This window comes from Akebia trifoliata, chromosome 11, assembly GCF_017979445.1.
Source record: "Akebia trifoliata isolate Shusen 1 chromosome 11, ASM1797944v1, whole genome shotgun sequence".
NCBI classification, from domain to species: Eukaryota; Viridiplantae; Streptophyta; class Magnoliopsida; order Ranunculales; family Lardizabalaceae; genus Akebia; species Akebia trifoliata.
This window is the reverse complement of record NC_141385.1, coordinates 46,666,688-46,737,459: the sequence shown is the minus strand read 5'-3', so window position 1 is coordinate 46,737,459 and position 70,772 is coordinate 46,666,688. Positions and strand designations below refer to the sequence as shown.

General features: G+C 34.4%; 7 protein-coding genes across 30 annotated transcripts in view; 3 read left to right on the top strand and 4 right to left on the bottom strand.

Annotated features, from left to right (window-relative positions):
- Nucleotides 1-1,447, top strand: part of LOC147392161 (NAC transcription factor 25-like) — a 1,797-nt gene extending 350 nt beyond the window's left edge. Inside the window, exons 2-3 of the mRNA XM_086457276.1 lie at nt 58-365; nt 451-1,447. Of these exons, the coding sequence (XP_086313402.1) occupies nt 58-365; nt 451-1,017 (875 nt within the window). The 3' untranslated portion in view covers nt 1,018-1,447. The remainder of the gene's footprint in view (nt 1-57; nt 366-450) is intronic.
- A 6,782-nt stretch (nt 1,448-8,229) lies between these two features.
- Nucleotides 8,230-12,871, bottom strand: LOC147392160 (uncharacterized). Of its 2 annotated transcripts, XM_086457275.1 has the most exons (7): nt 12,265-12,870; nt 10,326-10,466; nt 10,126-10,239; nt 9,852-10,025; nt 8,838-8,953; nt 8,620-8,704; nt 8,230-8,495 (listed from the first exon to the last, which is right to left on the bottom strand). In XM_086457275.1, exons 1-7 carry the CDS (start codon nt 12,781-12,783, stop codon nt 8,490-8,492), a joined length of 1,155 nt encoding a protein of 384 aa, XP_086313401.1. In that variant the 5' UTR covers nt 12,784-12,870; the 3' UTR covers nt 8,230-8,489. The 2 variants fall into 2 exon arrangements, with proteins under 2 accessions (XP_086313401.1, XP_086313400.1); XM_086457274.1 differs by lacking the exon at nt 8,230-8,495 and having other exon boundaries at nt 8,611-8,704; nt 12,265-12,871.
- Nucleotides 12,872-14,576: 1,705 nt separating this feature from the next.
- On the bottom strand, nt 14,577-19,788 carry LOC147392159 (homeobox prospero protein). Its single transcript, XM_086459470.1, has 4 exons — nt 19,764-19,788; nt 17,209-17,250; nt 15,497-15,641; nt 14,577-15,242 (listed from the first exon to the last, which is right to left on the bottom strand). Coding segments are annotated over exons 1-4 (456 nt in total). The 5' UTR covers nt 19,766-19,788; the 3' UTR covers nt 14,577-14,975.
- Nucleotides 19,789-24,796: 5,008 nt separating this feature from the next.
- Nucleotides 24,797-42,164, bottom strand: LOC147392158 (helicase-like transcription factor CHR28). 7 transcript variants are annotated; one of them, XM_086458461.1, is made up of 11 exons: nt 42,029-42,164; nt 32,990-33,083; nt 31,496-32,820; nt 30,015-30,083; nt 29,447-29,524; nt 28,439-29,351; nt 26,980-27,110; nt 26,557-26,778; nt 25,735-26,289; nt 25,407-25,616; nt 24,797-25,278 (listed from the first exon to the last, which is right to left on the bottom strand). In XM_086458461.1, the coding sequence occupies exons 1-11, from the start codon at nt 42,110-42,112 to the stop codon at nt 25,174-25,176; spliced, it is 3,786 nt and encodes a 1,261-aa protein (XP_086314587.1). In that variant the 5' UTR covers nt 42,113-42,164; the 3' UTR covers nt 24,797-25,173. The 7 variants fall into 7 exon arrangements, with proteins under 7 accessions (XP_086314587.1, XP_086314590.1, XP_086314585.1 ...); XM_086458464.1 differs by having other exon boundaries at nt 31,496-32,787; XM_086458459.1 differs by lacking the exon at nt 42,029-42,164 and adding an exon at nt 35,913-37,484.
- LOC147392157 (protein GID8 homolog) lies at nt 37,654-48,519 on the top strand. Its single transcript, XM_086458466.1, has 6 exons — nt 37,654-37,874; nt 38,304-38,463; nt 38,566-38,672; nt 45,796-45,927; nt 46,235-46,391; nt 48,086-48,519. Exons 1-6 carry the CDS (start codon nt 37,824-37,826, stop codon nt 48,205-48,207), a joined length of 729 nt encoding a protein of 242 aa, XP_086314592.1. The 5' UTR covers nt 37,654-37,823; the 3' UTR covers nt 48,208-48,519.
- A 2,877-nt stretch (nt 48,520-51,396) lies between these two features.
- On the top strand, nt 51,397-63,046 carry LOC147392156 (uncharacterized). Of its 17 annotated transcripts, none has more exons than XM_086458261.1 (9): nt 51,401-52,336; nt 54,651-54,842; nt 54,932-55,736; nt 58,578-58,750; nt 59,169-59,227; nt 59,610-59,701; nt 60,004-60,283; nt 61,093-61,146; nt 61,235-61,602. In XM_086458261.1, the coding sequence occupies exons 4-9, from the start codon at nt 58,670-58,672 to the stop codon at nt 61,260-61,262; spliced, it is 594 nt and encodes a 197-aa protein (XP_086314387.1). In that variant the 5' UTR covers nt 51,401-52,336; nt 54,651-54,842; nt 54,932-55,736; nt 58,578-58,669; the 3' UTR covers nt 61,263-61,602. The 17 variants fall into 17 exon arrangements, 11 of the variants coding, with proteins under 11 accessions (XP_086314387.1, XP_086314388.1, XP_086314389.1 ...); XM_086458262.1 differs by having other exon boundaries at nt 51,403-52,336; nt 61,241-61,602; XM_086458263.1 differs by lacking the exons at nt 61,093-61,146; nt 61,235-61,602 and adding an exon at nt 61,633-63,046 and having other exon boundaries at nt 51,410-52,336.
- A 6,006-nt stretch (nt 63,047-69,052) lies between these two features.
- On the bottom strand, nt 69,053-70,643 carry LOC147392155 (uncharacterized). Its single transcript, XM_086459985.1, has 2 exons — nt 70,282-70,643; nt 69,053-70,153 (listed from the first exon to the last, which is right to left on the bottom strand). The coding sequence occupies exon 2, from the start codon at nt 70,084-70,086 to the stop codon at nt 69,205-69,207; it is 882 nt and encodes a 293-aa protein (XP_086316111.1). The 5' UTR covers nt 70,087-70,153; nt 70,282-70,643; the 3' UTR covers nt 69,053-69,204.
- Between the last annotated feature and the right edge of the window lie 129 nt (nt 70,644-70,772).

Sequence of the window (70,772 nt, the reverse complement as noted above, 5' to 3'; positions counted from 1 at the left end):
CCAAACAATTAGCTAGTTGTAGGCTTAATGGATCTTGAACTGTGAAAATTTTGATAGGTCAAGCGACTTTTGGAGACCAAGAATGGTACTTTTTTAGTCCTAGAGATCGAAAATACCCCAACGGGGCTCGGCCTAACCGAGCTGCCACATCGGGGTATTGGAAAGCAACGGGAACCGATAAGCCTATATTGACCTCGGGTGGGACTCAAAAGGTCGGAGTAAAGAAGGCGCTTGTCTTCTACGGTGGACGTCCTCCGAAAGGGATTAAAACAAATTGGATTATGCACGAATATCGACTCACCGACAACAATAGCATCATGAAGCCTCCGGGTATCGACATAGCCAACAAGAAGAGCTCCTTAAGGGTAATTAATAAATTACCTTTTTTTTACTAATGTGCTTTGAAGATCAATTATATGTTTTTTTTTATTAAATTTGATTCTTGTGCAGCTTGACGAATGGGTATTATGCCGGATTTATAAGAAGAGTAACTCTCAAAGATCGATGGATCGTGACAAGGAGGATTCAATGGATGAAATACTTGCTTCACTACCAAATTCAACAATCAATGAGCAACAGAATCCGAGATCGCAGGCTTTGAAGATGGCAAGTTATGGGTCATTGCTTGAAAACGAAGAGAATTTCTTCGATGAGCTCATATCGGAAGACAATGGTATCGATAACAACTCTATGACCCAATTGGGTTCTTCAAGCTTGAAGTCGGATCTCTCTATAGTTCCATCAGCCATCGCCAACGCCCTCTCTCTTAAACGTGACCTACCATCACCTTATTGGAACGAGCCGAGTGGTGTCACGTCTCAATCAGCCAAGAGATTCCATGCCAATCACCACAACAGTGGAGGAACCGTTGGTGTCGATGGAAGTAATTCGATCTCGAATTTGCTTAATCAGTTACCACAAGCAACCCAATTCCACCAACAAACGCTTCTTGGGTCTCTCGGGGATGGTATTTATCGGCAACCATACCAACTTTCTGGCATGAATTGGAACACTTAATTAATTAGTATGATTTCCAATGGTGAGTATAATATATACAATCCTCTGTGACCATACAGAAAGGCTTGATTCAAGATAACCCTAGTCAGAAACTCCTATAGATTGCGACATGTCGGTATCAGAAGGTGACGATGAATATGAAACTACTATAGACCATTGGATTGGGTTTCTGAGATTCATGAGTAGACCATGAGATTATGAGTGTAAAACCGTTTGCAGAAAATTCAGGTGAGGTGTAAATATCTCTTAATTAATCAGTTTTATTTACACTTCAATTACATATATTTGTTAATCAAGCTTAGGAAACTCATTATACGTTGATACTGAGAGACCCGATTTTACACTTTGTATATAGAAATAGAAATACTTGTTGTAGAATTAAACTTTGTATTTCTTTTATTTAAGATGATTATGGTGATGGTTTGTTTGATTGGTGTTGTTAATTAATTAACGTTGCTAATGAGATGATTTCGATGAGAAATACTAGCTATAATTTTGAATGATATTTAATTGAAGCTAATTAAGAATTCTTGCAAGAAACGTATTAAATGCGTCATGTACATATATCACCATCAATGACCAAAAACAAAAATAAAATAAAAAGTCAAAAAATTCACCACACGGTGAACTAAAAAAATTATGTTTTTTCTTGTCTATAATGATATTCATTGCTAGCTTTCTTATTATTGCATGAAAACAAGAAAAAACCCAAGAAGGTAAGGTATCTAGCTTCTTTTTCTTTTCTCTTTTGATTTTTCTTGTTGGTTGCACAAATTGCTTTTTAATGTACAAAGTAACAAGAGTCATGTCCCATGGAGATCCAAAATAAAAAATAGTTGTGATAATCTGACGCCCCCCTCTGACATACACCACCCTCATCACAGAACCATAGATCATTTGCCTTGGGATATGCATAATCGAATTAAAATAAAAACAATTAGCTACTATTGGCCCCCCAACTTTTTCTTATTACACCCCAATTAAAAATAAAGAAAATAAGTAAATGATTTAGAATAACTAAAAGTTGGGGTGCCAACAAAAGTTTTGAGAATATTTTTTTGCTAAATTTTTATTTTTTGGGTATAAGATTGTATATGCACCTAATCATAATTATAATCAACTACGAAAATTATTTGAACTAGTGTTATAATGTTGAGATAATAATTTGAGACAAACCTTTGTAATTTTGAATGGTGTGTTTTAAACTTTAATTAGGGTGTGATGAATAATTTGAGAAATTGTGGTGTAATAAGTAAAAGTTGAGGTGCTAATAGCAACTCTCTAAAAATACGAGTGATTTGGCCATACTTCTATATGTTTTGATCAATATTTGAGTTGTCATGTTTTCAAATTGATGGTATCCCCCCCCCCCCCCCGGCCTTCTCTTTGACCTTGGTCTTCTTTGAGAGAGCAATAGAAAATGACTTGAATGTGCTAAGACTGCAACTTGGGTGGGTTAACCCAAACTCAACTCGATTGATGAGCAAGCCTGGATTGGGTTATATGGAAAATGAGTTGAGCTTAAGGTAGGAAATCTCAACTTAAATTGAATTCTGTGGTTGAGGTTCTGGGCAACCCGAACTCGATATATATATTTATATATATCGGGTAGCGTTCTTTTGACAAAATCCTAGATAACATTCTAAACAAAGTTTTGTCTTATATGACTAAAACGTTTCGGAATGGACTGATTTTTTGTGAGGATGGTCTCTATAGTCAATAGATCATCCTCACAAAAAATCAACCAATTCTTAAACTTCTAACCCCATGAAAAGTGGTTACAAACTAACGATAAAAATTGACGATTCATGAGTTTTCATCTTATAAACTAGGGTTAGGAATTTCAGAATAGGCTGATTTTTTGTGAGAATGATTTTCTCATCATAGAGATCATCCTCACAAAAAATTAGCCCATTTTGAAATTTTTAACCCATATAAGACAAAATGTTTTTTCTAGAAAGTTATCTAGGATCTTGTCAAAAAAACGCCACCCATATATATATTAGTTTTCTCTTCCTAAATATATTTGTAAAATTAAAGGAACAAATTATAATATAAAAATTAATGGATTTGAAGGTTGTATACAAATTTATTTACTAATGATTTTGTTCTTTTTTTTCTATTGTATTTATTTTTTAAGATATAAAATAAAATGTATATGTTAATCAAAATGAAATTAGACCTACTCAATAAGTCCAACCCACCCAAAATTACTTAACTTGGGCTAACCCAAACTCAACCCGATTTTAGAAACTCAATCTTAGATTGAGCTTTATTTAATGAGCTCTAACCTGATGGTCGGGTTGAGGGTTCTACAACTTGGGTTGAGCCTCTAACCTACCCAAATTGCAGCCCTAGAATGTGCTAATCTTAGCCTTTAGAGAAATACTTTCAACTTTTCTCCCAAAAATTTATCTTTAATCTCTTAAAAATGACAAATTTAGGAAAGAAAAATTTGAAATGAACACATTCATAAAATTGTATTAATCCTAATAGATAACATAACAAGAAAATAATCAACTAATTAAAATAATTTAATCATGTTCAATAGAGATAGCTATGTAGTAGCCTCAATTAGAAGGAAAAAAATGCAAATTAAAACTGATGCAAGAATGAGAAGAAGACCATAAAAGGATATTTATTGAAGTATCGAAAGCATAAATGAACGTAATGGAAGTGATAAGACATATAATTTATGACAAAATTAAATAAAAGAAAAATATTCATTCTACCAATCTCCAAACTTTTAGAATAAAACTTTCGTGATGATAATGCAAGTGATAATGTTGTTATTAATTAATGTTATATACGAGGAATGCTAACATCCAAGATTTCATTTTGAGGTTAGCAAGCACCACAATATTTGATTTTCAGACGTACCCTTTCTATGCATTTATTATTGTATTTTAGTGCCAAAAAAGCAATAGTGTTATTATTAATGTGTAAGGTTGAAAATATTGGCCAAGTGAATATAGGTTCTAAGGCACAATGAATCTTCGTTGTAGGATTCCATCATTTTTTGTCGCGATTTTGAATTGGTTGCTATGAAAATTGTGTCATCTTATGATTCGCTTTGAGATAAGACTTCAAACCTATTATCACTTTTCTTTTCTTTCTATCTATTTTTTTTTCTTTTTTAAATAAAGTTCTCCTTTAATGAAAAAGAAAAAAAAAGTGAGAGGTAAAGTTTTAAGAATACTTTCTTACTGATTATCAATCACATCTTTTGCTCTATTTTCCATTATACATTATTGCTTGCTAGTATATTTTAGAAGATGGTTATGTAGAAGGGATCATGTCACTTGGAAATTTCATGGATGGTTTGAATTGAACCTTGAAAGGTGAATTTTTTTTTTTTTTTCTCTCTCTCTCTCTCTCTTTCAAAATTTTAGATATTTGGGGGAAGAGCCATTTTCTTGAATGGACTATAAGACTAAACAAAGTATATTCTATGGGTCCCCCATGGAACACATGTAGACAACATGGGCACCTCACATATAGTGTCCCTTGTTGACTATGGGACCATATCTCCATCAAAAAGGAATCCCATCTTAAACCCCACATAAATAATACCTCCAATCACCTTTCCATTCCTAGTAATAAAAACAAAATAGCTTTATAAGAGTTTATATCATTAGTGATTAATTTGGGATAGTAGATATTGAACCATTGAAAAGGAATATTATCTTCATCTCATGAGAGAGAGGGAGAGGATGCTTTCACACCTCCTACAACCTTTTGATGTAGAGAGCATTATATTTTCACACCAACTTTATTATCACACTTCAAAAAAATTAACATAACACACCAAATGGTGATATAGACATACCAACAAAAGAATAAATAAATAAACCCAAAAAAAAAAGAGGTCGTTGCAATAGTAGTGTTACAGCGGCCAAACTTTGATTTCTTCCTCCATTACTCTTTCACTCTTCTAACCAATCTCTTTAGAGCTTAAAGGAACTTTTCTCTTTCATATAATAAAGACAAAGAAGGTGTGATCATTAAACATTAGAATGGTTATTGGCAACCACAACACCATATTTAATCGGAAAAATTACTGAAAGTACCTTAGCATAGGTATTTTTTTCTAATTAGTCTCCTAATTTTAAGGCTTCTCTTAATAATACATTTAGTAAAATTTTCTTTTCTAATCAGTCCCTAAATCCCATTGACCACATTTTTCACGATTGAATGTCCTAATCGTTCAATTTCATTATTTTCATTTTAAAAAATTATATTTTCAGCATCCCAATCAAATTTTGGAGATTTCATTCTGTCGGAAAAGATTTAAAAAAAAAAAAAAATCTTCATTTTTGGATGAAATTCAATCAAGAATGGTTCCTTTGGTTTGAAATCATCTAGACAAGTCTTTATCTCAAGTTTTTAGTCGATTTTTTCATGTATTTTAATTGAAAAACAAAGATGGGTGGATTTTACCAACGTCAAGTTCACCATTTTTTATTATCAAGTTCGACATTTTTTAAAAAATTATTAAATTCAACAATTAAAAATGTTGAACTCTACAATAAAAATATTGACCTCGACAACATATAAAAAGTGGTGAGCTTGATAACAATGAGTGGCCATTAAGAAATAAAAAGTTTACTTTCAAGCTACCAGCCAAAATTCAAGGACTATTTAGAAAAAAAAAATCTCTTCATCAGAGTCCTTTAAGTAATTTTCCCAATTTAATTTCATTACCTGTTGTGGTATAGAAAAAAGTTGATGTACTAATACAAGCTCTCTTGATATTTAAATATTTCCATAAGTATTATTAAGATGGACCTATCACCCCAACTAGATTTAATGGGCTATTGGATGGAAAATTTATCATGAATCTACAAATAGGGAGGATGCCAGCCTGTAAAATGAATTATAATCTGTGAATTTTAATACCACGAGCTGGATTTACTAAAATCCGCCTTCACCAACTAATTACTAATCATTGATCAACTTGTAAAAATAAATAAACAATAAAAACTCCACACCGGGACCATGGTTTTAAAACTCGGAATCCCACCGATACAAAATTTACTCTCTCAAGTCATCTCACTGTGCACAGCTTAAATCATTTGTTTTATTTTATAGAATAAGGTGAATTAAAAGATGCTCACTCGCAAGATCATGGAACTTTTAAAACCCTCTTGTGACTCGATCATAAAAGATGGAATCGTCCAATACGATATATACATATATATTTATATATAAGAGAATTTTTTTTTTTTTTTCATTTTCTTTTTAAATACGATTAATTTAGACCAAGTTTTATAGAATCGGACCAAATATCAGATCGACTGAGTCAATGTGAAATAAAATCCATATTGATAATCTCCCTGGTTCGTGGGTGATACTCCGGGCATATCGTCTCGGTCTAGATCTAGGTCTAGGATCATTATTAAAGGACACGACCGAGGACATAGGGTGCTAAATCTATAAAGGCCATAAAAATTGATGTGGACAAATCAGACTTTATGAATCAATCACGAAACCCTCATAAGCAGAAGAGGCTAAGCCCTCACTTAGAGGGGAGCCATCCAATTCCACTTATTACAATGCAATAACAGAAAAATCTCATCCCATAGATTTGGGGTGGACCACATGAATCTTATTCCTCCATGTCAACTTATAATTACATGCATCCCATCCAATACTCAATTGGAACATTATGTTCAAAGTCAAACGACTCATTATCATGGAAGCCTTATTCAAAGATTTGGGATCAGTTAAATGAATCTTATTATTTCATTTACAATTAGACAAATCCATTGATGCTTTTGAGTATCAAATGTCTTTTTTGGATTGATTGGGCGGAAGAAGTCTAACAACATTATTTTCTCTAAAAAAAATAGTTAGTCAAATCTCGATTTTCAAAATTTTTTTTATTTTTTTCCTAGAGGAGATGAGAGTTTAATCCTTATTTTCTTGGAATGTAGGCAATCTTGTTGAACCACATAAAATTTCCGTTCTATATTTCTTTATTTTTGATCGGTTATTTTTATTGTTATTGTTGGTTCTCACACCCTATTTCCATACACTTTTTTGTTGTTGATATCTGTCTTTGAAATTATTAGATCTTATAATTTAAAAAAAAATTGATTGGGTGATTTACTACCTATCAATGCATCAATTGCTTTTCCACGTTATCATTGAATGTGGTTCCATCAATTTTTTTTTTTTTGTCGCCTTATTTATGCCACTGTTTTACATCATTATAGGATTTGGTCCATTTATCTTTCTTTTTTTTTTTTTTACAATCTCTCAGCAACCCATTATTGATAAACACATCTATACTTCAATGCATTCCCATCGTGTGTATTTTTTGGAGGGTACATCAGAGCATTAGATGAAATAGAGAACCCAAGATTTAACTCCCAAAAATAAAAATAAAAAAATTAATAAGGATTAAATAATGAGAAAATCCTGGATCATCTGCTAAATTAGTAACCAAAAGTGATTAGCACAATAAATGTTTTATTTTTGTCAGTTAAGTGATTTTTCGCCTTTTGGGGTCTCAACGACAACAGAAGAGGAGGAAAAGAAGAAATCGAATCTCCTTCTAGTGGTAATTTACAAGCTCATTTTATCAATTTTCATGGCTTCTCTATTCTGATGGGCATTTCCAAAAGGTGTGTTTGAAACATTTTTACAGTTCCTTCTGTCGTGGTGAGAAGCATTTGTTGTCAAAATCTACCTTATTTGATAAATGATTTGTTACCCAAGAATTGTATGTTTTCCTCTCAATGTTTGACATCCTCTAATTTTAAATAGGGAAGATTCATAACCCATTAAGTTTTCCACATAAAAATCATGATTAGAGATCCCACATGTTACGATTGCAACTCTTTTTTTTTTTGTTGCAGTGATCTCTTGTTTTATCTTGGCCCCCATCTCCTAAAAAGAGTTAAATAATTCTTAAAAATGGAATGGTAAGGAGTTAAAACTCAACTGAGTAGGCCATTTCCAACATGTCGAACGGGGACAAGTCTCCACCCCCAAAACATGTTCCAAGTAGATTTTCAAGAAAGGCAATTTGAAGACTGGAGACAAGAATTCGAAGAATTAGAAGAAATTGATTCAGTTTAAGCAATTGACTGAAAATTTGATAACTTTCAAGAAAATTATATAACCTTTAATGCGCTTTGTTGTGATAAATTGAAAAGGTTAAAAACATAGAAGAGCTGACTTTGTATTAAGTAGGAATAGAACATATTTAGGAAAATTTTATGTGCAGCATGTTATTAAAAACGTGTAACAATAAATCTGTTATATGGAATTACAACAGAAGTTAGTCTTCATACGTGCAGATTATAAATGAGGACTTAAATATACATACAAGTTTCGATGGGAGTAGCGTGATGAACCGAGCTGTCTGGCCAGCTGTATTTCCTCATCGTAGTCCTTTTGATTTCAAGATAGTCCGTCTAAAGGTTGAGGATGTGCACAGAATGAAGACTCTTCATTCCCACTTATCACTCCTGAGAAACCCAAAGAATAGAATCACATTGATCAAGAAAAAAAATATTGAAAACTAAAAATAAAAAGAACTCTAGCACATTAGTATTTTACAGAGAGATCTCAAAGTAACAAATTTCAATGTACCTCAGGATGGCCGATTGATTGAGATTCGGAATTTGTTTCCAATAATGCTTCAGAATGCCTTGCTTCTGATTTTTCATTCGAATAACTAGGAAAGAAAAAGAACATGAGTGTCAGGCATGGACAGTGTCCAACAGGGAGAGATCGCAGAGGTGAATGGGTATTTGTTATGGTTGTTGAGTACTTTTTGAACACTGGGAACAATCAGGCTAAAGACTTACGTAGAGAGTATGGTGACCCAGATGAGCTCCACGCAGTCGACCCAAAGAAGCCTTTGTTCTACTGGGACTACACCATAGGTAATCAGGTGAGCGAAAGGCCAAAGCTTCCACCCCGCCTGTGTCAGGCAAATCATATCAAGAAACATTATTAACAGTGTACGCATGCAAGTCAGTTACATTGACGAGTGGTTTTATGCCAAAAATGAAGAAAGATGTGAAATAGGTGAATAGATGATTGAAACTGTAATAATTGTTTTACGTACACCAAGCCATAGGAAATTTCTATTTTTCATTCTTACAACTTCCCAGTGAACACCTCAGACTATGAATATATTAAAAACAAGGTTCAAAAGTTTCAAATGACAAGTTGGACTCAACCAGTGCCATATTCCAAGTCGACTGGAAAGTCAGTCAAGTACTTTCAGTCTTTAAGGAGTTCTTCAGCATTTCAAATACTCAATTCAGTTATTTGAGCTTTCTGGGCTACTACTATGAGAACTGAGTTCTGGGAAGTTGGATTAATTCTCCTTTTGGTTCTATTAATTAGAATAGGAAAGCTGACGAGGATAGACAAACAACAATTCAGTATAAAGAAATTATGCCCCCCTATTTTTGGTTGTTAGATACAAGTCTTAGGATCATGTTCTCCAACTGAAAACAAACTTGAATTTTATTTTTTTTTGATACCCTAGATTCCTATCTTCACTAATTATCTCATACCCATGGAAAATGTATGGAAGTATCAAGACCAATCATTTGACAGGTCCCAAAGGATACTTCTAGTTTTAAATTTATATATATATATATATCAAGCCAATCAAATGACGACTGCAACCAAGAATCTATCTCATTCAATTGAACTATCAAAAACTGAAGGCCAGCCATTTTTGATAATCTCAGTGGGTTCTCACCTACCTCAATTTGTACAGAGGATTTATCTTCTTCAAGAGTTTGGCATCCAAAAACACTATAAAGAATAAAATAGACAAAGAAGAGAGCAGAAAATATCCTTACTGTGAGCATAGGCCAAAAGGTTGCCTTAAGTTCACTGAAAATGCTGGCCGGGGCTTCAAAACGCAAGAATCCCAATGCCACATAGTAGATGCTGTTCCAGATTGCCGCCCATGCAGTTTGGTCAAAGGCGACTTTAGCAGGGACAACCCACCAGTCTTGGAATGGAAAAAGGGCCTGAAAAGCAACAGAATCTGTTTCAACCTTCTACTAGAAACATTTTTTCAAGTTGGAATGAACACCTCAATAGCAAAACTTTCAACGATAGGGTAATCACCTCAGAAAATTGATAATAATAATGAGAAAGAGAGCCATGAAGAGAGAACCCAACAAGGCCTGATCTTAACATTCGTGTTCGGTCAAACTCGAAAAGTGGTTTTCCTTCGTAGCACTACAAAAGTCGGTAGGCTATCAGAAAAAAATATGAAAAACAAAAATAATAATAACACAAGCTTTCCTTCTAAGACACGGGGTTACCTGTGCAATCCAATCTCCTACAGAGTAGACAACCCCACTAATCACCATTTTGGCTAAAACAGGATTTGTTTTCAGAGCTTCCACATAAGCACTCCAATTGTGTTGGGGTGCATATCTTAGTATCTCAAAAAGGGTCCATCCCTAACAATCATAAAAACTGAAATGATGAGACTAACAAACAACATACAGCAATAATTGCATTCTTTGAAATGGTATATGGCACAAGAAATTCAATCAAGATCCCAGATTTAATTCACAAATGAAGTTGAAGGACATAAACAGCAATTTCATACTCCCACTGAATCCGATATCTAGAAACCAAAGCAAAGCTTTAATCTTCCTAAGAAGTAGCACAGTAAAACCCTCACATAGCATGCTTAAAATCCCGAACAACTCAACTCCATCTCACCAATAAAAGAAGGAAAACTCTACAATACCCACATAGTATTAATTATTGTTTGAAAATCAGATCAGCACGCATTCTCACACAAAAAATTCCTCTGAGACCAAACAAGCAAGGAACACAATCTTTACAGCATTGTGTATGCAACCAAAATCATAAATACCCATTTGACATTTTCAAGAGGAGAAACAGAACGTTTTACAGTAACATCAAGAAGAAGAAGGAAAAGTATGGTGTGTTTAAACATTGAAAATTAGAAACATGCAAAGCAATCATTAATGTACGACAATAAAATAGTATAGTAATTATTACAAGAAGCATTCATAAAATCTAGCAACCAAACCCCAATATAGAAATCCCACAGCCTAATCAAAAATTGCTCTAAAGAATTATATACTTCAATGAAAAAAAAAAAAATTCTCAAACCCATACAATTCAAGAACAATCACAAAGCCAAGAAACCATAATGAAATTTTCCCATCTCGGCCCAACTTCTTTTTATAAAAAAATGATTGTTTAACACAGCACCAATGAAATCCAATCACAAACACAAGTGACGAGTGCGATGTTGCAAGTTCCAAAAGGGGCAGAGAAAGGGCATGGATTGAAGTGGTAGAAAAAAGAAGATTTAAGTATGCATGCATTTAACAGTAAAGATTGATTTAGATAGGATTAAATAACAGAGAAAGACTAAATATTTCTGATACCAAATAATGGGTTAAGGAACTATTGATGATGATGAACAAATTACCTACAAAATTATGTAAAATCTAATCTCCGTGAAATTGGGGAAAACCAAAACTAAAACCATTCAAATTAAAAACAGACACTGGGAAAAAAATGATCATCCATAGAAAAACTCACACACACACACAAATTATATAAAACTCAAACCATTTTCTGCAAGGACAGTCAAAAAGCAAACCCATATTCAATTGAGCCTCTTATTGTCAAAATCACAAAATCCCATCTAAGAATTCTTTTTTTCTAATAAGTCCATCTAAGTAAGAATTCCTAGTAATCTAAGAATGATCTATTTTGACTCAAAATTTATGTTACCAAAGAATGGGGTTAAGGAACTATTAACTATTGATAACAATGAACAAATTACCAACTAAATTATTTAAAATCCAATCTCCACGAAATTGGCAAAAGAAAAAATTGAATAAGTCATTGCCAGTAATCTTCACACGTGCACATGCGGACATATTCAAGGAGAATCAAAAAAGCAAACCCATATTCCATTATGCCTCCAATCATCAAAATCATAAAACCCCATCTAACAATTCTAAGAACATGAACCTATCAAACATATGAACTGATCAAATTTTCAAAAAAAAAACATCTGAGAATTTCTCTTAAAATAATAAAATCCCATCTAAGAATCTAAGAACATAAACCTATCAAACACATAAATTAAAAAAATTAAAATTAAAAAAAAAAAAAACATAAACCAATCAAACTTCGAAAATTATCAAAAAAATCCATCTGAGAATTCCTCTTAAGAACCCCAAAACCTAAACACAGGTCACTCACGTGCCAGTAATCACTATCGATGGTGACTAATTTGGTGATGACGAAAGTCCCGGCAGCAAGAACAATAGTCCCATTAATTGCCCTATCGATCAACTTCACGATACCCTCCTCTTCCTCTCCCTTCCCCTCTGAAGGAACGCTTGAAGAAGATAACCTTAGAAACTCTCCAGCTCCCTCAAATAATAACCTACCCTCATTATCAAACCCACTGATCTGATTTGCATTTTCTCCGTCTTTTTCTCTTTCAATTCGAGTCAAGACTCCGTCTTGATGGTCCGTAGAATCACTACTTTGCACTGGAATCACGTCTAGATCTTCTGAGACTGATCTAGCAACCCAATCTCTTCTCTTTATTCTCAAAAAGCTTGAATTTTTCGATCTGTGGGGGTTGCAGAATCTCTGGAGTGACGAACTAGAGAGACCCTTTACAGGGAGATTGAATTTGTGGGGTTTTGATTCTTTGATGGGTTTTGTGGTGAGAAGAAACCTTGGAGCTTTGATGCTCTGTAGAGTAGCCATGGCTGGTGATGTTTGGAAGAACTAATGTGAGAGTGAGATCCGTCGAAGAGAAGATTTCCAACATTTTCCTTTTATTAGGTAAGGTCGTTGGACCCGAAATTGGCAATTTGGGATCGTTATTCTTTTAATTTGTGTGATTAAGATTTTAGATAATAGCCCTTCATATTTTGATGAATAGTTCAGATACCCTCTTATATTTTCATAGTGATGATTTGCTACCTTGACCTTGATTTTCTCTTGTAGACAAATGAAAGATGACTTAAATGTCCTCATCATCAACTCTAATCAAAACCCATTTTATTTTATGGAAAATTACTAAAAAAATTTACATATTTTAATATTTACAAAAAATAATTTATTTTTTATAAAATTATCAAAAATAAATTAAGTCGTTGGACAGTCCAACATTTTAAATGGAGGCTATATTATTGATGGGGCGTTAAAATGTTGGACAATCCAAAGATTTAATCATTAGAAGGGCATTTTTGATAAAATAATATATTAAGACGCTAGACAATCCAACGAGTTACGAAAATGCAAGGTTGTCTAACAACTTAATTCGTTTTTAATAATTTAAAAAAAAAATAGATTCATTTTTATAAATATTAAAACATTTAATTCTCTTTTAATAATTTTCTTTTTATTTTATTTTTTTAAAATGAGTCATCTTCAATTTATATGTTAAATTATTGTTAATTTATCTCTAATCTATTTAACCTTATATTCAGTCATTTGTTTCCAACCTCGTGGTAACGCTTTTTGAAGAAAATCTTTGATTTTTTTAATCAAAATTTCAATCTTTATCTTGAGCTTTGAAGGTTGAAAATATATACATCTTAAGGTTGAAAATGACTGATTTAGAAAAGAAAAATACATGAACTTTTTACTTAAAAGTTGAATGAGGGTTTCTTTTTACTACATATAGATGAGGGCATTTAAGTTATTTATCATTAATCTATCAGAGAAGACTGATGCTTAGGACTGTTTCAACTTTTAAAAAATATAGGGGTATCTCAAATATTCATCAAACCTAGAGGGTAAGTCTAAATCACTCTTATTATTATTATTATTATTATTATTATTAATGTGGTCCACACGTGAGAGACGTGCACGTGGTGTCTTTTGGGCGGTGGGATCATTAAACCAAGAAACTTACACATTAATTTCACATTGTAAATAAAATAATTATTTTAAAAGATTATAGACCACACATTTATTCATTTATTTAAGGTTGGATTATTTTGAAGAACACCTCCAAGTTAGGTGAATATTACGTGTGGGAGTACTTGAGTAGTAGGTTTTCTTAAAAGATTTCACTACCATATATTGTCAATCTCTTATATAATAAATAATTCTTTTTCCAAGGTCCAAGTTCTCATACTCGTGGCTCTCCAAAGCCCATGGGTTTCTTAATATTATTTAGCTAATGTAGGTCCCATTTGATCATTACTAATTGACATCTGTAAGTGGTGGGCCCATGGGCCGTAGTAGATCAAGTGTGGTCATACTAGGACTTTTCTATATGACTCTAGATGATCTCTTTTTTTCTTGTTTTTTTCCTTTTTGGACACAATTTATTGAGGTTACCTCCAATTTATGCAAGCAATTAGCAATTTTTTCAGGCCAGACTTGGTACAATTTGGGCGGTTTGTACTCTTGTTGCCACCATTGGTAATGGACGGTGTATGATTTTGCTGGACGTCCTGATTGGTGCAGTCGGCATGACCACTTTGGAGAGCAACATTTGGATGAAATTATAGTTGCTATCATTATCAATCTATGTTCCAGAAGAATAAAGGAAAACTACTTGAATAATTAAATTAATAGGGAAAAAAAAAAAGATTCATCTCCAATTCTTGGCACGTATCACTTGATTTGAGACCCCTACTAAGAACAATGCATTTCAAGAGAGGCGACGGTTCGCTTGGAACAAAAATGTTCAGCCATTCAATTCGCTAACACTATCTTGTAAATTCAAAGCCTCCAAATACTAACTTTTGTGCATAACTAATGGAGAGGTACAAGATTTCCAACAATACAACAAAAAGCGATACTGGGATGCCAAGATAACTCACCAAATCCTAGGTTGGGTTTAGCCCCCAAAAGCTATCCATGATGACGGTAGTAATATAGTAACCTCAAACAGCAAAAATCTAGGTTCAGTTGAAGTGGCGTGCAAGAAGGGCTTGTGATCACTCAATATCGTAACCTTTCTCTTGAAGCTCCGATATGACTTCATTCCTCATTCGTAACCATAACTTTAGAGATTCTTGTTCAAACTTCTTCGACTGTAATTTCTTCTGGAAATTATCAGAATCCTTCCCAGTTTCAATTATTCCTTTCGGACCAATAGTGGTACCATGCATTCCCCCACTTGCAATGAACTCTTCAACTGCCTCTGTGTCACCAGGGTATGGAAATTTTCGACGCTCATACAAGTGGGCCATCTCTTTTTCTTCCTGAAAATGCGAAGAGAATCATATTTTCAGTCCTTTAGGACAAACTAACACAAATGGTTGATAATGACCACCGTTGACGAGGATGGGTCCCCATGCAGGAATGAACCTAACTTCATGGCTTTATGATAGATACCATCGATTGCTCTGGTAGAATTTTTCATAGGGGATTTTAACATCTACGTCATTTGTGTATTGTATTTATAGCACATAAATCGTGCAAGGAGGTAATGATTCATTCTAAGAGGAAGATTTACCTTGGGTCTGGGTTTAAGTGTCCACCAACCAAGCGGCGATGTTTCATTCCACAACCAAGCCACACCAAAGAGAGTATATGTGCAGAGTAGAGCCTTTCCTATTTGCTTCCAGAAGTAGTAATCCTCTTTTCCCAACCCAATTTTTCTGATTACAGATCATAAATTAGAATTTATCTATATTTTCAAGATAAATAAAACACATGTAGTTTCAAACTAAGATTGGAATAGGGATTAGAGAAAATATTTGAAGATGTCACTTAACTATCCTTTAATTATAAATATACTGTTGAGTGTGTGCAGACATGGGAGAGGAAGGTGGCGTTAGTGGGTGAAGATCAGCAAGCACTCCCCTTGTAACAAGGTGCACGAACCCTTTCCAACTAGGATTTTTCACATATAATCCAACACATCTTCAATACATCACCAGATTTCAAGAAAGAGACTAAAATTGTACATATATTTTTCTTTATGAATTATGTAAGCACTTTTTAGATGTGGATTTTTCATAATTTTTTAGAAGGAAGAGAAAAATACAAGCACTTGCAAGTGAATAAGGGATGGAAAAAAAAAACGTTGTTATCAATCATATTGTTAAATAAAGAAATCTAAGAATCAAACAGGAAGAAAAATACTACAACATAAAATGTTAGCTAGAATTGAATGAAGGAGCATGATTCATGTACCAACCCAACCAACAACAACAACTAGGACAGGAGATACTTATATCCTCAACATCATCCAAAAACCATCCCAAAAAAATTAAGGTCGGCCAAAACATCATGTTCCCCCATCAAATTATGTCTAAGTCTTGACTTATATTAATTCAAGTGTGTTGGTATCTGCACTCACTACCTCAATCAATGTCCCATTTTGTCTTCCTCTTGCTCTTCCAAAACCTTCAACTTGCATGATCCTTCTAATTGTAGCAGTCATTTGTCTTTTGGGACATACCAAACCACCCCAATCAATTTTCCTTTAGTTTACCTCATATTGGAGCTACTACATATTCAAAAACGCATTCATTTATTATATCATCTTTCTTAGCTTTTAAATCATCCATCTCAGCATCCTCAACTCCACTACATGCCTACATTCAATCTATGGTAATGTTTCTCGACTACCCAACATTCAACTCAATGAAGCATAGACAGTCGCTGTCGTCTTGTCATGAATATCTAATTGTTTTCTTATAATGATGATGAAGAAAAATATAACAAAAAATATGAAAAAAAAAAAAAAAAAAAAATTGCCATGGAGTAGTCAAAAGCACTCATGAAGTACCCAACTGGGCTAGAAATTGCTTAGCATTTAAAGGTTTTGAGGATAAGGGGTGGGTAATTTTGTTCATATTTCACACTACAAGTACAAGGGAAGGTCCAAATTTTCGTCTTTTACCCTTTCTAGGATGTAAAATTTCCACTACCATCATCATCATTGTCAATGCCATCATCACCATAACCTAACTGAATCTTTCTTTTGTTATTTTGTTCTATCTAAATGTTATATCCTTTAAAGAATATGGCTTCTTCTATAAATGAAGTTTTGATTGGATATGAGTCTTGCAAGACATTTACCCTAAAACTTATTCTACCTCATAAACTGCAATATTTATGTTTGTGCTTCCATTTATCCATCAGCAACTAAACAAAGATAACATATGTGAAGATAACTAGATTAAATTTTTGAATCTGAATTACACTATGTAGACTTACTTCAGAAACTTCTGAGCTTTCATTATACTTGCATTCAAAAGCCTGCAATATAACAATTTCTAAGTTAGGAATTTTATCAAACAGTATTTATTAAGATATTAGGAAATAAAGAAAATGACAAGGCTAACGACCTATTTGACCACACCAAATGAAAATAACTATTAAAAAAAAAAAAAAAATTGAGAAAATAAATCATAATATTGGACATCAAGAGACCATTGTTCGAAGATTTTGTGTCTAGATGGAATTAGTCTTGTAGTGAGATCGGTACTTAGCCTTTTCCCGTATTTCTTTTTTCTTCTGATTAGTGATTGCTTTGTTTATCTATCTTAAAATGATCACAAATAAATAAAAAATTAAAAATAGTATTTTACTGAAGAAAAATAACACCCAAATGCAGCACTTATTTCCCAACAAATTAAACAAAAAAATAATAAATAGTACACCTTGCCCAAAACATAAGCTTTCCAACCCAAAAAAATTAACTCAGAACTAGAAAGATCAAAGCTTTGAATAATGTCTTCTTGGTGGGAAATTGCAATCCAAATTGGCCTTACAACTTAAGCTCTATCTATGAATGTTGATACTACGATCTGGGCTCAAAGCATGCCTTCTCCTACTAATTAATAACCACTAACCCACTTATCAAAAACAAAAACAAAAAAAACTAAAATTACTGAAAATGAGATGGAAGAAAACATAAAAGAAAAGCAATTAAACCTTAAATTCAATTGTAATATCCCTAAAATGATTACAAATTAGGGGTGTTATGTTAGCCCTCATTATCGAACCTAAAAAAAAACTGATAAAAAAATAATAAATAATTAAATAAAATGAGAGGTTTAATCTACACTAAAAACATCGGTTTTAAACCGAAAAATCGAATTAATACTTGCAGTGGCTCTAAAACATTGAAGGGGAAAAAACAATCAGAAAACGTTTTTAACCCAAGACGACCTAAAAATGATTAAAAACAATAGGGTTTTTGAATTCACAGTAGTCTTGAAATGCTAACAGCAAAAATATCATAAAACAGGGAATTTACTCCCAAAAACCTAACAGTATTCCTATAAAAGTTGAAGAAAAATCCATAAAAAAAAAAAAGGGTTTAACTACAAAACAGAACAAAAATAACTATCAATCAAAGCTAGGGTTTAGGATTCTACCTTGCTTGCGTACTCAGTCCTAAACAACAATCAAAGAGACAGAGAGACCTTCGACCCTGCTTGTTTGCACCGTGAAATCTCGCAAACGCAAAGCTTTGTGTTTGTGGTGATTTGTGTTTGCAGTTTTTTGCGGGCTTTTGTGCACTGAGGTGCTTGGTATTAACAACTGGAAAGTCTCGTGAAACTTTCCAAGTGATTGGTTGTCAAAGGAAAACTCAAAAAAAAATAATAATAATTTACTTTTCTTTTCAAGAATATCTATCCAACTTGATTACCTTCCATCTTTTACCCTCTTTCTTAGAATACCCCTCCAACAAAGAGCAAATCAAATAATTGTGATTACCAGTAGTACAAAATTATTTTGATATAAATCAAAAGCAACTGGACTAGTTTTTTGAGAAAAAACTAGCAGTAGTTTAAGGTACTGCAGCAGCACCCAAAGCTCGACTTGCTCAAATACATCCTTATAATTACAATAAAATATAATGCACTGGTATGGAGCAGTAGTGCCTTTTGCAGTGGCAGAGTTGCCTACTAGCTTAAATTATTGCATTGCCTTCTAAGCTAACCAAGCAACCTAACCTATAATACCATCTCTTAAATTCAGGTCTTAAGTTGCATCTTGGGGAGCAGAATAAAAAATTGAAAATCAGCAGCAACATGCACTACAACACCAGCAGCAGCAACACTGCACTATGCACTACAGCCCCTTAAATCCTCAGAACAAACATTTGCTAATCCCTAAAAATTCAATGACATGTAAACCATATATTTCAGCTACTAAAATAAAATTGACATAGCCTCCTTATCATTTTTAAACAAATTGAAAGACTGCAGCAAAGCATTTCCATAAGTAAAGAATTATTCATTCAAGTCGCAATAAAACCAATAAATATCTGACCATAAATTAAATGTTCCATTCACTAATGGAAAATGTATAATACAAGATGTATAGCCAAATGACATTAGTGAAGTGAGGATCAGCTAAATCAAAACAACCACCACCTCCTAAACCAGTCCAAGTTTCAAAGGAAGGTACAGTCTGCTAGAAAGAATGAACTAGTGCCACTATCCTACTGTTGATGGAAAATACAAAGGCAACCTCCGTGGCTGCTATGAAGGAGGCTAAGGAAAAAAAAGAAGAATGAACTAGTGCACCTAGGTAAGAACCACAACTCCTGTAAGAGTCTATACCATTTAGACTGGCAGCCAGTTATTTGAGGACACTACATTTGATGCCTAAAAGGAATCTGTAGACATCCCCATTACCATAAAATAAAATAAAAGAATTGAATAAATAATCACCACCAACAAAGATCTGTTCAGTTGAATAATGAAAAACAATTCTTAACTAGAATAGATAAACAACCCAGACACAAATATCCTCACATGGGTTCCTGATATAGAATCAAAACAACCACCACCCCCTCTGTCCATCTCAATTAATCACCCGGAATGATTTTGTACCCCATTCTGTTCTTGATCCATATTAACATCACAGCAATCAACCACATTCACAAACAAAGATGAAAAGCTTATACCTGTTCTGCACCAATTAAGCAGATCCAAATTAACACATATGATCAAGTTCAAAAGTTTTTTCATTTCATTTACTAATTGTCAAAGATATACATGCAATAAAGAGAGTCTCAAAGATGGGCTCCATTCCCAAGCACCTATTCTACCAATATCTTTAAACTAAACCCAACCAAAAATTGGAAATCAGCTAAAAATTGGATCTTTGCTCCTGTCATGACCAATAAATTCGATGAAAATCACTGTTAGCAATCTCAGAAATGAATCCAAAAAAGTGAAAAAAAATAGAAGGTACTTAAAAAAGGGCAACTAGCAGCAGAAATAGTGTACTCCCAATAAACTTCTCATGGAGGTACTTCACCTTGTTACAAAGTCATGGAGACATCAAATTTAATTGTAGACCTCATTGAATCAAAGATACCCACAAAGAAAAAAAAAAAAACCCAGAAACATCAAAGAATAGCCTATCTCATATTAGGGGTATCAATGGGATGGTCCTGTTTATTTACATTCCATCCTTTTATCTCTAGCCTCTTAGTTTAATCAGATGGCCAGGATTTGGTAAAATCCAACTACTAATCTCCCCCTTCTTTTATTCAGATCATAGATCTGTTTGGACAATACACACTAATTTTAAGGTTTGAAGGTTTAATGAGATGGAACCTTGAGATTGAAAACGATTCAGATTATTGGTTCTTATCGATTTTCTCAATCGACTCTATTCTAAGAGATTACATTGTAATTGAATCCAATGAAAAGTGATCCAACACCAGGGTGGATAGTGGATACCCATTAACATAACACACATATCAAAAAATAAATAAATAAATAAATCAGATATAATCGGTGAAAATCACCCAAAAACCAACATAAAAATTCTAAAATCACCAAATCCGAACTTAAATCTGAGAAAAAACTTTGAAACTTGAAAGTGAAGCAAAAGAAACTCACCGGTTGTTCGATTTGAGAAACCCTAACGACGAAACCCTGCTTCGCAAGCCGTAGTGAGTGGGAGAGAGATTGTGTGAGCAAAAGATTACTCCAGAGATGGAAGAGAGGAAAAATGGGGGTCTGTGTGTGAGAGAGCGATGGAGGGAGCCAAAGAGGAAAACTCGTGAGGGTTTCTGTGAGAGTTCACTTCAGCAGGCGATCTATCCCGCAAAATATTCCGCCAGAATGGTTTGCGGGGATTTTTTTTGTCATCTTTGTGGAGTTTAACGAAAGAAAACGGTGGGACCCACTTTTAATTGTAGTAGCGAGGCACGCACATAACAGAAAATGCAGAATAATATGTGTTTCCGGCTCTTTGCATGATTTCACATAACAAACAAGGCTGCAATGAACATAAATATTATTTAGAGAGATTTATGTTGCTTCGAGTTCGGAAAACTGCAAGGGAGCCTTATTTTATGAAGTTTCTTACCCTACAAACCTTCGAGTGGAGATCCATGTCATAAAATTCAAATCGATAAAGTTAATTTATTATTTAACATATCTTGAAGTGGATTCTGACCCATCAATTTTTAGCATCCAAAAATATTATATGATGTCACAAGGTTATAAAGAACAAAAATTCTAAGGACTTAAAAAAAATCACTATTAAATTTTAGTCTTAAATTTGAGAGTTTGATAGTCATTCATTTTCAATAACTTCAATCAAGCAAAAAAAAAAAATTTTGAATTTATTTCTTTTGAATATGAGTTTTTGCATGAAATATAAAAGTTTGTGGTGTTGGATTACCAATTTGAAAATCTATGTGGGTCGAATGACCTTTGGTAATATTTGAAATCTTGCTAAAGTTAATCATGGTAGACTGATTCATAAAAGTAACATTTGTTCAATAACAAACTAGTCAAAATAAGAGAGTTTTCGTAATAAAATTGCAGCAAGTATATCCGATAAATCTCTCTATTATTTACTAGGCAAATCTGGAACCCAAGTAATATTTACAATCAATCTTGGCAATTGATTTCTCATAAAAGTCATGTATAAGAAATAGATTTTCAATTATAAAAACCATACTAATGATTTAGTAGAGTTAAGTTCCTTTCGTATAAGTTTAGTTACTTATGATTTAACTATAAACTGTCTAATACATATACAATGATGTAAATGAGACTAGATATTGAATAATCAAATTAATGTTGTCAATAGGTTTCTTATAAATCCAAGTAAAGACCATTGGAAAACTGTCAAGTGAATTCTTAATTATCTCAAATGTACATTTAGACTTTAGAGTGTGTTTGGAGTTTAGACATGGCAAGTTTTTTTTTTTTTTTTCGTGGCTATCCCTACCTTTTGGGTGAGACTAATCACACAGTCACATGCACCGCCCTCTGGAAGAGTCCTATTTGCAATTGGTTGAGTCGAGGGTCAACTGAACCTTAAAGGGTGGCCCCAAGGGATTTATAGCTTCGTGGGGTGTCGAAAAGCTTATCAAGGCTCGACTTGCCGCTAGACCAACCCCTTGGAGTTAGACATGGTAAGCCTATCCTACACGGTTGCCAATACACAAATATGCCCAGAGATGATTGAAGGAAGTCCATTCCGAGTTGTCTATTTACTTTTCTAGTGGAGTTATGTCATAGTAGCATAATTGTAGAAATGTAATGTTTTGCCAGCTACAAAAATCAAGTACATTGAAAGTACATAAGACATATAAAGAAATATTGAGCTCACTTAGTAACATTTCAAGGGTTGTTCAACCCACATGGCTTATCACATTTGCCATCCAACACTATAACCTTCGAGATTTCATATAAAACTCAATTTCAAAAATAAAAATAAAAAACACTGTTTTGAGTATTATCCAAGGTGTTGAAATTCTGACGGATATCAAACTCCTATGTTTTAAAAAAAAAAATTTCAAAGTTCTTAAAATTTCTTCATCTACATGTAGTGGCATCAAAACATGTTTTTGGATGCCACCCTTGGAAAGATTTAAAAATCTTACTTAGTCAAAGCTAGATGACTCTTAACTCTACTAGGTGAAAAAATTGTTCTCTCTCTCACTCTCTCATTATGATCTCAAGGTAATCTTATACCAAGATAAATGTCAGACAAACAATATGAAAGTTAATTTGAATAAAGATTTTCACCAAAGGATTAAGGAAAATTTAATTCAAGATATGTAAAATAATTTTTATTGCAACCAAACAGACTCTCAAGATTTGGGCAACGATTAGAGCACCATTCATTTGAGCAAAAAAACAAAAAATTAGTATTCATTTTGAAACAAAACACATTGATGTGAGGTATTATTGGATACAAGAGGTCATAATAAACAAGTTATTACAACCAAAGAAAATTCATATCGAAGATAATGATGACAACAACGTTGCTCAAAGACAAGCAACAATTTTATTGTAGCTTTGATGGGTTGAGTCGGAAGGGAGAGTTTGTTGATTATCGCTACTCATTGAGGTGACTCACAAATTTTAAGAGAAAAAATGTCTACTTCTCTCTAACCTCTCTTAGGAAGTATGGGTGGGTTTGATGCCCCTAAACAAAACTTTATTGCACGCTCTTTCTTAGGGTTACAACATGGGCAGGTTAGCCCAAACTCAACCCAATTGATATTCAGGATATCTCAACGACCTCAATTCGAGTCAAGCTTAGGTTGAAGGTTCGAGCAACCCAATTCAACCCGATGCCATACTAATATATATATATATATATATATATATATATATATATATTTTTGCTATAGATTTTTTTTTATTTAACTTTTTTTATTCAATCTTATTATTATGAGTTATGACTTGTGAACAGTTGAATATTATTAATGTGGAGTTTGATTTAGTATGATTTGTCTGATTATCTATCAATGGTGGATTAATTGAAGGTTGGATGTTATTTTATTTATTAGAGATTTTTTTTTTTTTTTTTTTTTTTTTTTGTACTTTTTAAAAAAAAATTATTTACTAATTAAAATGAAATTAGAATTTTTCAACAAGCACAACCCGTTCCACCCAATCAAATTGCCCAAAATTATCTAACTCAAGCTAACCCAAGCTCAACCCAATTTTAATAAATCAAGCTTGGGTTCAGCGCCTGATAGTTGGGTTGAATTGAACTCGAGCTAAGAGTTCTGCTCCTTAGGTTGAGCCTGGGTTTATCCTCCAACCTGCCCAGGTTGCAGCCCTACTCTATCTCACTCTCAATAATATAGAGTTCGATGGATCAAATTGGGACCAATCTGATAAAGATTAATCCTGGAACCAATCTAATAAGAATCAGATGGCACCCTTGTCAAAAAAATTTATTTTTATTTTTACTGATTCTCAAAATTGAGATCAAAATCCAATTTGATAACATTTAGATCGGATTAAATCTGATTTGATATACAAATGAAATATACTTCATATGTTAAACAAAAATATATTAAATTACATAACTTCTCACATTTATCAGATTGGGGCATGGTTTATCCAAAATCGATCACAGAACCCAAATCCCCAATCCAAATTCAATAGAATGGATCTGCTTGGGGTTTGACCATGGTTCCTGAGATAACTGAGATGACTTGGACGATATTTTAAAAATCTAGACCGAGCCAGTAAAACTTTTCTGAGTCAATTTTGCATATTTTGATTATATTTTCTTAAAATATAAATATTTATTATATAAATAAAACAAGATTTTATAATTAAACATCTCCTAATCTAATCTAGGTTATTTTATTAAAAAAAATTATAATTATTTTAATGTAAATGTAAATATAAATAAATAAATTGAGTTCAATGATTTGTCTCATCCAAAATGAGTTGACTCATCTGAGACAACGCGGTCTTGTCCGTGGACGGGACCTCAAACCAAGTTTTGAAACCCTGGGTTTGACCCAATCCATTGATGCACAACTCATGATAATAGCAGACAATGGAAATTATCAAACTGGTTCCCTCTTTACATGGGAAATCAGATAAAAACAAAGATTATATTTAATAATTACTTACACTGAAACTTCCAAATAAAATCAAGATTTTCTATCCAAAAAAAAAGAAAAATTTTGATATACTTCATCCCACAGAAACTGTGCAGATTCTTCAAAAAACTATTCACATAATCTGCTAGTTTAATGACCTCTTTACCCTTTTTGTCTTGTCCAATGCATCTATTTGCTAAGCTCACTCTCAGCCAAAAATAAAATGTTCATAATTACCATCTGAATATGCAAACTCTAAACCCTCTTTACAAACCTAAACAATCCCCACCCCAACCCAAAAGACTCATTGAGACAGTTTAGTCAAAAGGAACACCCAATCAGACCATAAAAAGGTATTTTAGGTCATCCTCTGTAAGATGAGCCTGGCGACTGCCCGACCCATCTTCTCCAAATGCAGATGCGACCATTTCCCTCTTTTTTTGCTGCAAAAACCCCAAGTATGTATGAGCAGAAAAAAAAAAACCCACCAACAAAAATATATTTTTCAATCTCAAGTCTCTAAATAGCCATTAATGATTATGATTAATTCAATAAAAAAGAAAAGACTTACTTGGAGGGCTAATATACGATCTTCGACCGTATCTTTTACAGTTAGTCGTAAAACAGTAACAGGACGAGTCTGTCCAATCCGATGCGCTCTGTCAATTGCTTGATCTTCAGTTGTAGGGTTCCACCATAGGTCCAGAAGAAGAACATGACAGGCAGCAACCATGTTCAGTCCAAGACTCGCAGCTTTCAAAGACATTATCATAACGGTAACCTGTCAAAAAATAACAAGGAATCAAATTTGGGAAGTAGAACAATGGAATACTGATATTTAGAAAATCTAAGAGAACTATTAATGAACTTGAGGAATGGAAAGAGATTCGTAACAAAACCTCTGGAAGGGTGTTAAAATCCTTCACAGCTTTGTCTCTAGCAACAACAGACATTGTCCCGTCCAATCTCCTGTACTGTATAGAAGAATTTTTTAGACGAGCCTCAAGCAAATCCAGCATCCTTGTCCACTGCGAGAACACAATTGCTTTATCCACTAATTTCTTGCTCGAATCATCCAAACCCCTTTCAGTATGGATTTCAACCTCAGCAATGGATTTCAAGGTACTGTCTTTTGAGGTACAATCCAAAGGTTTAGAAAGTGATTGCAGGAGCTCAAGAGCGGCCTTAATCTTGGAAGAATCGGAGAGACCTTCTGAACAAGGCTTGAGTGTCTCAACAAGGTGAGAAGCAGAATTGACAACAGAACTAGCCTGACCAGTCCCATCAGACAGGGAACTTTTCAATGTAGCTCTGGAAAACACTGAAGTCACACTGAGTTGACCCTTGCATTGTGTCGCTGGACAGAGGTTGTCATCACTTGTTAGGTGTTCACAGATACATTGGTTACAGAAAACATGACCACAGATGGTAACAACGGCATCTTCAGGAGGATCCTACAAAGAATAAAGATAAAATGTCAATCTCACCAGGTGTAATGCTAGGATGCAAGACCGGTTAGTACCCTCATGGAGACAACTTGAGAAGTACTATGAGCTACTGAATAGTTTTTTTTTTTTTTTATGAAGTATCTGAAAAGCATCAGAATTGATTCGAAGAGTTGTTCACAATGTTATAATCAGGAATCTTTATGCAGAAAAAGAATGAATAAAAGAATAAATAAAAATAACCCGTAAGGACAAGAAAGGAGAGTAACCACATACACTGCATATACCACAGACTTCCAAAGAAGCTTCCAAATGATTTAGAAGACCTATCTGTTGTTCGCGGGGTAGCTTGTTCGCCATCTCTATAGAGGATCTCCAAACAGAATTAGAATCATATCCCTTAACAAGAAAAGGATGATCACAAGCTTGCCGAAGGCGCAAGAGCATCAAAAGTATGTTAACGTAATTTTGTTTGACTGTTCCAGCAGCTGCATAAACCTGGGATAATATAGAGATATTAAAACCCAATTTAACTTGAAATCTCAAGCCCATTACAATTCATATTCATAGACGAAAAAATGATTAAAAGTGAACCATGAAATGCAAAAGAATAAATAGAAATAATTCATACTTCACGGACTACTGAAAATGCATACCTACAAGGTATTAAAATAGTGAATCCAACTCCGAACACCTCACCTTGAATTGTGCACGTGAGTCAGCCTCCAGCTTGGAGTAGAAGTCCCTTTCCTCCATTGAGAAATCCACCTTTTTCAATTCTATAGTTTTTGGTGGTAAGTTAATAATTGGTTCCCCATCAAGACGTGTGCCTACAGGAAACAATTACCAGAATACGCATATATTATAGCTGCAAATTGTACACTGATGCATTGTAATTGCGGTTCTAAATGAACAATTAGTGGAATATCCATGAGCCTGAAAGCATCTACGAAGGAATTTACATGTATAAACATCTTGGTCAAAGCCTGTCTACAAAGGACCATAGCAAGAATATGGCTAAAAGACAAATATATGATAAATTATTTGGTGTAACCTCAGATGAAAAAATAACATTTGAATTCTCAGGATCAAGATGCAGGTATTCTTTAAGGATCTTCCAAGAAATTATAAAATTTTCTATGAGTGTCGAGATGTTCAGATGCAATCATTACTAACTGACGGAGTAAAAGCACTTGTAACAGGAAAAGCAAACAGGCATGGGGCAAACATGAACTCTGCTACCAAAATTATTATGAGGTGGTTTCGTGGCTATAGAAGCACAACGTGAGGATTTGCTTTTCACACCTAAATGTAACATAATACAAAGAGAACATTTATAAGGGGTGCTTGTTTGCAGTAAGAAAACACATTTATTTCTACTCTACCTTCCCGGAGTTCATTCTCCATGGACCTTCATTTAAATCATTCCAGCTCACTTGAATAGAATTATATGGGTGTAACATAGTCAAAGATTCTCCTAGGCCACACCCCATCATCGCAGACCTTGTCGGCCATTTACACCTCAAACATGACTCAGCTAGGTGCGAATTGAAGTAAACTCAGTTTTAGACTATTAATTAATACGTTAGTTAACTTAGCTTTGCTATTACCTTAATATGACAACAAATATATCTTTAATATAGAGACCAACATAGTTTCAAAATAGGGGTTTCTGCTCTCTATCAGAGAAAACCCCATTCACTTATATCAACCAGAATCTTTTTCTTTTTTTTTTAAATATGTAAACCAGAGTCCTCCCTGAGAAAGCATATAGGAAAACCCATGCATGGAAGATTGATGACCACAAGGAATAAATTACGTCCCACACAAGTCATAAGCATAAAAATTGGTAGGGCAGATAAACATGTCAAATTATGGTGTAGCTAAAAATCAGTAAAAGTCCCTCATTCAAAAATTCAAATTACTTTCTGATGGTCAAGAACTTGCTAATGATTGAAGCCTTCAAGGTAACATAAATTTAAATATGCATGAGGGCAATCAGTTCATGATTGGAAAGCATGCTTAGGCATATGATCCAAAGTGACCAAGATTAAATCGCAAGCCTATACAGAGGATTAGTATTGTCCATCCCTGAGACAAACCAAATACATTAAGGTCTACCCAAAAAAAAAAAAAAAATTTCTTATATGCAACTTACCTTTTGTGCGGCGTAGCATTATTGTCTTCAGGACAGCTTGTAGCTTTCTGTACCCATTTGTTGGGTTCCTATTAATTGGAACCTTTATCATATAGCAGAATGACTTGTAGACAGCATATGGGTCATATCTGAGGAATCTGAAATAACTATAAAGATCATCAACTGCATTCTGGATAGGAGTCCCCGACAAGCACCATCTTCTTTTGGCCCGAAGTCCCCAACAGGCCCTAGCAGCTTGAGTTTTAAAATTTTTAATGCTCTGGGCTTCATCCAATACTACCCTAAACCATCCTACCCTTGCAAGAGGGCGAGCAGCAGATTCAAGCAACACACTATCCATCCCCTTCTTACGCTTCTTGTCAGAACTTGGAGGATATTTCCTTTTCCTACTAGACGAGAGTTCCATAGGTCCCAAACCATGATCTTCTGACACCCCTTTCTCATCGTCATCTTTATCAACAAGTGGCTGCTTCGGAACCTCCTGGCTTACAATGGCATACGTCGTAAGGACAACATCATACTTGGCCAGTTCAAAAGGATCCTTTGTTCGACCACTTCCATGGTATACTAAAATAGAAAGATTAGCTTCTTTCATGACCTTAGTACACAGCTCCTCAGCCCATTGCCGTAGGACACTCGTAGGACATACAACTAATGTCCCAGCAGCTGGCCTCCCCTTTGCTAGCATGGAAGCATTCTCTCTTTCCATTGAACTCCTGTTCAACGTAACATTACCGAAATCTCTATATTGCTTCATCCCATCAAGCTGAAGAACAGTACTATCATCATCATCATCCTCGTCCAAATTTAAAGCTTCAGATTCATCTTGTTTCACAGCGATGGAACTCATTTTGGACAATGGAGGCCTTTCCTTAAGTATAAGAGCAATTACTGAGATTGTTTTCCCCATTCCCTGGAAGGCAATGATTAATGTCAGCCCAGAAGCATGGTTCCCAATAAATCATCTGGTATCAAAATAAGGGCAATTTATAAAACTGGACAATCAACCTGATCATCTGCAAGAATTCCTCCAGAGCAGGGGAAACTAGCTGTCTCCTTTTGGACCATCCATGACAAAGCAATTCGCTGTCCACAAAAATCAGCTTTAGAAAAAATATAGGTTTGGAGAGCATACAATAAGAACTGCAGCCCAGTAAAAATAACTAGAGAAGATTTATGACCCTAGCCTTGTATGTCATAGCAAGAGAATATAAATAGCATATACATTTGCATTAATTAATACAGGCACACAAGACAACCTCCCATGTCCCCAAAGGTTATCGCCAAAGCTAAATTTCATTCCAATCAGATGGTTATAACTATTCAACCCGTCAGATTTCCAGACAAGTTGCTATTAATTATTTGTTTTAATGTCCAAGGGAATGTTGAGAATCAGGTGGTAAAAAGTATCCAACCGGGTTACCTGGGAGATCTCCTAGGTGAGGCCCACTGAATGGTATCACTCCCCTTCATGTGGTTCAAATGTATATGAATTTACAAGCCAACTATAATCTATAATTCTATATTAAGAAATCAAATTCCCCCAATCAATAAAAAGGAAAGCCCACATCCAAACCTGGTGTCTCAAAAGGGGAACAGCCAAAAAATCGGGCGGACTAGCTTCTGACTTCGTCTGAGAAAGATCCTGCAATGCATCTTAACCTTAGTCGCAACTCACAATATAGTTTTACATAATCAGACACGACCGCCTCCTACCAAGGAATATAAACACACAAAAATTCCCTCTTTCACTGTACAAGTATACGGAAACAAATAGGTACTGCAATACAATGCTCCTGAAGTATGAATGAGTATAGCCTAGATTACCATAAAACAGAAAAAAAAAAAAAACAAACAAACAAGAAAAGAAACTATTTTCTCAGGAAAATAACTATGGGTGCGGCAACATGATGATCCTGAAGTATGAATAAGCACAGTTTAGATTGAATTCAAATGACAGAAGATACAAAAGGAAAACGAATAGGAATATAACACAAAAATGTAAAAGGAAATATGTATCTAGTAAAATAATATGAGTCATTTAGGGGAGTTTTGATGCAAGGTATCCCAGGAGACCTCACAGTCAAACTTCATGGTCCCACTCTTCCTCACTTTTCACCAAGCAGGACACCAAATGAAGCTTCTGAATGTGCTATCCATAATATTGACAGAACATCCGTATGCCCAAACACGCTCTTAGAAATAAGAGAAGATTTAACATTTCCTCTAGTAAATTGATTTAGTGGGACACACTAGACATCACTGCATTGACAGAGAATTACCACACCTTAAGCTTTATAATCACTCAATTATTCCCTTGAAAGAAATTTCCAAACATACTAACCCTAGGTAAGGTGGATGTTAGACAATAAACGATATTTACCACACTATCCCAAATAAAATATACCTCTGCTATATACATATATGTAACATATCAAAGAATTAAAATAAGAAAGTGAGATGAAATGCAAGATGGATGTCAGACAACAAACAATATTTGCCACTCTATCCCAAATGTCGATAAGTGAAAACATCTTCCTTGAAAATGCTGTTTATACAGCACAGATACTTCATTTTCAACCAATGTACTGCAAAAACTATAATGCACAGTCAAATCATTTTTAACCCATTTATTTACAACCGGACATGTATTACACTTTTACAAGGGAGCAGCACTCATGGGTGGTGCCAAGAAAAATATTTCAGGTTGCTAATACAAAGAACAAGCTCATGTTGTCATGGGTATGAAAACTAATGCAACAGAGGTGGGTCCTTGCTGGTCTGCTCAGACTAGGGATTACCCAGGTCTCACCAGCTTTCTACTCTCACTAATATCCTCTATGCCGTGTTACTTTCCCATTGTGAGCATGTATTAATTGAAATCAAACATTCGCATAACAATATGATTTACAAGTTATATAAGGTAAAAAGAAAAAAGAAAAAAAAAAAAAAAAAAAAGAGGAAGTTTCTCAGTGCATTTTCGTTAGAATAGCGTTATTTTACACATATTCAACAATTGCTATTGCAAAAAGATAAATCCAAGTTCATAGAGATAACCTGCAATAAAACCTGAACTGTTAGTCTTTCATCATTTGTCTTAAGCCTTGCTCCTGTGTGATAAAGAGGATCACCAAATGCAGAGTGTTGAGAAGTAACAAGGGAATTTCCATGCGCAACTATTGGAGGTGAATATCGAGGGTCGCTCATATCTTCAATGATACACACATCAGAATCATCATCATCAACAACATGGGACCTGTAAACTGAGGAGTTATCCTTAACAACTTCACCAGTCACTTTAACGGAATTATAAATTACGCTCCAAGAAGGAAGATATGTATCCTTTCTTTCATCCTTAACTGTTAACTTCTCACTTGAAGTCAATGAAGGATTACCAAGCAACAATCTCCTTGATGCACAATCAGTCAGAGGTCCACTATCAGAACCACAAGAAGAGGTCCCACTAACAGATGGAGGATAACCTCTAACAGCTTTGTCTTTGGCATTTACAGAATGATAATGATAATATGCAGTTTTAGATGCAAGTAGCTCATTCTCTCTGGCATCATCTATACAAACCACTTCCTTCTTGCAAGGCCCAACTGACTGAATGCCACACAATAATTGCTTTGATTTGTTGTCAGTCAAAGGTCCATCATCAGCATCGTGGGAAGAGTTTGTTCTACTTGGAGAAAAATGAGCACTAGCTTCACGTTTGAAACTTGAGCCTATAATATGAGATACAAACAATTCATCCTTGGCACAATTCATCTCTTCTCCCACACTAGTCTTTTGTGGCAGATTAAACGTACCAGATGGGAATTGCCTTGAGGAGTCAGCAAAAGGTCCATAACCAGTAACAGTTCTACAGTATCCACCAGTTTCATGTAGAATGTCAAAAAGCTGATTGCTTGCATTTGGTAGAGATTCACATGGGCTTCTTTCCAGTGACCCCATACCTTCCGTGCTACTTCCAATTGCAGTACTACAATTTTCAGAAATCAACCTGAACTCTTCATCTTCAGTTTCACTCTTCAAATTAAATGTGGTTCTACAAGTTGGCATGTTGTTAGGTATTGTTTTACCATCAGTATTGCAATATAAAGGAGCACTTAAAGAACCATGAACCCCCTCCCTGTAGTAAGGAACATATTTTGTATTTGACACTGTTGTCCAATCCACAAGACTAGCAGAGCAGCTATCGACATGTGGTGGCTGTCCATGATCAAATATCATTCCAGGATTTTCTTGACACTCAACCCAGCAATCTGAGCCCATCCCTTCCCTAGAGTCTGAAGGTGTTGAGTATTCTGATGAATACAACAGAGATGATTCCGGTAATCCAACTCCTGTTGAACTTGACTGCTTAGATTCTTGGATATCTAAAAGCAATGTCAAAGTCAAAAATATATATATATATAATTAAAACACAAATCACTGAAATGTGTATCCATAAATTAATGACCTACTTTGTATTTAAATAAAACAATATCTGCAGATAACATGTACAATTAGAAAGAATAAAAAAAAGACTCATCAGAATCAGCTTACCATCTAGAAGCTGGGAGGACCTTTTGTGGTTGACTACAGCAGAAGTTGCCTCACCTTGGGAAGAATTCTTACATGATGTATCTTCTGATCTGCTCTGTAACTCACACTTTATATTATTTAGCATGAAAGGAAGGAATGCCGTTGAAATGCTTACAAAAATGATGCATGAAAATATCTTTTAAGGACTGAAAATATTTGGCTGTCAAAACATTAATTTGGAAGGAAAATACAATGTCAAACCTGAAAAGATTATTTGACTATAAGTTTCTAAGGTTTGTTTATTTCTTTTTTGGCCAAAATTGGAATGTTCTGCCAAAAGATTCTGAAATAGACCGAAACTCTGACCCATGATGAGGATGATTAAACTCTCATTAGTACTATGTTCCTTGCCCATTACAAACAACAATAAAGCCTTATCCCAAAGACTTTGGGTTGAATATCTTGTCCCTCGATTCAAATATGTCCAAAGCCAAGTCTTTTATTATTGAGCTTGAGTTCATATATGCTTTTACTGTCTCCGTCCATTTTATTTTTTATCTTCATCTCCCCATTTTAGGACATTTAACTTGAATATTTCTCCTAATTGGGGCAACAATCGGCCTTTGTAGAACATGCTCAAACCGTCTCAACCGACTTCTCTTAGTTCACCGCCTGTTGGAGATATTGCCTTTTCTTGAATGCGTTTGCTTCTAATTTTCCTTTAAATAGAGGGATATGATTCCAAGATCAATTCCCCCCTACATCATCATCATCGAGCCTTATCTCAAAGAAAATCAACCACCCCTCATCTTGTTGTTTAGATTTACAGTGCTGATAGGATTCTTACAAAAGTCACTTAGATGCTTTTGTAAACAATGAACTAAACTCTAAACCCACACCATCCTACCAAATAAATCTCAAGAAAACAACCTTGTTTGTCCCTTGTAAAAGGCTGATGCACATAAAAAATATCATGCAAATACGATATCTACAATTCCCCTGTGGAAGCAACATTTATTTTAATCACAAATATGTGTTTAGTGACTAGGCCAAGTGTGGTTGATTTTATCTACACCATTCAATCCAATTTTACAACATTAAGGGTTAAGAAGGTCTTCTAACACAATGGATTTTGTAATCCAAGTCCAGCTCCTTACCTCAATGAATAGTGCCTAAGCACTAATCGATCAACTATGCAACTAAAGGCAATTTCTTCTCGGTTTATCCCTCGACAATCACTTTCTAGGTTGTTTAAAGAGTTAGCTTGCAGAATGCCTCATACCCCTTCGACAAAGCTACCATTAAGAATTTCTCAACAGTCGAGCAAAGTCTATCAAGAAAAGAAACCTACAGTATTTGACCCCTTTCACCATATCTGGACAAAACGTAATGGCAGGGTCTTTAAAGGGAAAGAGCACTCCTTGCATGAGGTTATTTTGAACATTTTGGGATTGATCTTGTCTTGGAACAAAATTTCAGAGGAATTCAAAGGAGCTCTTTTTGAGGACTTTATGTTTAGATTGGATTTACTTTGTAACTCTTGAGGTTTTTTTTTTTTTTGCATCTTTTTCCATTGTTCTTTTCCTTTTCTGGGCAGCTCACTAAGCCCCCCTTTCCTTCTTCATTTAATAAATTTATGATCCTTATCTATCGAAAAAGATAATAATATTAAATTTAGACATACATGAATTCAAACAGAATCCTATTACTACCTTATCTATGCTCCTAGTTGCTTAGTTTCTACCATCAATCTCTAAAACCATGACTAGGTGACTCTAGCCATAAAGGGGACTACACAACGAGGGAAAAAAAAAAGTTATTCCAATCATGGTTTAAAATCCCGTTTTGTTCCTGTGTTTAGATTTTTTTTTTTTTTTTTTTTTTAAATCGAAACAATATTGAAACATTCAATCCACTAAATTAACATTTAAAAAAGGAAGTCCTTCGTAGGAGACCATGGAGAAGAGGCATGACATCAGTTTAAAACACAATGTATCTCAAATATTTACCAAAACATGGGGTTTGGTCTAAATGAACCGATTTTCCAGAGGAGCCAAGGTCAAGGGCATGTCATCCATTTGAAAGCTTTGCTCAGAGAGGAAAAAAAGGGCAAACAAGAAGACAAGAGAAGAAAAAGAAGATAGGAGCAGAAATCCAACATGAATCCGATGACCAGCCACCTAGGTACCTCTCTCTCTCAAAATCATACAGAGAAATTATCAAAACTTTGAATTTTTCGATTTCAAGGTTTCTTCGTCTTAGGAGGCTGAAAAATCAAACGTTTCGTACAAAATGAAACAAAATTATTCCAATCATCATCTACAACCCACAATCTCAATTGTTGCCTCCGTACTTCTTTTCATGATGAAACATCCAAATAAACCCTAACAAAGAGTGACACACTCGGCCACTTCCATTATTTTTTCCTTCTTAATCAAGAGCAGCAAATGCACATATGACCACCAATTTCTCCTTTCCCAAACAGCCGACAAATCTCTTTATCAACATCCTACACCCACATATTTGACACAATATCTCTTCAAATTTCAGAAAATTTAAAACCTTTCCCCTCTCAAAATCCATTACTTGTAGTTGAAAGTTCGAAGTACAAAGTTCTAGAGATTACAACTGAATGCACTATAATTTACCTTTTATCTGGACTCATTACTACAAGAAATTAATTTCCGAAAAAACAAGTCCAAACACTCAAATAAACACAATTTCGAAACAAAATCAGATGACACTTCATCCATGATCGCCAATTTTCAAATAACCGTTATCGTCCTCAAAGGATTATGGCATGTTCTTATGAGGCTAATGAGATCAATCTCAAAACATAATTCAAACATAATTTTTTACATCGAATTCAAAACAGAGTAAAGTTAACCCTAATTTCAATCCAAAACCAATGTGATTTCTTTCAACGGAAAACGATTAAACGTACCGGAGAATCTTCAGGAGGTTCCGAAAGAATTGCAAACAAAGATTCAATATCAATCGATAACTCATCCGAATCTTCAAATTTCGATACATCAACAGGTGACCAGAAATCCGAATTCTCGCCAGTCTTCAACATCATGAAATACCATTCAAAAAAATACTTTGAATTATCCCAAACTCCAAACCCTAATTCTGCAACTCAAGAACTGAAATTTCTCGAATAAATAACAAAGGTTCGTTCCATTATCAGAGATGAAATATTGAATTATCCCAAACTTCAAACCCTAATGCTACAAGAACTGAAATTTCCCGAATAAATAACAAAGGTTTCACTATCAGAGATGAAATGAAATGTAATATAAGATAAGAGGATGAGTTTCTGATTTCGTCGTAAGCGATTTCCGAAAATTTCGTTGCAGTTTCTCTTTGGCGACTTTTTCCCTCTATTTTCAGATCGTTTTGAAGACGGGGAGAGAGAGAAAGAGAGAGAGGCTAAGATGACTGCTGCGTAGAATAAAGCGTAGGATGTACAGTTGCGTGTGAGAGTGGGGAAGGAGTACACTCTTTGGGTCGGGTCATTGGGTGAATCCAACCCAATCAAATACACTAAAAACACTTACGTGTTGTTATTGGTGCGACAAGTTAAGCACATATCCATTTGAGATTGTTACATGCTACCGTATATTCTAATTCTTCTCTCTTTGGGATTGTATATAGCACCATTTTTCAAAATCGAGTCATTTTTTGCTCACGGACTTCTCAATGCTTGTCACGTCAATCATACAAGCGTAGTTATGTAACTAATTAAGGTATTTTTATAAATTAGAAATGATATTCAATACATGGGTACGTGTGATTGGTGGATCCTAAATTTCTACGAGTTTGAGCAAAAAAAAAAATTCTTCAAAATCTACAACCATGGTGACTCATTATGAGATTACTTTCAATCCGATATCCTTCTTTTAGATCAACTCTTAGCAATCATTCCCCATGTCTTTTCAGGATCTTATCATACCCCATGTTCTATAATTGATATCCGTGGCGGCCCATGTCGAGAGTACTTTCAATATGATACCCTTCTTTTATACAAACCCCCATACGTGAGTCAACTATTTCACTAATGTTCTTAATGCTTACTTTGTGGTGACTTTCACTTTCGTGCTTTTCTAGGCTTTTATGTAGTATTTTTTCAAAAACGTTTCTCCAAACCTTGACTCAAACGTTATAGTGGTTTTGATACCAAATGGAATGAACCTGACCAATATATATAAAAAATGTTGGCATGTAAAATGTAGCCCATGTTTCTTTGAATTATACCAAACCACTACACTCTCCAATCCATGGTTTTAGAACTCATTTTTACGTCTCGTCTGTGAATTAGACTGAGTTGTCTCCGATGAGTTTTCTAATACACTTGAGACATCTCGTTTCATAATGAGAAAAATGAATGTGAGTTTTAAATCTCATCCAATACATTGACTTGTCTGTCCATCTCCTTGTTGGGTGATACCAAGACAACTCGGGCCATACGTCCTGGTCTCGAACGAGTTTTGAAACCTAAAGCGGGTCGTAACATTAAGAAACAGCCCAAAACCAACTTCGGTCGGGTTGATTGGTAAGACAACCCAAACCAAGAATTCTATAGAGTCCGCTCGGTCGGACCACGGGTCCTAATCCGGTTTTTGAAGTGCCTTCGTGCCCTAAATAAAATCGAGAAAGAATTCTCCAATTCAAAGACACTAAAGTGGGAAAGGCATCGCTGGGTTCAGATCTTTTCACGAAAACCTTGGATTTCTAAACTACAATTGAAGCTTTATTTATTTTTTATTGGATTAAATTTAATGTTTGATTGGGTTTCAGAGGAGATTTGTAGATTTAATTATTGAAGTCGATGGGTTTGAATGAGGCGAACTGAATGTCACTTTTCTGGATTATTGTCGGTCAGCTTGCAGAATTTGAAACAATGGTAATCATCACCTCAAATCTTTAAATTTAATTTATCTAATATGAGTTTTTAGAGATTGGGTCTGTTTGATTTGCCATTTTTATGCCAAATTTCGTGCAAAAATGTCATCTTTGTTGCGAAAAAAATACATACAATGATCCAACAGTGCCTTTGCTTGAACTAGAAGAAATTCTCTAGTTCTAGTCTGGTTCTTGGTTATTAAATAACTTAATAATATGTAGAGATATCGGGGCTATTTGGATTGGATTGCTATTTTTATGCCAATTTTCGTGTAAAATTGTCATCTTTGTTGCCAAAAAAATCTAATAATGATCGAACAGTGCATTTGCTTGAACTAGAAGAACTATTTAGTTTTAATCTGGAGATTTGTTCTATTCTTGTATATGTAGAGATATATAAATAACATCCATATGAATGTATTTTGTGCAGTCTACATCGAAAAAATTGATTACTAGAGAAGAGTGGGAGAAAAAGCTCAATGATGTAAAAATTAGGAAAGAAGATATGAATAAGCTGGTGATGAATTTTCTTGTCACCGAGGGTTTCGTTGAAGCTGCAGAAAGATTCAGAATGGAGTCTGGAACTGAACGTATCCTTAGCTGATCTTTTTTTTTTTCATGGCTTTTTGGCAATATTTTTGTCAGTTTCTGCTTCATTTTTAATAATAAGCTTCTTCCTTATCGATAAATAGCAGACATAGATCTTGCAACAATAACAGATCGCATGGCGGTGAAGAAAGCTGTTCAAAGTGGGAATGTTGAGGATGCAATTGAGAAAGTGAATGACTTGAATCCTGAGGTAGGATGCTATATATGTTTCTACAATCAACTTCGTGAGTGAATACAACTGTTCCTTCAGATATTGTTTTAAGTATATGTTTTAATATTTTTTATTATTATTATTAAAAAAAATTCGGGATATTACATATACTGCAGCATCTTCGTGAGTTTATTTATTTATTTATTTACTTGATAGGTAAAGGGTTAGTGGTTAGCAAGGTGAAGTTGGGTTCAAGAGGGTTTGAACCTAGGACGTGGGAACAACACTCCACGCGTCTTGCCAACTTAGCTAAGTTGGCACTTCATACTCGTGAGTTTTCTGTCATCAACTTAATTCTATGTTGTCATGTTTACAGTGCTTAGCAGGATTTACTTGTGGTTTGTCCTAGGTATCGGTGTCAATGATTGTAACTTGTGTTTAAGTGGATGTTTCTTAACTTAACACATGTCATCAAAAGCATGAAAGTCCTTCCTAGACATTGAGAAGTTTGTAGAAATGGACTTTAGTCTTGGTGTTTCTGAGAGAAGTCATATCTATCACAATAGATTAAAGAAGGTATTTAGGCCATCAGAGTTTTGAATTGTGATCTGAAAAGATGTACCAGTTGAAAGTTCCACTAGAAAGCTTGGGATTAATTTATTTATGAGATGGTCCAATTGGAGTGATCGTAGTGAATATGCTTTGGAATTTATGGTAAACTTGATTAGTGATCTTAAATTAGCGTTTGGGAAGAGCAACTAAAACAATGTTTCTCGACTGATTTTTGCAAATATCCAAATAGGCATGAATCCATGTGAGTGAATGATTTCACATGTGTGGACTGCTATGTTGCTTTGAATAACAGTGGAACATGGTGGATGTGAGTTGAATTGTTAGGGAAACAATAAGTGGTGTGTTTAAAGGTTTATTGGTAAGGCTTTGTAACAGTAAAGGGAGTGGCCTTGTTTTATGCCATAATTAGATTTTGGGACAACATGTTTTGTGGAGCTTTTCTCTTGGCATACCCCATTATTTATGCCAAGCTAGAAGAATGGGCGATGTCTTAAGAACGCATGGCTATAGATGAGAATATTATCCCTTGAGATTTGAATCTTAGGATATATGGCAATGATTGGGAAATTGAATCAATTCGGGTCCTTGTAACTCTCTTTGATAAAGTGGAGATCAATTTTAGGTTTAAATAAGAGATGTGAATTGTGAGGGTGAAAGTAGGATATGAGGTAGTGTATTCCCAAAGGTCTAATTGCCTCCGCGAGGAACCTCCCAAATGATGGTATCATCCTTTCAGATCGCCCTTCTTTGGGTAAATTGTTGGAGACAACCCATTCCATCCAAGACGTCATTCTTCATGTGGACTGTAGGGCACAACAAGATCCTAACTGTAGAGCATTTAAGTAGATTCTAAACCATTCCCACTAGACGTGCCCTTTTCAAGATCAATGAGAAGATGAACCACATATTTACTCAAGAGTTTGGAACTAATTCTAAATTTTTGAAACTAGATGGGTGCTACCTAGGAATATGTTGAATCTCATAGGAGGTTGGCTTTCGACACATTTTCTTCATGTGGATGGTATCTTTGGAAAGCTCTTTCCTTTGTGTTATGTTAGCGTTTATAAAAAGAATCCATTAAAAGGATCTTTGATGCCAAGACCTATGTTATCTGGATCATAGGTTTGAATTCGGGTTTGCAGTTCGCTCTTTGGAACAAGCCCAGTTTGTAGAGGTAGTTTCGTAGAACTTAGTTCATTTATGTTAGTCACTAAGAAGAAGACATGGGTCAAGGGGGCAGGTCATCAATTTGAAACATCGTGGTACCTCTAATATTGACCAAAACCAAAAATTGAGGTATCTCTACTATTGAAAAAATGTAGGGTGTATCTCTAATATTGACCAAAATGTGGGGGGCATCTAATATTGACCAAAATCATAGTCACCAAGTCAGAATACGGGTTTAAATGGCAAGGGAAAACTTTGGAAAAAATAGAGAAAATGAGAAAGAAAAGAGAAAAAGAGGAAAAATAATATAGTTGGAGAGGTATTATTAAAAAAGGGGAGATGGGGAAAGACAATAAAGTGGGATAAGGGTAAAAGAGAGAAGATTGCAAAGTTTGAGGGGTGTTATTGAAAAGGGGGTAAAAAAGGAAGATAATAAAATTTGAGGGATATTATTGAAAGAAGGGAAAGAGGAAGAGCAAAGACAATTAAGTTGAAGACAGTGAAAAGGAAAGGCAATAAAGTGAGGAGTGTGGACCCCATCCACTAGAGCTGAGTGGGACATTTATCCTTTACAAAACCGTAGCAAAGTGGGTCCTACAATTGTGTTTTATTATATAGATATATAATAAAATGTAGGTGGGTCCCATTCTAGCTATAGTCTTCTAGGATATAAACGTCCCCTCTAGTTATCAGTGGACTGGGGTCCACACTGCCCCATTTTATTCCCTTTCCTATTCACCTCTTCAACTTTATTGTCTTTCCTTTAAGTTTACAATAAAATATTTAGTAAAAAAAAAAAGTATTGAATATCTATGTATGATAACATGTTTTCACACACAATTGGACATTGTTATCTTTTGAGCAAAATAACACAATATTAAAAAAAAACTATAGCATCTAGCCATCATCATCAAATCCTACATTAAACAACGAACCAAAGCACAAATAACCATATGCCTACAAAAAATGTTTTTTAATTATTTAAAAAAAACTAGTTTAAAACGTAAAAAAAAAAACACATTTTAAACGAGATATTTTTGCTACTATGACCAAAATATAGGGTTTTTTCCCACAAACCCAGTACGAACCGAACCACAAATTGGATCACTTCATACTGGTTCACGATTTTGCATAGTCAGAGTGATTCTGATTTTATAGGCCAAGACAATGTGAACAACATCACACTTAAGTTGAAGGTGGCTATGTTCAAGTGGACTGCTATCAATTGAGAATTTAAGATCCTAGGAGAATTCAATTTTGACTTGGTGTTTAAGTGGAAAGAAATCAGTTTCTTTGATTTTTGTGTCATTTCTTTCCTTATGAGAAGTTTTCTCACACTCTCCCTTGTATAATGCATTATTACCCTTTTTTTTTATATTATTAATAGATCATCTCTTTTACTGATTAAAAAACATAGTGATCACCACCGATCTTGCTTGTGCATGGTTCAGAGACATATCAGATTGATTCGGGAAAACATTTTGATTTTTTGACAGACCAAAACAAGTCTTTAATGTCTCAAAAATCCAAGATCTAAATTTTTTTGGGATGTTTTATCAAAACATACCAAAAATGAGAGGGAGAAATTCATAAGGCATTCCAAAAAAAAAAGTGATACAGAAAGATCGAAACAAAGAGGAAGAATGAGAACTTACCTTGTACCATGACTCCCATCGTTGCCTGAGCTGTCGGATTTTTTGTTGTCGCCTATTTGCGCCTAAGCCATTGAATCTTTTCATTGCTCCTTCTCTCAAGTCTCTCAGACACCCTCTGAAAACATAGAAGAAGAGTTAAGTATGGTTAGGGCTTTATTACCTACGGACTTATGATGTACAGCACAGTTGGACATTTCATCTATAGCTAGCCAATGAAATAGTGACATGCGAGAAAAGAGTACAAGTTACTTAGGCAACCGGTTCTCCTTGTTTCTTTTTTCTACTATTTTCAAGAATGGAAACTGATTCCCTAGGTAGGATATGTAATTTTGACAACTTGCAAATGCAAAACAATAAATGCACTAATTATACATTTTCTTATTTTAATGATTATTAGTACATAGTAGTAGATTTATTTAAGTTATATTGTTTGTTAATTTAAATATTAATTGATTTATATATAATTAATGTGTTTAGGAATTCATTTAATAAATAATATATTACATTAAAAGGATGAAGTGCATTAATAATAATAAATTTCATGTTTATACAAGTCAGTATATTGATTGAATCAAAAGTTATGAGTTTTAGGCATACTAAATAAATTGGAATTATTGAATATTATAAAATAAAATAAAAAATAATTTAAATAAAGCTCGGAATTTTGGATGTGTTCAATGCTTCATAGAAAAAGGTAATGATTTATGCTCACTTCCAATAATTTTTATGAACAAAACTAGTCAATTTAAAAATATTGAATATTAAATTAAATATGAAATAAATTTTAATATATTTTTATAAATATATGAAGCTCAAAATTTAGAAGGAAAGAAACAACTTAATCTTTGATGGGGAGTCTCTTTGAGAAGTGGCCATTAGCATTTTGGGTTTTTTTTTTTTTGGTAGAAGCTATTCAATGAGTTTAAGGGAGCGAGCCTTCTTTGAGGGATTTGTATTTGTATGATATATTATGTGTAATGTTGTGTAGGGTTTCTTTATTTCTCTTGTATTAGGTAGGTCTCCTTGACCTCCTTCCTTTTAATTATGAATAATTTAATCTACCAAAAGGGAGGAGGGATTGTATTATCAATTGCTTAATTTTGTTGATAGCCATAATAAATGTTTTATTAAAATAGAAAATGAAATAAATTAAAATTTGAGATTAACAAGAAACATTTAATCAAATAATATCAGAGCATACTTTTGTACTAGATATGGATAAGGGCAGGGGGATTGCAAGATCAATTACTCTTATTAATAACCATCTTAAATGTTTTATTAAAATATAAAATGAATTGTATCTTCTAAAGACCTAGAAACATTTCTAAAGTACAAAAAAAAAAAAAATATATATATATATATATAGGGTCCCGTTCACCACCCTATGGTTTACCCTACGCTTTACCAAACGTGTTTTGTCCTACATATCCTCACCAAAAATCACCCCATTCCAAAACTTCTAACCCCATAAAAAATGGTTTACAAAAAATGGATGGTCCACGATTTTTCAACTTGTAAACATGGGGCTAGAAATTTCGGAATGGGCTGATTTTTGGTGAGGAGGATCTTCTAATCGTAGAGATCATCCTTACCAAAAATCAGCCCATTCCAAAACTTCTAACCCATGTAGGACAAAACACGTTTGGTAAAGCGTAGGGTAAAGTGTAGGGTGTTGAACATTTCCCATATTTATATATATATATATGGTTGAAGGGCAAGCGCATTTCCTTACCATGGTTATTAATCAATGTTGCAACCAAAATCCATAGTTATGACTCATAATCTTCCTTAGTTTATAAACTCCAGCACCAAGAATTTCTAAGATAATATACAATATGCTACCGAGAGAACATGAGTTGGCTTGCTTAGTGCCAATATGTACCACATACCATATGCGGTTCATTAGAACCAAAAGATGACCACAACTACTTTGAGCCCCCATGCAATTCCATGTTCTATTGATATGTGCAACACATTACTTTGTATGTTCTTTTTATCACGATATTAGTTTTTATTACATTTTATTGAGTAAACTTTGGCTCTTAAAAGGGTATTAAGAAGTTTTTTCTAGCTTATGTATAATTTTTTTTATATTTGTAGGACTCACAATCGTATCTTTAAAAATCACACCTCATCATGAGGCCATGGTTATTCAATATTAAATTTTTTTTTATTTCTGTGATCCATTGAATCAATTAAAATAAACTTCTCTAACATTCTTTATGCATCAAATGCAATGTTTCTAACATTTTTTATGCATAGTATGTAATGTTTTAAGGTACCTATGTTTGTTTTGAAATGTTTTGGGAGCCCGTCGATATGAAAGAGTAGGATTTTTAATTCTAAATTCTATTTTAAACACTTACTTTATAGTTTTCTATGTTTATTTATTAAAGAAATTAAATTTTAATGCAATTGTTTCAGAAGGTTTTGTGAATATTTTAGAAATTTCCGAATGGTTTGTTCCATTTTAGTTTTTGAGAAAACCAAAATACTGGAACAAAACAAGATTGTAAAACTTCATTAGTGGGCTATCCACGTATGACTGCTAGGCTTTTGCTTTTGATAAGTATCATTCTTGACATCATTCTGTAATTCTCATAGCTTCTCTTAGAAATTGCTATCATTACTAGATATTGCTACCTTGAATTCGACAACTATTTCGTCAAAACTAAATGGTGAAAGATGGGATAAGGCATAGTCTTCTGCTGATGATTATTCCATTGCAAATTTGCAATTAAATTTTCAGAACCCCACTCATCATTGCTAGGATTTTCAACATTAGGTTAATAGTTTCTTTAATTTCCTTGTTATTGTATTGAACCCTTATTTCACCTTTTACAAACCCTCCTAAAGACCTTTACAACTGTGTCATTTCCATCCACATGGCATGAGCAATTTTGATTGGAGAGATCACAATGAAAATGCTCTTTGGATTGTATGTTATGCAACAAGTTACTCTTGATTAATAATTTTATGTTATCCTTTGTGAAGAATGAATAAAAAGTTGAACCAAAATTAAAAACTTCAAATAGACTTGAATCCTGGTGAATGTTTTAAAGTACATTGATAAATGTCCAGCTGCAATAAAAGGACAGCCCCATTTCTTGTCAACATATAAATACAAATATATTAAGCACTGAATGTTCTCCCATGTGCTTTTGAGAGAGAACTTTTTTTCCTGGTAAAGCGAGTTAGATTGGAAAGCCCTAAATTTTAAGAGGGGAAGTAAGAGTGATGCTCACTAATCCCCATTATAAAAAAAAGGATCAAACATCATGGTTTCAAGAACGAACATCCTTAACATCGTTCTATACTTGTTATTCCATCTTTAGAATGGCAAGCATCGACTAATGCATGCCTACCATGAATTCCACAACTATCCCATCACAATTCATGACTAAATACTGTGTAAGGAAGTCTGATGATGATGATGATGCAGCGAAATTAATTCTCAGAATCCTACTCATCATTGCGAGGATTTTCTACTAGAGTTTATATAATTTTCCCATTGTGGTATTGAAGTGCTCATTATTTCTGAGTTTTGACAAGCATTCCATGAGACGGTTGCAACTACATATTTATCCTCTCTATGTTTTTTTCCATTTATACCTGTCAGTTATCATCAAACAAAACACACAACATTTCTACAACTACTTGGAAAACTTCTATGGCTTATTGTTTTATGTCAAGGATGACTTCGGTCATGAGAGTGAAATCCTTGTTCTTGAGACGTAAATTCATTTGCCTGATGGATCTGTATGCAGATATTGGATACAAATCCCCAGCTTTTTTTCCATCTGCAGCAGCAAAGGTTGATAGAACTGATTCGTAATGGAAAAGTAGAAGAAGCTTTGGAGTTTGCTCAGGAGGAGCTCGCACCAAGGGGTGAAGAAAATGTAACTCTTGTCCCCTAATTTCCTTATTGTGCCTTTTTTTGGTTGCCACTTTGTAATTTTGACATAGAACACCTCACAAGGTTTTCTTCTTCACACCAGATGATAAAAGCTTGAATTTATGATTTAATTGTTTTTCTTTGTAGAAAAGTAATTTTTTCTAATATTACTTGAACCTGAAAGGATTTGATGATGATGACAGTGATGATTATCTGTTAGGATCAAGATGGCAATCTTATTCCTTATTAAATTTACAAAGGGAATCATGATTTATTTACTAAGCTTCAAACAAATTTGTATGCCTCTTCAGCAAAGCTTTCTAGAAGAGCTGGAGAGGACAGTAGCACTACTAGCATTTGAAGATGTCTCTAATTGCCCTGTTGGAGAGCTTCTGGACATATCACAACGCCTGAAAACAGCAAGTGAGGTGAATGCAGCCATCCTTACTAGCCAGAGTCATGAAAAAGGTTAGAAGAGACGATGGCTCTTGCAGTAATTCTTTATATTTTGCATTTATTTTTTTGTATAAATATTAGATGGTGCATAATAGTTTTTAGCTTATCTTGCCATCATTATGAATTACTTAGAAAAATTGTCATCCTGTAGAATAACATTGTCAGTAAATCACCCATGTGTGGCATTTGATTTTCATTATGCTATATGCACTGTGTATATCTATGCATACATCAGCTTGTATTTACCGCCAGATTCTGGACTGGCTGTGGTGGTATGTGCTGCCTGAAGCAACAAACACAGTTAGAATTTAGATAAATATTTTTATATAACATTGCACTATTGCATGACCGACCTTTCCATTTAACCACATTTTCTTTAAAATCAAACTCATCATCTTCCTTAGAATCACTCCAAGAGATACTTTGCAAGCTACCATTTGCCTTTGTAGGTAAATCTACTGGCAATTTTCATTTGCAAGTTCCAACCCTAAAACCAACACATTCTCTGTCCAACCCAATTTTGAGCAGATCTGAGGTCCATCACTATAGCAATGCAACTGTTTGAGAGATATTTTCTTGAATGAAGTCATCACTCTTCTCCTGCTTTTGGATTTTGTGTTTTAACAGTATAGGATTGCATGTTTTTATGAGGTCATTTTTTATTTTTCTCAAGTCCACGGATTCTGACCCTATGTATAACTTTCTTTTGATAAGTAACATAAAAGATGATTAAAGAAAAGGGTAGTTAGACCCCTATATATGTGGAAAGCTTCTGTTGTCTGTTTACGAAATATTTAGCCAATAAACTGTCACCTTCTGTTGAGTGTATATTTTCCTCTACTCTCGGGTGTATCATATCCCAGTTAAGCCTGTGACCCTCTTATATTCATAGTTCTCCCCCTCGACAGCTCGGTCTTTTGGAGTAGTTGGTTAGTTAACATGGTATCAAAGCGCTAGGTTCGTATAGGTCATAGGGTTTGTTTCTTTCCACCCTTATGGGTGAGGAGTGTTGATTATATATTTTACTCCACTCCTCAGGTGTGTCATACCCCAGTTAAGCCCCGTGCCCTCTTATATTGATAGCTATTCCCCTCTCCAACAGATTGGTCCTTGGGAGTAGTTGGTTGGTTAACGCCTTCCACACACTTCTATGAGCATCTATTCTTCATAAGGGTTACAAAAAGTTCGCTAATATTATTGGGAGATGCCTAGCAATTCTATAAATCCTGAGGTACTAGTGATGCATTCCTTGAGTCACCTTCCAGACTTCATTTCCAGCTTCATCCAATAAAATCCTCAAAATCACTAGTTTTAGGGGTTTTCATCTTTGTTTTAGGAAACAAGTAAATCTATAATCAAGAAAACCCAGTTCTCTCTCTCAAGTTCCTTTATGTCCAAGTAAATGAGTACTGCTCCTGTGCCCTAAAGGGTAGTTAATACCAGTAACCCCCTAACAAAGGGTGGATGACTGAAAAGATTTCCCTTGTTTCAACAGCAATTTGTCATGGTGTCACATTCACACTTGCATGATGAAATTTACACAGTTGTAATCTTACAGTTTGGTTCCTTACTCAAATGAGTTTGAATCAAATTAAGAACATAAATATACACTTTCTTTGTTACTTCTATTAATGGTTCTAATTTGTGGAGAGATCAGTGGTATACAAGTTTGACAAGTATTCTGGTTTTCTATTGTTAAACTATAGATCCAAAGCTGCCAAGCCTGTTAAAGATGCTGATTTGGGCTCAGAATCAGCTTGATGAGAAGGCTGCTTATCCCCACATCAACAATTTATCGACTGCGGTGCTTGAAGACCCTGCCATTTGAAAAAAAATAATATAAAAGCTTCCCATAACGATTCAGGTCACTCTCTAATGGTACTACAAGTTGAGTCATGTGGATACCTTTAGTGTGATTGATCCAAGTTTCTTCGTGGGCATTCTTCTTTCATATTGGTGAAGTGTTTCTTTTGGTCTCTTCGAATCAGTCCTCTGGCTTTTGGTCTTAAGTTGTACACATGTTTGTCTTGCTCCGAACTTTTATCGTTATTCATAATGTTCGAGGACTTGCGGGTCCTTCTGGTATCTCATGTAAAAAACCAAATGAAAAAACTGCTCTTATATTGGTTCTCTATTTTTATGTTTTTCGTGTCAGATGTGCAAACAGTTAGCGAAGGTACAGAAGGAATTAAGTAGTTGATTTTTTATTTTTTTTATGGTCATTATTATTAAGGGTCAGGATCCCTTGACTCCTTAAGGACTCATGAAAAAAACGCATGATCCAAACCCTTTAAATGCAACATCCAATGGTTGATATTTATCCTTGGGATAAGTATCTCCTACATTTGTGTTATCAAGATACTCATAAATCTCAACCATTGGATTTTGTCTTTAAAGGGTGGGGATCATGTGTTTTGTTAATGAGTCTCGACTCCTAGCCCTAGTATTAATATTACAAATATTATTGTCACGTTGATCATCATTTGTGTTAATTCTTTCATACAATGATACGTAAAGATTTTATGGTAATTTAGATACGCCCCTTTGTGTTTTGGTGGATATTTGAGATACAAACCCATTGTCTGCAAACTATTACATCTTGTGGGTAATATTTTTCAATCCATTCAAGCTCCATCTGTGTAACCTCTTGTTGAAAATCTTTGATTTTTTTTCTCTAAAACAAAAAAAATCCAACGTTGTCATTTTTCTCGAAAATCATATATTGTTCTTGATGTTTGAAGGTCGAAGGAGATAAAATCTTGAGGGTAAAAAAAAAATTACTAGAGGTCTGGGACATTCTTTCGGTGCTCGAGGGGTTTTAATGGAATATGCGAAATTATAAAATTTGGATTGTAATAGTATAAGATCTACCCGATGATAAGTTATTTTCTGATTAAGATTAGGAATGGATTTTGTCTTGTTTAAACAAAAAATAAAAAACTCGGTGCCAATTCTCGAACTTGGTGCTTTTTTCTTTCTCAAAAGCAATCGGTTCAGCATTAGTTTTACATGAGCATCCACTGTCATGATATCTGCATTTCGACTTTTGTGTGAAGAGCAATCCTGTGAAGAATCCAGTACGGCCGTTTGGTATCATGCAAATGCAAAAGCTCTGGCATCGCAAATGATTTGTAGCACTTTTTGGATTGCAAACTATTTGCTGAAATTTGTGAAGGGTTTTAAGTGGTTCATGCAAATAATCTGCAATGTAAAATAATTTTAGAACGGTTTGTTACTAAAAATTAAGGAATTAGAAAAATATGAGAAAATTAAAGAATTAGAAAGGCTTGTTATTGAACAAACCTTTCTAATATTTGTTCCATCCATAATTTGCCAAGAGCTTAGTCCTCTACTTAAAGTAAAGAATTAGAAAGGTTTGTTACTGAACAAACCTTTCTTATTGAACAAGAAAATTAAACAACCTATGGATTCTATCCAATCTAAAAATTAAAGAATTGGAAAAATACGAGATTTGTATAGAATTAAAATTAATGCACCAACAACATTGTAGTGTATCTAGAACCAGTTCAGACCTTCTTAATCTTATTAATATTGATTATTGGAGTTTTTTAAGAATCTTAAATCTAGAAAAGGCCAAATATACTATATTACCTTTATAAAAGAATATTTTAGATATACAAGAGTTTATCTTCTTAAGAGTTAAAAATGAAACAAAATATATATTTTTAAAGTACTAGAATGGGGTAGAAAATAAATTTGATAGGAAATCAAGAAAGAAAATAAATTTGATAGGAAATCAAGAAATTGATATTAGATGGAGGAGAATAATATGACTCAAATATTTTAAATCATTTTTTTCAATAAAAAGACATTGTCCATAAAGTAACTCCTCTAAGTCAAATGGAATAGCATAAAGAAATAATATATGGTTTAAAGAAATGTTACTTATTAATAAAATTCCTCATAAGAAATTAGGAAAGACTCCTTAAGAGAGTTCCTCAGGAATAAGATGACTATTCATTGCCCGTCTCTTTAAGTAATAGTGAGGGCCCTGGCTTAGATAAGCAATCAAAGATTGATTGATTAAAACTATGATTATTGATAAAGTATAAAATGGGTTAATTAGGACTCCAACATATTTTAAACACCTATCATATAACGTGTGTCATGTAAGATAGCAGGCACAATTCCTCTTTTACAAGATAAAAATTTGTAATGTTAGAATGTGTGTTGTGCTTTAATAATTAGATTGTAATAAATAATAATTAAGAAATTGGGGTGTAATAAGTATAAGTTGGGGTACCAATAGTAGTTCTTTTGTTTTTTAAATAATGAAAAAAATGAAAAAGCCTTGCCGATCCGAAAAATCAAATTTAGGGTTTTTTTTTTCATGGAAGGAAACGTGTGGCCCTCTTGTTCAAGTAATGAAAATGAAGAAAAAAAGACGAAGAAGAAGACAGAATCAATGGGCTACCTAATCGTATTATCCATCACATTCTCTCTTTTGTCAACATGAAAGAAGTAAATTATACAATAATGTTAAAATTTAACACCAGTCCAATTGGAAAAGTCCAAACTAATTGTTCAAGTCCAACGATAATTTAGAGCCCAATTTCTAGAATCTTCTTAAAAAAATTCTAGATATTTTTGGATGAAAGAAAAGTAAAAAATTATAAAGTAGTAGATATTTTGGTGGAAAGTTCTAGATGTCAAATTATAACCATTAGATGAAAAGTGTGTTGTCACAATCCTAGCAATTGATTAAGGATGTTCCACCAGTATAAATAAAGATAAGTTATCTCATTTTACAATAAATTGTGAGAAAAATTAAGTAGTAGTAAAATAATAAATAAGAGGTCTTGAAAGGTTATTGAAAGTGTGAGTGTTTATAAAAGTTGTATTTTTTTAAAAGAGTGTTGTTTTATTCTTAAATAGTATTTTATATTGAGGGTGTTTATTTATTTGTTTATATCAAACATTTAAACATTTAAAGTTGAGTATTCTAAATTTTCCTCAACAAACAAGGTCCTGTGTGAATACACCTCTCTACGCAAGAGTAAAAGCTCAATCTCTCCTTGCAAGAGCAAAAAATCTCTTCACAGAAGAACAAGTTCTTGAAACTTCTCAACAAAGAGTAAAAAACCTCTTCTCGTAAGAGTAAAAATCTCTCTGCACAAGAGCAAAAACTTATCCAAACATTTACCAGCTTCCTGCAGAGGCAAAAGTTGTCAAGAAGCTCTATCTAAACGCATAGCAAGTCTCTTTGCATTGAAGATATTTGTGGAAGTCTGTTCCATTTCTAAACTTTGATCGTAATTTGTGGAACAACGATGGAATTTATAAAGAAGGATTTATGAATTTTGTTGCTAGCGCTATACTTTTCCGCCATACAAATTATAGGAATCCACGGAGTTTTAGTCTTTCAATGGATAAATCCTATGGTTCACAAGTAGAATCGGCACATGGATCCTTTGCCATTACAAATCGAAATGTTGAGGAAATCACTATTGAAATCTGTTCTGAGCATTCTCTTGAATATGCTGATTATCTCTTTGTTCCATCCATAAGGGTACTTAAGTTGCAATCTTCGGATGGATTGAACGAAACTGGTGTCAATTAAACTTACCGAGGGTGGTGATTCGGATGGAGAGTTCATCTGTAACTCCCCATTTTTAGAAAATTTGATCCTCAAAGACTCTGAACATAAACATCTCAAAGTTGTCAATATATCTGCTTCTCAACTGAAGAAATTGGTTTTGAAAACTTCTTCTGAGAGGCCGCATGATTGTGAGATCAAAATATTTACTCCAAATCTTACATCATTTCACTTTGACTGTTATGGATTTGATGACTGTTATATGAGGAAGCTTTCCTCTCTGCTTACTGCATATATTAATTCAGATATGGATAAGACAGTGGATGCTCAATATCTGATTAAAGTTCTTAAAGGGCTTTATAATGTACAAAGTCTAACACTATCCGGTTGGTGGCTTCAGGTACCACCCTTACCCCTATCTCCTATATATATATATATATATATATATATATATATATATATAGGGAAATGTTCAGCAACAAACATTTTGACAAACATTTTGGCAAAACATTTTTCAAAATATGGGTTAGAGGTTTTGGAATGGGCTGATTTTTGGTGAGGATGATCTCTACGGTGAGGAGATCATCCTCACCAAAAATCAGCCCATTCCAAAACTTCTAACCCATCAAAAATGGTTTACAAAAAATGGACGGTCCACGATTTTTCAACTTGTAAACATGGGGCTAGAAGTTTTGGAATGGGCTGATTTTTTGTGAGGATGATCTCCTCACCATAGAGATCATCCTTACCAAAAATCAGCCCATTCCAAAACCTCTAACCCATGTTTTGAAAAATGTTTTGCCAAAATGTTTGTCAAAATGTTTGTTGCTGAAAGGGACCCATATATATATATATATATCTATAGGGGGCAGTTCAAGGGACACATGTAAAAAACAATGATTTTTCAAAATATGGGTTAGAGGTTTTGGATTAAGCTGATTTTTTGCGAGGATGGTCACTATGATGAGAAGATCATCCTCACAAAAAATCAGCTAAATCTGAAACTTCTAAATCCATCAAAAGTGATTTACAAATTATTGATAAAAATTGACAAAAAATCGACGATCCACATTCTAAATCACTTTTAATGAGGTTAGAAGTTTCAGATTGGACTAATTTTTTTTTTCCGGATGATCTTCCCATCATAGAGATCATCCTCACAAAAATCAGCTCAATCCGAAACTTCTAACCTATATTTTGAAAATTTATTAATGTTAAATTGTTTTTACATATGTTTTTTCATATGTCCCTTGATCCTGACCCATATATATATATATATATATAGGGAGCGGTTCGGCAGCCCTAAAGTTTGCCAAGTTTGGTGCCAAACATTTTTTGTAAATCACTTTTGATGGGGTTAGAAGTTTTGGAATAGGCTGATTTTTTTGTGAGGATGATCTCTACAGTGAAGAGATCATCCTCACAAAAAATCAGCTCATTTTGAAACTTCTAACCCTAGTTTACAAGTTGAAGAATCGTGGACCGTCCAATTTTTGTAAATCACTTTTGATGGGGTTAGAAGTTTTGGAATAGGCTGATTTTTGGTGAGGATGATCTCCTCATCATAAAGATCATCCTCACAAAAAATCAGCTCATTCCAAAGCTTCTAACCCATATTTTGAAAAATGTTTGGCACCAAACTTGGCAAACTTTAAGGCTGCCGAACCGCTCCCATATATATATATATAGGAAAATGTTCAGCAACAAACATTTTGACAAACATTTTGGCAAAACATTTTTCAAAACATGGGTTAGAGGTTTTGGAATGGGCTGATTTTTGGTGAGGATGATCTCTACGGTGAGGAGATCATCATCACCAAAAATCAGCCCATTCCAAAACTTCAAACCCCATCAAAAATGATTTACAAAAAATGGACGGTCCACGATTTTTCAACTTGTAAACTGGGGCTAGAAGTTTTGGAATGGGCTGATTTTTGGTCAGGATGATCTCCTCACCGTAGAGATCATCCTCACCAAAAATCAGCCCATTCCAAAACCTCTAACCCATGTTTTGAAAAATGTTTTGCCAAAATGTTTGTTGCTGAACGGGACCCATATATATATATATATATATATATATATATGTTTTCCATGTGATCTTCGTTTTGTTTTTTTGTTTTTTTGTTTTTTTGTTTTTTTGTTTGGGGGAGGGGGGATTCAAGTCTCATTGGAGAGGTTTATAGAGGAGGATACATCCTTCCCCATAATTGTCACTGTTTTAGTGTTGAGGAGTTTATAGTATTTTGGTTTCCTTTAAAAAAAATAATGCTTAACTGCCTGCATGCTTTAATCAGCCAACCAAAAATCTTACTAGTCCCCCACCCTTCTAATCTATGAAGTAGGGGTCAGTAAGGACAATGTATCATGCCTCATGCCATGTTCTAAAAATTGAAGAAATTATACTATGTTTATGTGTATATTTCTTATGGTCTTATTCAAACAAGCCTACTTTATTTGGATTCTTTACTCAGGCATGCAAAATTCTTGGTTGGGGCATTGGCTGATAGTTCTATCCTTCTGATGTTGCAATGTCTACGATATATGGACTTATTTACATATTTTCACCACATTTTTTACTTTTTTTTTGTGATTCACGTGTCAACATTTTCTTTCTTTTTTGCTTGTGGGTCTGTTTCTACTTTAATAAAATTGTTGATTTCTATTATTTGTTCATCTAAATTGATCTCTTATTTTTCCCTTATTCATGTGCAAAGACTTCCTCAGAATCCACAAATATGTTGGAACAACTGCTCGATCCTTTTAACAATATGAGGCATCTGAAGCTGAAAAAATGGCATAATAGTTCTTGCATGCGAGCAATAGCTATCTTACTAGAAAACTCTCCTTGTATTGAAACTCTTGTCTTGGCATTAGAGAGTTCTACTAATGAACATTATTCGTATGAGGCAATCGTAACGTCTATGACTATATTCTTTAATTCATTTCAAATACAGTTTAGTTCCAGGTAACATTTTTGTTTATTTGCTCTGATTAGACAACATTCACCTCAACATACCAGGGAAGTGATGAGCACAATTACCACCCTGTCGCATGTTTTATTACCTTAAATCCGTGGAGATCCAGAATCTAGAAGGGTGCGAGAATGAATTTAAGTTTCTTGAATTTCTACTCAAGAATGCAAAGGTCCTAAAGAGCATAACTATCAATACAATTAGGAATCCATCAAAGGATAGAGAGCTGGCACGAAAGAATTTAATAAGAGGCTACGATTGCTACCTAGAGCTTCCTTGGGTGTCACAATATTCTTTATGTTAAAGAGTAGAACTGGATCGACCGTTGCATTGGAAGAGTCCTAGTCCAGCTGGCTTATAACCCCATTAAAAAGGTATGGATTTCTTGATTTCATGGGCTAGAATTATGAAGTGAGTTTATGTTTCTATTTTTCCTTCTCAGAGAACATAGTAGTTCAGTCTTGTGGACAGTCATTTGGTGAACTCTTTCATGGAATGATATGTTACTCTTTAACATTCAGTTTAAGTACACTTCAGTTCTGCAAAACAATTTTTTCTCCGATTCGTTTCTTTCCTGCTATGGGCTTGTGTTCTATTCTTGGCGTCTTCTAATATAGATTAAATATTCATCTTTCTGTTAAACCACCAATGTTTTTTCTATAAAATAAATTTATTGGCCATTCCTCCCAATTTTGATGCAAGTGACACTTGGATGTTGAGTGGAATCCACATTTAATCCTCAAAGCAATGGTGAGGTCCAACCCTGAAGTACGAATTTGAATAAGGTGAGGAGCACTAATGCAAGAACTCGGACGATGAGTTACCCAGGTAAGGGTTCTAGTGCCTAATGCACTTACCCAAGTTCTCTTGTTGATCAAGGATGCTTTCATAGAACTTTGAACAATAAGTGAAATTCAAAATGGGTACATACAGCCTCTTAAAGGCTGCATATACAACAGCAACTTCGAAGAACAGAACTTGCACGGTTGCCACTTAGACTTTCAACAATAGATAACCCTTGAGGAAATTTCATTGGCTTGTCAAAACTGATATGCGTATTTGAATTAATGTAGGCTGTAACTAGGGAAGAAATGTCATCAAGATGATATTTTCCTTTTTCAGGATCGAGGTTGCATGTGAAGGATATGAGATTTGGGCTACTTATCATAATATCACAGTAGAATGAAACACGTCTTACGGAAATCGATTTCCTAAATTTAGGTGTTGAGATCTTGATTATATTGAGATGCTCTTGATAACATTTTTCCATTGTTAAAACTTCTAAATCTGGGCACGTTAAGATGAGCAAGCCATTCTTATTGCCCTCAGGAAGTCTAATAGATGTTAGTTCAAGAATCCAAAGTTGTTTAATTGAAGACATTGAAGGTGGAAGTTGGACTGTGTAATTAAGATCCTCATATGATCGTAAGTTAAGTACATTAACAGATGAAACAAACAATTCGTGAGCGACCAAATGTTCTTGAAAAACATCGCAGATATCAAGATCAAGTTCTTGAACCTTCTGTTTCAATAAATTAAGAATCTATGTATTAATCCTATTCAGATTGCAATATCGCCCACACGAATGGTGAATTCTTGGAATCTCCAAGTCATTGTGAAGAGTAATTGCCCTATCCACAAAATCCATGAAGTGTGCTTTACTTTCAAATTCTTGACCTCCCCATGGGATGGTTGTTGTAGTTACCTACATATTATGACCAAAATTAAGATTATTGATAGATTTCCAAGCATACCTCCATCTTCGACAAACAAAGGATCCATAAGCTATGACATGTTTCATATCAAGATACGAAAGAATGCGATAGATATCAGGTTCTGTAATTCCACTGATTCTATCAACTGTTGGGTTCTCCATTTTCTTCTCTTTCTAAATGCTTCAATTCTTGTCTCTTGTTCTTGGTCTTTTCTCTCTCTATTCGAATTAGAATCTTTTCTTTCTGAGTGTCTCTTGTTGTTGTTCTTCTAGAGAGAAAAGACCAAGAACAAGAGACACAAGAATTGAAGCACTTAGAAAGATAAGAAAATGGAAAACCCAACAGTAGACAGAATCAGTGGAATTACAGAACCCGATATCTATCGCATCCTTTCATTTCTTGGCATGAAACATGTCATAGCTTATGGATCCTTTGTTTGTCAAAGATGGAGGTATGCTTGGAAATCTATCAATAATCTTAATTTTGATCATAATCTGTGGGTAACTACAACAACCATCCCATGGGGAGGTCGAGAATTTGAAAGTAAAACACACTTCATGGATAGGGCAATTACTCTCCGCAATGACTTGGAGATTCCAAGAATTCACCTTTCGTGTGGGTGATATTGCAATCTGAATCAGATTAATACATGAATTCTTAATTTATTGAAACGGAAGGTTCAAGAACTCGATATTGATATCTGCGATATTTTTAAGAACATCCGATCGCTCACGAATTATTTATTTCATCCATTAAGGTACTTAAGTTACGATCATATGAGGATCGTAATAACACTGTCCAACTTCCACCTTCAATGTCTTCAGTTAAACAGTTTCGGATTCTTGAACTAACATCCGTTAGACTTCCCGAGGGCAATCAAAATGGCTTGCTCACCTTAATGTGCCCAGATTTCAAATTTTAATAATGGAAAAATGTCATCAAGAGCATCTCAATATGATCAAGATCTCAACACCTAAACTTAGGAAATTGATTTCCGTAAGATGTTTTTCGTTCTACTATGACATTAGGATAAGCGCCCTAAATCTCATATCCTTCACATGCAATCTCAATCCTGAAGAAGGGAATTATTATCTTGATGACATTTCCTCCCTGGTTATAGTGCAAATTAATTCAAAAACGCATATTAATTTTGACGAGCAAATGGAATTCCTTCAAGACCATTTAATGTCGAAAGTCTAAAATCGTCTTTTTTCCATTATCTTCAAAAATGTTGCAGACTATTATTTGTTTTCAAGTAATTATCTAGATATTCTCTTTTCATAAATATAACATTTTGTTTCTTGAGACTTCATTTTAGTAATAATGCAGAACAAGTGTTTCTTCAATTTGGGATCTATTTTTCGTTTGAGTGTAACTTGGGCTCTTGCCTAATATGTTTTTAGAATAATCATGAAGGTTAGTAACAGATGTACAAAACAGTAAAGTATGACATCCTATTTGATTCTAGCGAAGTATCATTGACTTTCTAAGATTCAAAAGTTCAAGGGACTTTGAAAAATGAATTTTAATCATTTCTAAGCTTTTCGTAAAAATTTGAAAATTGGGTGGCCTTTGTTTCTAGCTTACCTGGTAACATGGACTTTGAGGAATATTTTAGTATTAAAGGACAATTATGTGAATTTTATATTAAGTTGCTTTATACCAATACTTGTGTATTAATATCCTATTTAGTCTATGAAAAATTAGTACCCATTCTTAAAAAGCACGTTGGATCTATTTGATTTTTTTTTTTTTTTTGTTTGTTTGATTGTGTTGCAGCTATGAATGTTTCGTTTTGTTCTCGTTCTTGGATTGTGGCCAACAACCTACATGTCTTAATTATTGTTAAGCATTGCAATTTATTTTCTCTTCCTTGTTGATTTTTTATTATTTTCTTCATAAATATATTTTTGTCTATATTGATTTCCCATTTTCCTCTTCTTCATGTACATAGGGTTTCTCAGACGGCTCCAATTTGTTAGAATGGATGATGCCTAGTATGAAAATTTTAAATTTGAAGATTGGCGTAATGGTGATAGATCTTGTATGCTATCGATTGCCATCCTTCTAGAGAGCTTTCCATGTGTAGAAACTGTCAACTTAGAATTGAGGTCTCCCTTGAATAATGTAATAGTAATGTTTGTGATTATGTTATTTGGTTCATTTCAAATAGTTTTAAAAACCTAGGGCCTATTTGGATTGACTTCTCCAAGTGCTTTTGGCTCTGGCAGGGAGTCAGAAGCGCTTATTCTATCGTTTGGACATCCTATACTTTGAAAAAGCAATATTTTAAAAGAGTCAAAATAGTATTTTTATGAGAAGTACCGAAATTGATGCTTCACAATTTTGTTTTTAGGAGAGTAATTTTTTCCGTCATTTTTATTATGTGGTTCCAATATTACCCACAAGAGTAAAAAAAACCCTTTTTTCATTTTTTTAAACCCAAACCTCAAAACAGAAAAGAGAGAGAGTCTCTCGTTTGGAACCCTTGATTGGAGGCCTCAAGAATAGATCTCTCTCCTTCTGAAAGTATCTCCTCTCTCAGGCGACTATGACGGCAAGTTCTCCGACGATTACAACGGCGATTTGGTCCTCTCCTCATAGGTAAGTCGATCGGAACTTTTCATGCGATTTTCTCTTCTCCCTTCTCTCCTCATATTGATTCTTGTAAGAATCTATTGGTTATTGCAGAATAGGTTAAGGATTTTATGATTATGAATATGTTGATTTATTTCTTTTAATCTTTTAGGCCTAAAACCCATAAACATTCACGATAAACAACATAAATTTGTTACTTCGATAGGGTTATGGTCTTACTTGAAAATATTTTAGGCCGAAAACCCATAAACATTCACGACAAACAACAGAAATTCGTTGATTCGATAGGGTTATGAGATTTGTTTAATTATTTGTTGTGAATTTGTTTTGTTTGGTGTGGAAATTTGGGTTCTTTTTTTTATTTGTTTAATGGTTGGTTCGATTGCAGCATTTGCCTTGACAATGGTAGTTCATACGATTTGTTGCATGTAGAGATACCATGTAGACCTCCGACAACTACTTTTATACAGCAACTTCATGGTAATTCATACGAATTACAATCACTAATTTAGTTAGTTCAATAGTAACTGATACATATAAGAGCATTCTGGTTATTTTAATATATTCCAGAATAGTTCCCAAACACAAAACTCTGTCAGAAGTATTTTTGACAGTACTTCTCAGAACCTGCATCTAAATGCACAACACATTTCTAGCTACTTCAGACAGTACTTCAAAAAGTAATTCTAGCAGTACTTATGTTTTACGTACTTTTGGCTCCTGCATCCACACGAGCCCCTAGCAAGTAGCATTTAATTATCTATCATTGCTCTCGTCTTTAGATTCCAGACATCACAAAGAGGAGAATGGGGACGACAACTACCATCATGTAACAACTTTGATAAACTTAGAGCCGTCAACATCCAAATTCAAGAAAATTGGTAGCATCAATTCCGACTATCGAGTTACTTTTGAGGATTGTGTTGTCCTTAGGAGGTTACTCTCACTACACTGCAAAGTCCATGAACAAATATGGAGCAAGAACTATGTGAAATCGAGCTCCAACGCTGATACCTCTGTGGATGTTGCTTTGGGTGAACCACGTAAAATCTCGTGTTGTTGGTATTGTGTTCTTACTCTTTCTTCGTGTGCTTGTTTATCTTCTTTGCATTTGCTACTATTAGTTAGGTTTGTCCTGCTTTGCCATTATCAAACATGGTCTTGGAAGGTGTGACATACAAGGTATTTGGTGAAATACCAAATAGGTGTTTGATCAAATTACAAAGTGAGCTTCACAAAGGTGTTCATATACACAATTGGCTTCCTTTGGAAGGAAGAAAAAAAAATGCCCTTATCTGTTAACAAAGTTAATGTAATAATGAAATATAAAGGAGAATTGGATGAACAAATCTTCCACTACAAGGTGTGCTCATTAGAGAATATTGAGATTAGGATTCAATAAAAGACAGAATCAGTGAGTTACCTGATTCCCTCTCCATGACATCCTCTCTTTACTTCCAATAAAACCCTCTATAAGAACAAGTGTTCTATCAAAGAGATGGAGAAACCCTTGGAAACATCTTTTGATCAATGCCACCACTCTAGACTTTGGCAAGGAGTTCGCAAAGGCCCAAACAGAAGAACAGTTTCTTACTGCTGTCAACCGATATCTTCAACTCAATAACCGCAATAAGATCAAGGAGCTACAGTTATTTTTTCTCCCCCAGCGATCAGTATCAAAGTGATACTGAAAAATGGTTTGAATTCGCAATACTTAGGAGAGTTAAGAAGCTTGATCTGGACTTCTGCCAAGGGACAATGAAGTACATTCTAAGCAAATGTGTAGTCAGTGGAAACAAGTTTAAATTGCTTGCTTTTCTTGTTGGTTGTGTTTCTCTAACCCATTTAAATTTGAGTCACTACGATTTCAGTTGTCTTCGGAATTCACTGGCTTCGATTCCCTTGAAACGATCAGACTCAGACAAGTCAGTATTACAAAAGCTTGTTATCCAACTGCCTGTTTCTTAGTAAATTGTTTCTGAGGAAAATGCTCCAAGTTGACGTCAATCAAAGTTTCAGGTCCGACATTATGACTCAATAGCTTGATAGTGGTGAATTGTGAGGTTGCTTACAAGATTGAGATTTTCGCTCCAAATCTCAAATCATTCTATTTTGTTGGTGAACCTTTTTATGGATATTCGTTCAAAAATGTCTCTAGTTTGAAGGATGTCTTCATTAGTTCAGTTGGTTATGAATGTACAGAACCCGAACACGATTAGGTACATATTCTGTTCACTGTCTCTCACATCAAGATTCTTACTGTGTGCACTGCATCTCTATTGGTATATTCATATTTGCATACATTTTAATTACAAACCTGTTTTATTTTTCATTGAGAATCAATTGATAACTTGTTCATGTAGCACTTATTAATTTGCTCTGATTAAACAACATTCACCTCAACATACCAGGGAAGTGATTGGGGAGCACAATTATCATCCCGTCGCATGTTTTATTACCTTAAATCCGTGGAGATCCAGAATCTAGAAGGGTGCGAGAATGAACTTAAGTTTCTTGAATTTCTACTCAAGATTGCAATTGTCCTAAAGAGCCTAACTATCAATACAAATTAAGAATCCATCAGAGGATAGAGAGCTGGCACTGAAAGAATTTAATAAGAGGCTACGATTGCTACCTAGAGCTTCCTTGGGTGTCACAATATCCTTTATGTTAAAGAGTAGAACTGGATCGACCGCTGGCTTATAACCCCACTAAAAAGATTTGGATTTCTTGATTTCACGGGATAGAATTATGAAGTAGGTTTATGTTTCTATTTTTCCTTCTCAGAGAACATAGTAGTTTGGTCTTGTGGAAAGTCATTTGGTGAACTCTTAGGGGATGATATTTTACTCTTTACCATTCAGTTCAGTTCTGCAAGACAATTTTTTCTCCAATTCGATTCTTTCCTGCTATGGGCTTGTGTTCTATTCTTGGCATCTTCTAATATAAGATTAAATGGTCATCTTTCTGTTAAACCACCAATGTCTTTTCTATAAAATAAAATTATTGGCTGTTCCTCTCAATTTTGATGCAAGTGACACTTGGATGTTGAGTGGAATCCACATTTAATCCTCAATTTGAATAAGGTGAGGAGCACCAATGCAAGAACTCGGACGATGAGTTGCCCAGGTAAGTGTTCTAGTGCACTAATGCACTTACCCAAGTTCTCTTGTTGATCAAGGATGCTTTCATAGAAACTTTGAACAATAAGTGAAATTCAAAATGGGTACACAAGCTACAGCCTCTTAAAGGCAGCATATACAACAGCAACTCCGAAGAACAGAACTTGCACAGATGCCACTTAGGATAAATTACTGCATGGGTTCAACGTAGGATCCAAACACTTGTGATATAGCCACCCAATGGTCCTTCTACCATTAGACAAAAGGAAGGATTCAGGAAATTTCACAGCCTTGCCTACTTAAGAGAGATCATATCACTACAATAATCCAAACAAAATGTTTTTAAGGTGTCCTCTTGTGTTGCATTTGGCTTTGGGATACTAAATCAGAGAGCTTTCTTGCAAGACTTTCTTCTTGTTTGCCACCCCTGAAGTATGTGAAGATGGGGGAAGAGATCGATCATTAACTTAGCTCCCTTTGCTACTTTGTTTTTAGGTTTCGAGGTCAGATGGCTTCTATAGCTAAGTTCGGCTTCTTTGAATTCACCATCAACGTATGATTTTTTTTTTTGTTTTTTGCGCGCATTTTTGGACCGGAGGCCACTTCAGAGAAATTATAGGACAATGATTTTCTTGTACAATTATGTTTTTTTGCAAGAAAATAATTTTTCTATTTTTACCATATAAGTATTTTACTATCCAACCCCTTATCATGACCATGACAATGATGTTTATCATTGTGCTAAGAAAATAATTGTCCTATTTTGATGGGAAATATTCTCCTATCCAACCCAATATGATAGTGATATTCTAGTATGATTGTGCATTTGCATTAAAATAATTGACTTAAGAAAATAATTTTTAGAGGACAATTATTTTCTTCTCGATGTGGGAAAATTCTAATGATCGTCCAATTCTTAAAACTTAAATAACAACTCTCTTTATGACATTTTCTTACGTGCAATCAAACTATGAAATATTTTCAAAGGAAATCAGTTTTCCCAAAAACAACTTTGCATGAAACTGCTTTCCTACGAGACATTTTCTCTGCAATCATACCCACCCTTAACGTATATTTATTTGCAGAGAAAATCACTTCCCCTACAAATTGGAATTGCCAATTTTTAAAGATCATCCTAGACTGAGAGTTGTTGTGTATCAACATTCGTGTCCGGAGTCACTTTAGGATACTAAGTAAAGTGCACGTGCGTTGGACGTGAATATATGTGTATTTTGTATAAAGTTATAATTCATTATTTTTAAGTAAAATTATAATTCAATACCTCTTCCAGTAAAAAAATCTCAAGAACATTACAATGTACTTGGACTCCTCTTGTTTCTAACTATGCCTGATCTTTGAGCTAAGATTACAAGTAGTAATAAATAAGGCGAATTTAAGGGGGACGAGGAGAGGGGTAAAGAACTTATTGATTCGTAAAAGTGGATTCTAATTTCCAGATTGTTTCTCAAAATGTGAGTTTGTTGACGATTTCTTCATCCGTGAGAAGCTTGTGGGCAAGACTTGTTTTTTCACTATAATCAGAGCCAAAGATGAACTTCACAAGTAGAAATCGTAATATTAATAAAAAGTTCAAAATATTGAGATATAAATTACTTTATAGTGGATATGCTTTAATATTGGTCTAATTAGTTCAACAATAACCCATAATAATTAGGATTTGATCCAAAGATTGCTATAAGAAGATATAATGTACCTATATTTAGATAAGATGATGAAAATACCCAAAAGATAAATAATATAATTTTCTATCCAAGCTTACAATCCATGTCGTAGATTTATAGATGAATTTTGGTTTATAAAATCGCAAATTGTCTTCCCAATTTATTCTATCTCATAGCACACCAGTAGAATTTGCTTATGGCCAATTTCTTTATAAAATCTTACAACTCCCAAGAATTCAAGAACATGTGAAGCCATGGTATGACCAATTCGATAAATTTTCAATTCAATCGTGAACTCATTTCTTTTTTTTTTTTTTTAAATTGGTGAATGATTTTAAAATTGTGGCATAGGAAAACATTTGCCTTATTGAGTAATTTTGCCATAGAAAAAGCACCATCAAGGAGTGGTTTAGAGTCTATGTGATTAGAAAGTAGAAATAGCACTGGACCAAAGTAACTTTTCGAAAGTAGAAATTAGTTTCTTTTTGTTTTTTTAAAAAATAAAGATTTTTATGTTTTTTTTTAAATGAATCCAAACAAAATTTTTAACTTTTTAACTTTCAAAAGTCAAAATGTTACTTTTTTCTATGTATCTAAACAGGCTCTTAGTTTTGCAGAAAAAAAAAATAGTTAGAAGAGTAAGATTTCAAACCTTACTAAGGGTCGTTTCAGCTCACCTTGTAGAATCCAAAACCATGAACCAACGCTACGGGTATGTAGAGGACAAAAATCTATGAACTTTACAAAAATGGGCTATTTTTCTCCATTAAATTTTAATTTTAAGCTTCTACTTTCAAAACTTTGGATCAAGTCCAGAAATATTGATTTTTTTTTTCTTGGATTCTGATTTTTCCATGAAATCTAAAAGGTTGAGTGTTGTATTGTCAATTTGATAATCCATTTGAGCTCGACCCTTAGTAAGACTTCAAATCTTACTCAGTTAGTAAGGAAAGATTGTTTCTATGACATGCGCATATGTTATGACCATGAAAACTTAAAAATGATCACGATGGTTCATGATTATGATGATGACGTTGACTTCAAATGTTTATCCAATTTTGTAATTTGTACAAAGTTTGTAATTGTTTTATTAACATCGAATGAATTTTTCACTATGCTTCAAACAAGGTGGACCTGGTTACCCGTTAAATCCTAAATTGAAGTTATTTTTGCTATCTCGAAAATTCTGAGATAACAAAAGGAGACAATTGTGATAACCATTTTTGTCCCAACTTAAAATTGTGACACGTACCCCCACAAATTTGAAATTATCCTTATAAAATAGTTGGAGCTCGAGTTTATTTAAATTAGTATGTTAAAGTAATTCACATCTGAGCGATATCATGTAGAGACCTAATCCTGAGCTTATATCTAATCTCTAGCTCATATCTGACATAATTCTGAGCTCATATTTGATCCCTAACTCGTATGTAATCTAATCCCTAGTTCATTCTAGACATAATCTTGAGGAAGTAGCTCAATGGAAATTTCAAATCCAATAAGTGATGAGAGACTGTAGGTTGTGTGTTCAATATTTTCTTTGAGCCACCTGCGATGGCATTCCCTCACTTACCTAGTGCGTGTGATGTGCGGGTGTTGTGTTTGTCCGGGGGAGGTATTGGACTTGGCTCCAGGCCTGGCTCATCCAGTCCCCCTAGTCGGACGTAAGTCCGAAAACCCTTTTTATCAAAAAAAAAAAAAAAACTAGTTGTTGCAATATTTAATGCTAAAAGTCCAAATTAAAATGTTACTACAGTTACATAATTCATGTAAAACGTTTGAAGTAGAAGAAATTTGAATTATTGAAATATACAACCAATAAATTATAATATTGATTAGTACTTCATTCATTGTAGTTAGTTGGAGGTTGTGAGTCAAATATTAAAATTGTTGAGATTAGTCAAGTCAAATCTAAGTCAAAGGAAATGCAACCAAGTTACGGGGATTGGGGGACATGAGGTTGTCAATTGGTTGGGTGTCGGTTACAGGCCTCATAGTGTGATCAATGGGCCTAGCCCCTATGTTCGAGCCCAATCCTACACATAAGTCGGGCCTAGTATTGCCTGATAACTAAATGGGCCATGTAACAATACCCAATTGAATCAGGTCAAAAGTCAAAACTTGGCCCGTTTGACAATTCTATGGACCGGAGATTTAGGATAAGTAATAATCACCTAACTCGAAAAAAAGCCACTCGAAATTCACTCACTAACGTGGATATGTGTATGGAACCATAGATCTTATTCCTTGTGTATCCCAAAGAAAAAGATCTATGGTTCTGTACACACAACATGTCACCGAGTGAATTACGAGTGGCTTTTTTTTCAGTCAGTTTATCGCGACTCTAAGTAAAACATAACTCGACCATAGTGGAGTCGTGATATTTTAGTTAAATAAAATATATTTTTTTATTAAAAAAAAGTCATGTTTGAAAAAAAAAAAATAAATTAGTATGATATAGTAAACAGTGAGATAGGTAAAGCAAGAGAAAATAGATATAAGAATTAAATTAAAATTTTTGAAAATAAAAAAAATATTTGAGTTTCACACTCTCTCATTAGTAATGTTTTAGGTCAAATTTACCAAAAAACAAGAACAGATGAAGCCAAAAATGTTTTACAGTCTAAATGTGAAAGGATTTGTTCCATAGTCTCAATCCACCTAACATTGGACTCCGGTGTTGTAATTGGGGACCACTAAGATCATAGTTTTAAAACTCAACTCGGAAGTCCATCAAGTCGAGTTAAGTCGATAACTTTTGAGTAAACTTAAATGAGTCAATTAAAAAACATTAAAATTTTAAAGATCTCAAACTATTTATCTTTTGTTCTCAAAAAACAAATATATATATATATATATATAATTGAATAACTCGGTTATGTTCACTGTCTCGGCTGAGTGCCTGAGTTGACAGGCTGAGAGATTTGTTCAATAATTTTATTCCATCGAGTTTCGAGGCCGAGTTATCAAGTCAACTCAGTTTAAAAATAAGGTTGAGACTTGATTCGAAATCAAAGTCACTAAAGTCATTAGGGTCACCGTCACCATCTCCATCCCTGTTGTATCGATTTGGTAGATGAATTAACAACTCACCCAAGCAGTCAAGATCCAAGACCTACATCGACCACGACATCACCCACCCTACATTTCAACAAGAATGTTTTACACCAGATATTTTTCAACTATTTCACAATTTACACAATTACTTTACCTACTTGGGTCTATTTGTTTGGCCGAGTTATATCACTTAGGCTTAGATTTCTGAAGTTCTGACTTTTCAAAGTTGACAATGAGAATTAATCATAATTTTAATATTTGATTATCTATGAGAACTATAACTTCAGTATTTTGTCATTTTAGACTTTACTTGAACTAGATGGTGTAGATCCATAATGGGTTCACAATCCACCAAAAACCGAACTTCTTCAAAATTGTGAGTTACGAAGAAGTTGATTCCAAATATGCAGTAATTACGTGACCCTCGAACCATTTGCATCCAAACAGGCCTTAGTGGTTAGTTAATAAAGTGAATAATTACCTCGAAGGGATTGGCTCAATGGGAAAATTACTATTGTGTGTTTGAAATTAGGTGACCTCCTAACTTAGTATCATGCCCCGTATTCTAGAATCTAAGGTCTATGATTTGACTTGCAATCCTAAACTTGGGATGTGAGAAAACTCAAACTTCAATAAATATAAAAAATTCTTTGTACGATAATCATCATTTTTTTTTTATTTATCTCACTCTTGAGTCTTGGGTCACAAGTTGAATCATGGATCATGAGTAGAATTGTGGATTCAGAATTCGGAACGTGACACTTATTGTATTGCATGTTGGAAAACTTTCATGGGATGAGAGTCTTTAACGGTAGGGCCTAGTCTCATCCAAAGGGTGTGGGGATACCTACATGTAATAACAACAACAAAAGATGTGTAATTTGGTCTGTTTTGGTTTGGGGATCATGTTTTCAATGTTTTAAGAAAACAAATTTTTTTTTTCCAAAAAGTTCTATCTTTCAAAGAATATTTTCCTAAATTTTACATTTTAAATTGGCTAAGAACAAATCTTTGTCCAATTCACTGGTGAAAACAATTAGTCCCACAAAAATCACAATTCTTATAAATTATCTAGTTTTATTTGATTTTAATCGGCTTCCTTCAAAAGCCTAAGATTATGTTCTGGGATTCACTTCGAGAGCTAAGATTTATTTGCACAAAATTGAGGCATTTTCTCTACCCCTTCTTACCTTGAAAAGGCAAAGTCACCTTGCGTCCTTGAACCCATAATCGTCTTTTGACTAACCTAGCTTCCTCTCTTGGGATCGACAAGGGATGGTATAGGAATATTCACTAGGTGTCCATCAAAAGTGAAATCCTCATAACATAACAAAGAGGATTTACAAATTTCAAATGCCCAACATTTGAATATCGAAAATGATCAAATTCGACAAAAGTCTTTTAGTATTACGCGAAGATCATTGTTATGGGATCTAAGAATTAAGAAAAAAACATAAATTCACAAAATTTAGTCTCATTGTTGCTCCAAGGTTTGTGTTTTTTTTTTTGTAAGAATTTCTTAATTCTCAAACAAAAAAGGGAAAAATTTTGAAAGAGAATCTGGAGCTTACTAAATAAGGGTAAAAGTAAAATTAAATGGTCTAAATGGTTTTAAAACTCATTTTAACGTCGCATCTCATGTGTGAACGAGACCAAATCGTCTCGGAGAAGCTCTCTGATACGTTTGAAACGTCTCTTTTAACAATGAGAAAAATGAACCTGATTTTAAATCCAATTGATACATACATAGACTTGTCCATTCATCTTGTGGCAGGGCGATATGTCTCAGTCTTCGACGAATTTTGAAATCATGATGGTCTATTATTATTTTTCAATTTCTGTTCCAGATTAATTCACATTTCACATTGAACTTATCCTATCGGGATAATCAAGTCTAGTTCAACATGGGAGAACCCATCATCTCAACCACATAATATAACAAAATAAAATCAAACCCATTTTTACATATTATAATAAAATATTATATCACAATTCTTTTCACCACATTAGTCTACATTCATTTTCTTTCATTAAAAAAACAAAAAACAAAAAAACAAAAAATCTGGTTCGACTTCGTCTCCCCAGATTATCTTATATTATCTTTCTTTTTCTTTTTTTCATTTTAACAGATATTACTGCACCTCCAGTCGACCCGGAATTCTCCCGGGCCCACAATCGACTGACACGGTTTCCGAAACGATACGATATGGCTACTCACCATGAAAGCCGTGACACGTTCCGATACACGTATATCCTCCATACGAAGTTCCTGCAACCTCTGCACGTACTCCGGCACGTGTACCAAATCCCACACTACACCAACACCACCTGGTTTCAAAACCCTAACCATCTCTCCCAACCCTTTGATCCTCTCTGCTGCAGCTGCAGCCGTTCGATGCCCAAATTCCTTCCCAACAGTATGCAAAAACACAGCAGAAACAACAACATCAAAGTAATTATCTGCGAAAGGCAAGTGACGCGCGTCGCCCTCTCTACACGTCACATACTCTTGAACACCTTCAATCCCAGCCGTCCCTAGAGTTGATACGGCCGTCTTCCTTCGATCTAGGCCGACCACATGTCCAGAGCTTCCTTCCTTCTTCAACTGAAGAGCAACTGCGTTGAGAAGAATTCCACGACCGCATCCAACATCCAGAGCTGTCTTGACCGTTGACCAGTCGTTGACTACATTGACCATTCTCTGTGCCATTTCCCAGTGGAGAGATACGGATGAGTACAAGATGTTGGCGGCGGCGAAGAAGAGACAGACGGCTGAAAGAGCGGTGACGGAACCGGTGAATCCAGCGATGAAACGAGGAGACCCGGCGGGAAGAGCGGTGAAGATTGATTCAAAAATAGAGCAAATAGGGTTGAAGTAGAGAAGAAACGTTATGGAAAGAGAAGAGAAGAGAAAAGCGTGGATTAAGAGGAACATTAGGGTTTGCCATTCGTTCATCCCGTAGATCGCGTAGATCTGTGTCCAATCTCTCCCAGTTTTCCCCATTTTTAAGCAAAAAAGAAGCGATTTTTTATGAGTTTCGAGGTTTGATTTGCTCGATCGAACTTTAAACCTGCAATTTTAAAACATTTAAACCATAAGAACAGTAAAATTAGTAATTTTAATATAGATCGAGACGAGTAAGTCTATAATTCGAAAGAATTCGAGTAAATTTAACAAATTGAAGAGGGGAAAGCTTACAGTGATAAGCTCGAACTTCAGATCCATGAGTTGAAGAGCATTTTAAGGAGATCTCAAGCAAAAGATCCTTGAAAGAAGAGTAGAAATAGCGGAATCAGAGAAACTCCCAAAAACGACTGTAAAGGGCAAAAAATCCGAAATCTGCCAAATTTCGGCTTATCTCAGCTGAGACGTCTTAAGCGCTTTGGTTTGTTGGTTTCCGCGCGCGAAAATTATCTTAAACTACTGATCAAATCTTCTGCCAATCGCCATTAAAGTAGAGCTCCTGAGCTCGAAATCGAATTTCTCTCCCTCTCTCTCTCTCTCTCTCTCTGAGCGTTTTGAGTGAATGAGAAGAGAGATAGAAATCTGTACGATTTTCTTCTCTCTTTATTACAAGCGTACGGAGTTTTTAAAAAAAAATCTAGTTCGGTAAATTCGTACCGGATAACCTGTTGAACAGGTAAACAACTTTAAAATAAAGTGTATTATAGAAAAGTCGTAGGAGATAC

Bases quoted from the DNA above. Each gene is read 5' to 3' on its own strand.
- LOC147392160 (XM_086457274.1), bottom strand. From the start codon at position 12,783: ATGGCTACTCTACAGAGCATCAAAGCTCCAAGGTTTCTTCTCACCACA. The intron at 10,240-10,325 runs GTAACCCCGTGT...CGACTTTTGTAG, and splicing joins TAGGAGATTGGATTGCACAG to TGCTACGAAGGAAAACCACT. The intron at 10,026-10,125 runs GTGATTACCCTA...GTTGCTTTTCAG, and splicing joins ATTATTATCAATTTTCTGAG to GCCCTTTTTCCATTCCAAGA.
- LOC147392159 (XM_086459470.1), bottom strand. The intron at 15,642-17,208 runs GTAAGTCTACAT...ATCTGTAATCAG, and splicing joins AAAGCTCAGAAGTTTCTGAA to AAAAATTGGGTTGGGAAAAG. The intron at 15,243-15,496 runs GTAAATCTTCCT...TCGCATTTTCAG, and splicing joins CACTTAAACCCAGACCCAAG to GAAGAAAAAGAGATGGCCCA.
- LOC147392158 (XM_086458459.1), bottom strand. From the start codon at position 36,047: ATGATGTTGAAGACTGGCGAGAATTCGGATTTCTGGTCACCTGTTGAT. The intron at 33,084-35,912 runs GTACGTTTAATC...TGTGAGTTACAG, and splicing joins AACCTCCTGAAGATTCTCCG to AGCAGATCAGAAGATACATC. The intron at 26,290-26,556 runs GTATGTGGTTAC...TATTCTTTGTAG, and splicing joins AAGTCTGTGGTATATGCAGT to GATCCTCCTGAAGATGCCGT.
- LOC147392157 (XM_086458466.1), top strand. From the start codon at position 37,824: ATGTCACTTTTCTGGATTATTGTCGGTCAGCTTGCAGAATTTGAAACA. The intron at 37,875-38,303 runs GTAATCATCACC...TATTTTGTGCAG, and splicing joins TTGCAGAATTTGAAACAATG to TCTACATCGAAAAAATTGAT. The intron at 38,464-38,565 runs GTATCCTTAGCT...ATCGATAAATAG, and splicing joins AATGGAGTCTGGAACTGAAC to CAGACATAGATCTTGCAACA.
- LOC147392156 (XM_086458257.1), top strand. From the start codon at position 58,670: ATGCTATCGATTGCCATCCTTCTAGAGAGCTTTCCATGTGTAGAAACT. The intron at 58,751-59,168 runs GTAATAGTAATG...CTCCTCTCTCAG, and splicing joins TGAGGTCTCCCTTGAATAAT to GCGACTATGACGGCAAGTTC. The intron at 59,702-60,003 runs GTAATTCATACG...TCTCGTCTTTAG, and splicing joins TTTTATACAGCAACTTCATG to ATTCCAGACATCACAAAGAG.
- LOC147392155 (XM_086459985.1), bottom strand. From the start codon at position 70,086: ATGGGGAAAACTGGGAGAGATTGGACACAGATCTACGCGATCTACGGG.